Source organism: Lissotriton vulgaris, chromosome 8, assembly GCF_964263255.1.
Source record: "Lissotriton vulgaris chromosome 8, aLisVul1.2, whole genome shotgun sequence".
In the NCBI taxonomy this organism is placed as follows: Eukaryota; Metazoa; Chordata; class Amphibia; order Caudata; family Salamandridae; genus Lissotriton; species Lissotriton vulgaris.
The window spans coordinates 1,383,180,923-1,383,253,011 of record NC_141696.1 but is presented as its reverse complement, the minus strand read 5'-3'; positions in this window follow the sequence as shown (position 1 = coordinate 1,383,253,011).

The window sequence follows — 72,089 nt, the reverse complement described above, 5'->3', positions numbered from 1 at the left end:
TCCACAGCGGTATGTGCACAGCGCCTTGAGACCCCTTCGGGGGTGATTCGTGCGCTATATAAAAACACTACATTTACATTTACATTAACAAGCAAATGTCAAGTTTTAATTGTTTTGTACAGTGGTGTCAATGCAACTAGCAGCTGGGAAGGTAGACAAGAAAACACTTTTTCTTTAACAATCTGCTCCAATATCACTTTTTATCACTCTGTTACAGTCTAATAAAAAAAAAAACTTGCATGTAAGACTTTTCCTCTTCTAACTTCTACTTTAAAAGGGCTGCACATTATTGTGCTTTGAAAAAGCGGCACGGCATCATTGCACATATCTGGAACCTTTTCAAAGTAACATTTATGTGGCTTTGATGTAGTTCTTGGAAGTGCAGCCTGACAGCAGAGTTCTGTTTACACATTGTTTTCCAGGTATCACCGTTTCAGTTTAGTTAAGCAGGAATGCCCCCGGTCCTTTTATCCTGCTGCTGGCTAGTTTGAAGTGTAAAGATCCAATCCCCTTTTGTTGGCGGGGCAGGTTTTGGGGATAAAAATGAATCTAAAGCTTTGATCATAAGCTTCACCTGATGGCAGCTGCATGGAATAAACTTAATCTCCTGTTTACTTCTAAATCAAGGGATTCACTGTCTAAAAGAGCCCCTCACAGGTATACAATAGTACACTTCTGACATGCTTATTTTGCACCGCCTACAACCACATCAAAGCTCGCACCTGAAATCGCCTTAATAGGCTCACTGTGACTTTTCTCAATACCAAGAACTGCAATCGGTGACAGCTCCATCAGAAAATGGCCAACATTGGGCTAAATAATGGTAGTTATAGACCCTTCCAGTGAGTTATGGCCCAGATTGCTAAACTCAAACATGATACATAAAAAAACAGCCAGAGCTGTTTTTATTGAAAATTCTAGTTTGTACGTGGTTCTTATTTTAAAGTGACTCGGGTGAATGATGGCCTTGCTGCAGAGGTATGGGAAAGGATTTTAAAATTAAAATCTGGTAAAAGCTTGAAAAAAGATGGTGTTCAGGGTTCTTACATTTTTGGGGGTTTCCATTTCTATGAGATTGTGGCAGACAGTCACTTCTTCGTGGGCAGGGTAAGCAATGCTTTTCCTCCCCTCTGTTAATGATGTGTCAGAACTGTTGATGACTCTATATGAGAAGCGTTTAAAAAACTTGTAGACTTGAAAAATAGCTAGGACCAACCCTTTCCTTGTGATTGATGGTTAGAAGAGCCCAACAGTTGCATTTGGCGACTTTTAGAAACTGTCTAGAGGATAATTTCGCAGAGGACCCCACTACAGCAGAGGCTGTTGTTCCCAGATGTTCTTCAGAGATGAAAAATAGATGATTAATAATTGACCTCTTTTTGCATTTTAGTTATGGTATAATCAGTTGTGAAGGATGCCTAATCTGGAAAGAGTGTGTGGATATTTTACTTCTGCCCAGTTAGAAATAAATCAGTCCAGCCTTTGTTGTATTTAGACTACTATTTTGACTCAAACATTTCACTAAGTTGAATATTTACTGTTGTAAAGCCTATCTAATGATTTCCTGACAGATGGGTGATCAGCTTTGTCCCACTGGTATAGTTTTGGAAAATGTCTCTAGTTTGCATGATGGCATTAGGCTTTAACTGTACATAATGCTGGGAGAGAGTGGGAGAGAACACTGAGACTTGTAGAACATCTAGAAATATGTTGCCGAAGGTGCTGAGATATTGTCTTTAATCGCAGTCATGGTTCTGTTCACTAGGAAGTATTTTTGAAGGAATGTTTGAATGGCTGAATGCATTACATACTTCAGATCATTTTAACAGTATAAGCATAGAAGTTTTATTTAGGTGGATGCTGAGAAATATCCACCTGGCTTGTTCGGCCCTTCGATTGTTGTTGGACTTGGCCCTTTTTGCAGGGTTATCCCCAAACATTTAGCTTCTTAACCCTATTTTTCCTGACCTGTTGCTGTTGGCTATAGGACTTTGGGCACTTTACCACTGCTAATCATTGCTAAAGTGCATATACTCTCTGTGTAAATTGTTAGTACAATTGCTTCTCCCTGATTGGCATATTTGATTTACTGGTAAGCCACTGTTAACGTGCACTGATTGTGCAGGGTCTGTAAATCAAATGCTACTAGTGTACCTGCAGCACTGATTGTGCCACCTACACGAGTAGCCCTGAAAAGGTATCTCAGACCTTCCACTGTAGTGTCTGTTCGCAGTTTTAAACTGCCATGTGGACATGGCAAGTGCACCCACTTGCCAGACCCTAACCTTCCCTTTTTCTTACATTTAAGGCACCCCTAAGGTAGGCCAAAAGGTACCCCCATGGGCAGGGTGCAGTGTATGTGAACGTTAGGACATCAACAGGTGTGTGTGACAAGTCCTGATAGTGAAAAATACAGTGTATTTCGTTTTTCACTGTTGAAAGGCTATGTGCCTCATAGGATAACATGGGAGATACTTTGTAACATCTTAAAAGTATAACTTCCCATTGGGACACAATAGAAAAAAAAGTTTAAGCTCTCTGAACTCAGAATGTAATAACACATATTTTAGTAAAGATGGTTTTTAAATTGTATGTTTGAAAATGCCACTTTTAGAAAGTAGGCATTTTCTAGTCTAACCATTCTGTGTGCCTCTGCCTGTTTGCATATTGACTGTCTGGTTTTGATGTGACAGGGGCTGGGGATGAGCATTCACTGTAGACAGCCATTGGGGGGGGGGGGAGGGAGGGGATAGAAGTGTGCCTATTCCTTCCTGGATGACTCAGAGCTAGGCTGAATAGACCTTTGCTGCATTTAGAGTAGTGGGAGGAGATTTCCTTTCACCTGAATAGGGCCTGTCTCCCTTGCACATTGCTGTCTCCACCCGCTGTGGTTATGCTGCACCAGTGAGGACAGAACTGGTTTGGACTAGGTTCAGAGACCCTTACACAAAGAAGAACAAAAACAAAATGGGGAATAAGTAGTGGACCTAAAGCCACAGAACTTTAGATCACTTCTGGACTCAAGAGGAACCTTTGTCAAGGAGAAGACCTGGAGAGCTGTGGGGAGGACTACTGCCCCTTTGCTGTGTGTGGTGTGGGGTTGGCCTGCAGTTGCTGCTTCTGCCAAGGAAATTACAAAGACTGGAACTTTGCTGTGAACCTACTTGGAAAAGAATATCCAAGGGCCTGTGTGTGGTGGCTTTCTGTTATGAAGTCTCAGAGACACAAAGACTTCACCCTAACTCCCCTGAACTCTAATGCTGATAGCTCTGACCTGCCAGGAGGTGCGTATTCCAGTTTTGAGCCTCTGTAAGTTGTTCCTGATGTTGGGAGCTGGAAGCAACTTTAACAAAGCAAGGAAACCTGTCTCCGTTGCCATCAGCGTGACTCCACAACCTGCACCGAGAAGTATACGACGTGAAGTGAAGTACAAAATGCACGCCTGGCCTGCATCGCAGCTCCGACGCCCATTGATGCCTGATTTTATCTGCATTTCCCGATGCCAGTGCTCGCACCGACTTTGTCATCGCCAGTGCCTGCATCCGGTTATCTCGGCGCCAATAACCTCCGAGGGTGACTCCACGAACTTGCTGACTTCGCACCGTCACTGGAACTGACGCCTCACCGCCGACGCAACAGAATTCCCCTGTCCTGGATTTGACACGTTGCCTCTTCGTGGACACTCCACCTCACCTCCCACATGGCAGCCAGGAAGCCGTCCTCGGCCTTGGCACCGACGCCTCACCTCCACAATGCTGTGCATCAGCATAAACTTCGTTATCCAAAGGTACCGTTTGTTTGGGGGTCCATGTGACTCCGTGCCCGACACCGCGCACCTCACGGTCAGGGCTGTACTTTGGATTTATTGCTGTCATGATGTCGCAATTGCCCCAGGTGGAGCTATTTGTTTTCTACAAGCTTTATTTTTGCAATAACTGTTCTAAAGTCATATCTTATTACATGTATGTTGGATTTCGTCATTTTGGTATTGTTGAGTTTAGATACAGATACTTTATTTTTCAACACTGGTGTGGTGTGCATTTGTGGTGTTCTCACTGTGTTACTGTGTGTTTTGAGTACAAATACTGGGAAACAGCGTTTACGACGCTGTTAAAACAACGCGATGCTATTACAACGCATGCTATTACAACGCGGTCGTTACAATGACCATGTTGTTAGTATGCAATACCTTTACATCACAATCACAAGTCATTACAATGACTTGCTGTAGGGGGCACAAAGGTATTGGATTTAAAATCCAACACCTTACCTGCTGTTGCGCAAACTGGAGTAGGAATAATACTATTCCTAAGTCCAGCGCGCCCCCTACAGCTAGTCGTTGTAATGACTTAAGATGTAAAGGTTAGGCGTACTAACAAAGCGGTCGTTGTAATTACCACATTGTAATAGTACGCGATGTATTAGCATGCGTTGTAACATGCTATATTCACAAATACTTTACACATTGCCTTTGGATAAGCCTGTCTGGTCGTATCAAAGGGGTGAGCACGGGTTATCTAAAGTGTGTATCCCCCTTACCCTGACTAGAAGCAAGGGTCCCTATTTTTATACAAAGATGCATACCGCTACTAACTAGAGACCCCCATTTCTAACAATTGTTCAAGGAAGCACAGTGGCAGCTATACATATCTGCTTCTGAGCATTCTTGCCAAACTCAGCTGGCATCCAAGGTAGCCATTAACCCAGGAAGTATTTAGAACATGTACCGAAGGACAAGTTACAAGCACATATGAACTGAATATTGAGGAGGCTATCCTTTGCAGTTTTAGTAGAAAATGGTGATGAAGGGGATCTGTAGAGATTTTTCATGTCTTTGTGAGTGCAATCTACGGCCCCTGTAACAAAGGAGCCTTGATGGCATAGATGTCCATCTATGTGTGTGCTGTGGTATGCACATCACACCCACCCCTAACACATATTTACCACCTACTGAAATCAGGTGTTAAGTAGATGTGTTAAACTCCCAGAAATTGGAGGACACATGTAATCCTGAGTAGGTTACTGCCCATTATGAGGAGTTTAACTCATGATTCCCCAGTAGTCGACAGGAGGATACTAGCCGGACTTGTTAATTCCAGTCTGGTTATCTCACTAATAGGGGAACTCATAACGGAGGCCTAAATGAATTAATTGGAACTGATACCTGTGAACTTTGCACCCAACAGACACAAGTTCTCAGTTTTTGTCCCATTCATGTTCTATATTTTAGACTAGACATGGTTGTGCACTAGAGGAGATGGTGCGTGCATGCAGAATGTCTTGGAGCATGCTGTCTGACCACAGCTCAATGTTGATACACTAACATGAGAAAGACAGAGTATTTATATTCCATCGTAATGATTTCAGATTGCCTCCATACTAATCATGAACTACAGAAGTACAACTAAGGATTGGCTTGGGAAAAAGATATTTCTGAATGTTGTCCCACTTCTTTTTGGGATAAATTGTGGTTAAAAATTCATAAAACGTCAAGAGCAGCTAATACCTCTCAGACCCCAATGAAACCCTCTGCTGATTTAAAAAAAAATGCTTTTTGATTGCCCCTCTCTTTTTAGTTTTTGGATGTTAGTTTGGTCCCAAATAAGTACACATTTTAATACCCATATCCCTTTTTCCATTTCCAACATCTTTTTGGGCTCTCTATCACCTTCCTGTCCCTTATCAACTTCTAACCCCTAGTTAATTGACTTATTGCTTGCTTTAATCACTTCAAATTGGACACAGGCTGATAAGGTTACTTTCAAAGCTTGGGGGAATGCTGTTTGTTTTCATCATAGATTAGATACTAATAATGTTACTCTTATTTCTTTAGCTATTAAAAGGGATCTTTTATGGCTCTACTTATCCTCCTATTTAACACACATTGCTTCCCCTTTGACTAGTTTATCTTCTAATTCAGATGAAGTTCGGCAACCTCCATGAATTCTTTGTTGCCTTCACATCTTTTATTTTTTCAAATGTACTCCTTGTTCCTACTCCTTTCATTTTTCTCATTATTGTACATTTTTTAACTTTTTAGCCTTATAGTTTTACTTATACTGCTTTCTTGTTGAAGTATTACTTTTTATGATTCAGGTATTTTTTCTTATTTGTACTGTTTTATTTAGATACCCCTCCCTTTTTCCCCCATTAGCAATTATCAGATTGCTGTATAATGTTATTTTTCTATATATATTATACCTTTTTTCTTAATAAACTTTAAACAAAATAAAAAAGAAGTACAACTAAGGATTATGCCAAACAATATTTTGATGGCAATAAAGATCAACTGGCAATACACTGAGTGGGAAGCCTTTAAGATTTTCATCCGAAGAATGTGTCATCAAAACAAACAGCATTGTTATGAAACCCTCTACACGGAAATCACCTGACTGGCTGGAGATTTAAGAAACCTAAAAATAAAATTAGCCACAGAATCAGGTACAGGGAAGATGTTAGATTTGATTACAGGTCACAAGTGTGATGCCTACCACTGTTTGATCATAACACGCATTTAGTTAGACAAAGCAGTGAAGGAAACAAGATGGTTGCCTTCATGCATGTTTGATCCAAAGGAAGACAAAGAAAGACACAGGAAGGAATAACAGCACTCAAAACTCCCAAAGGCTCAGTAGTAGGCCTTCAAAATGAAAGATTTAACACAATAAATGCGGATGCCGCTTTAACTTTAATGGAACTCTATCAAGTGATAAAAGTTTTAATGCCTGCCAAGACCCATGGCAGTGACATGCTTCCTACTAAATTTCATGAAATATTTGTCACAGTGTCAACTTCCAAGTGGATGTCCATGATTATGTAAGGGAGATGATCTAACCCCGTCCAGCAGCAAATCCATAATAATGAATCTGCCTAAATGCATTAGAATCCTTTAGAATGTTCCTTGTAAGGCCCACTATTTAGGCTTAACATGGACTTTAGGTTACTAAGTAAAGTACTAGCAAACAGGACGTAACTGCTCTTATGGGTCTTGATCACCTAGATCAGTCAGGCTTTGTACCTCAAAGAAATATGGCCTTGAACATTATAACATCTTTCCCATGTCATGAGTGGATGTCCACCGGAAGCATGACCACCTGTGGTGTCATCCATTGATATGGAAAACGTATTTCATAACCTACATTGGTAATATCTATTTACTATGCTACAGGAAATGGAATTTGTAGTTGAAATAATGCAATGGATTAATTTTTTTATTTGGGTGCAAAAATCAGAGCATAAAGAGAAGAATCTTGGCCTATACTTTGGGACACACATTAGGGATCACCTCTGTCTCCCCTTTTGTGTCCTTTGCCGATGTTTATGCGCCATCCCTCCTTTTATTTTAAGTTCAAAGATGCTACAAGTATTCCCTGTGACAATGAAAACCTTCCCCTTGCATTTACAGCACAGGAACCTTAGCTTGGTGCAGCTGCATTTCCTTCAACTTCACTGGTCACTAAACAGTTCTACCAGACCCCTTCAAAGCCATCCAAGTCCCCTTTCCTGGTATCATGCCAAGGAATCTCTCGGGGCACAGAAGACAAAGAGTTTGAATAAAACCTCTTCTTAAAAGAGGTTAGTTGATACTAGAGCTACTCACAAACAAATATTAAGCCAACAAATTTGGATTCTCCTCCCCTTAACTCTTGGTACTGTTTATGTTCCCTTTCAAACTTTGGATTTGTAGTTGGATTATGAAAGGGCAACAGAAGATGTGGTGAGTTTCAAACCTCATCACACATAGCCAACCAGTCACAAGGCAATCCAGAGATCACACCAACATCATTGAGCATGGATATGCAAGCTGGGTCAGACAGACAAAATTGTAGGTATCTTAAATGTCAAAAATCAAACTTGATTGAAGATTTGATTTGTTTTAGGCCAAATTGCATTTAATATGTGATTTAATATTCTTTGCTGCCACACTTTCTGAAATCCCAAATCTTAATATGTTTATCATTTTAAGATTTGGTTCCTACTGGAAAACCTCCAGATCTCAGTGCAATTTCCTAGGCACATGACAGCCACTTTGAATTACGGGGAACATTCTACTACTCCATAGTTCCATACTTGACCCATACGCAATAAAGTTAGGTAGTCAGAAAATGTACAGTTGTCTAATAATGAGCTTGTCCTTATTATTTACTTCTCTTTGTCATCATCTGGAGGACCTGGCAGGCATCTAGGACAGTCCCTCAGTAGTAGTGGATGCACTGAGAGAACAAAACACTCAGGCCCAGTTTCAAAAAGACCTCCTCCCTCGTTGCGGTGGCTCCTGAGTCGTGGTGGGATCTCCGACCTCGTGGTGGGATCTCCGCTCTGCAGTTTCCTATTGTGCAGATCCTGCCAAAGTTCAGAGAACTGTTGTTAATCGGAGCCCCCATTTTAGAAGCACACAATAATGGCTAAGTAGATCCCAGTTAGCAGAACTCCTGCAACAGCATTAGTTATTTATATTGATTCATTAATTCATTACCTATAGAGGCACACCATTGTAAAACACAGGGGTACAAGTGGCATTTCTTGCATATTGATTATGCATGTCTTGAATACCTCATAAGATTTTACTGTTCAATATGATGACAAACTTGTCCTAGACCAAAACCAGTGGTCTGTGAGAGCCACTTTTTGAAACCTACACACTAGAAACAGCGACTTCCTTGCAGCCAGGAAAACTCTGTTTTTAGAAAGTATCATGACCCGTTAGTATGGCGCTGTAAGAAAGTATCCATTCTCACCCCTGTGACTTCCCACTTAGTGGATTTCAGCCAAAATGTCAATTGGATAATGAGTAAAACACTGGTGGTTCTACAACAGGTTTAATTAACAGGTTGCATGTACAATGGCTTGCAAAATCAGTTTAACAGATGGCAAGAGCGGAGCCAAACAGGGAGGTGAATTAAATGTTTTAAATTGTTGGATTAAGTTAAGCAAAAGCAGCCTCCATCCAGAACAAGGCTGAAATTCACTTGGTAAAGACAGTGATCAGGAAGACCTTCTATTAAATTAAAGCAGAGAGGAGGAGGTTCGGATGTGGAGGGGGAGGTTGTTCCATGCTTCACCTGGGGCGGTGAAGATTACGAGCAAGTACCTAGGACATGGCAATTCACTGGCTGAGGACAAGGATTCATTTTTTACTGGGGGTGCGTAATTTACTTAATTCCATGTAGCATAATCACACAAAATTCAACATGATTCACAGAATTATGCGAGAAGACTAATTCTGAATATAGTGCTATTTTCTTAGTGTAAAACTACTATCTTGCTTCCAAAATGGACACAAGGATGAATTTTGCATATAGAAATAGCACTAAATGCAACAGAAAATGAATAGTGAGAGTGAGCAACAGCTCCAGCATCCAAAAGGGTCACAAGGATGCATTTTGCGCAAAGAAAATAGTATTTAATGGAACAGAACATAGCCAGGAGCATGAGCAGCCACTCGTGGTTGCTAAATGTGCTCTTGTGGTAGGAATTTTTCCACCAAATTACTCTTAATTACGCAAGCTGGTATAGTTGCGTTATTATCTGTAATTCCGCAACAAAAAGTAACGCAGAATTACCAAAATCAACAGAATTATGAAGTAAATATATTTAAGTACCTTACTTGCTGAATGAAGGTATGAAGTGTTGAGTAGACTGCACTAGGGATTAGCACTTTACTCCTGCACAGTTGCGGAAAATGTACCAACATTTTCAGATTTTAGACTAATCCTGACCGGTATACAACGTTTAGCACGCATTTGTTACAACGCACTACCATTACAACGCAGGCCTTACCACGCATACCATTACAACGCATTGCGCTGGGGGGCGCTCTAGGATAGGGAATAAGTTTAATTTTATATCCAACACCTTCCCTAGTGTCCGCGGGGACTGGAGTTGGAATATAAAATTATATTTACCACTATCCAGCACCTCAAAGCGCTATGCGTTGTAACGGTATTCGTTGTAAATACCGCGTTGTAAAGGTATGCGTGGTAATAGTATGCGTGCTAACGTCATACATCCATCATGACCTTATTGTTCAGTAATCTTCCCAAGAAGCAAGGAAATGGTGGCAAAGAAAGCCGCGCCCTCTTACGGGCACATCTGGAGGTGCCCTGGAGGGTTCAAGCTGGGGGCACTGCAGGGACAGAGCAATACAATGAGTCGGCGGGTAGGCTGGAACGCAGTTATCATTGGTGCAGCGATTTCAGTGGCAACGGAGCCCATGGAGGACGAGCCCTCTGCATGCTACATTGACTTTATCTCACAATCTAAGCCTGTGAAAGGGGGCAATTTATAATTGTTTACACTAGGGTCCATGTTACGCGTGATACACCACTGTGGGCATGGTGGTGGTCGGGAAGGACTCAGGGCCTGATTAAGAGTTTTGCGGACGGGATACACCGTTACAAATGTGTCGGATATCCAATCCGCCATATTAGAAGTTCCATAAAATATAATCGAATTGTAATTTGGCGGACCAGATTTCCGTCACATTTGTGATGGAGAAAGCCTGCCTGCCAAACTCGTAATCAGGCCCTTAACCCCTTCGCTGCGGCGGCTATTCTGCTGCAGCGCTAAGGGGGAGTTGGAGCCGCGCGGCGCTCCCGTGCTCGTGACGGAACCGCTCCGTCACGGCTCGCGGGTGAGCTGTGCTTGTGACGGAACTGTTCCGTCACGGCCCGCCCGCTCTTTAGAACACCAGCGCAGGCGCGGAATACGCGCCGCGCAGGCGCGGCGAGCGGGCCGTGACAGAACCGTTCCGTCACCAGCACAGCCCGCCCGAGGCTCGTGATGGAACGGTTCATTCACGAGCATGGGAGGGGTTAAAGATTAGTCTGAGCCTGAGGCTTAGATCATGGACAAGACAATGGCTGCCCAGCTGCTCCAGTTGCCCCATTGCCTCGACAGCACCAAGTGGCATCAGGGACAGGTTTCCGGTGCAGTAATGGCCACCAATGCTGCCCCTCATGGAAGACATGCATGTGTCTGTCATATGTGGTGGACTCATGAACCCACTGAATGCCATCAGGTGGCTGGTCTACTTTGAAGCCGGGGCCTACCACACTACCGCATGGGATTCTGGGAATTCAGAGCGTTCTATTTACACCTTACCCTGAATGTTGTCAATGGGTGTACGAAAAGGAGAACAAGAGGCCACGAAGTGCAGAAATATCACATCCACAGGAAGTTGTTTCTGCTGAAAAAAAGATATAAACCATAACAAGCCTGGTGGTGCTGAATTACAAAAAAAGATTGTTTCAACACAACATTAAGAAACGCCAGCGAAATTACAACGAAACGGCAGAACTGTCGCAGCTGGTCTCGCCAGATGCCAACGAAAACAAGCACAGGAAAAGCAGGCTGGTATTTTTAAACTATGCCCTCTCTTCTTTCTGAAACACTTGGGCAGAGAAAGTAAGAACGCGCTCGCGCCGGAATTAGGGGGATTTATTTACCTTCTGCTACAGAAAAGCTGACCTCTTTCCAAAATGTGCAGTTCATTGTTGAAAACTTATGGCCGGTGTTTTTCTTTCAGCAAACACTCCAAGATGTGGGGGTTATATTCCAAAAACACATTCTGCCTTAGGGAAAAACGATTTGCGCTATTTTTGGAACATAGCAAGTAGGCAGCGGAGAAGACTGATGGAAGTAGCATGTGACTGAATAAACTCTGCTGTAGTACTCACGAGGCGCAATAGTGAGAAACATGATCGACTTTTTCTCAACAAAATATGCGCCTTATACAGTGGTCGAAGTAGGGGAAAAAAGTAGGGGAACTGTGGGCGGAGAATCAGAGGGCTGGAATAACCTGAGGATTGGATCAGTGGGCGGAGTCAGAGGTGTGGCCAGAAAGCGCAAAACATCAATCAATCTATCAATCATGAAAGTTGTAGAGCGCGCTACTCACCCGCTAGGGTCTCAAGGCGCTGGGGGGGGGGGGCGGGGGGCGTCGCTACTGCTCGAACAGCCAGGTCTTGAGTTGATTCCTGAAGGAGAGGTGGTTCTGGGTCAGCCGAAGGTGGGTGGGGAGGGAGTTCCATGTCTTGGCCGCCAGGTAGGAGAAGGATCTTCCTCCGGCGGTGGATCTGCGGACACGTGGGACGGTGGCGAGGGCGAGGCTGGCGGAACGGAGCTGGCGAGTGGGTGTGTAGAATGCCAGGCGGCTGTTCAGGTACTTGGGGCCCATGTCGTGGAGAGCCTTGTGTGCATGGGTGAGGAGTCTGAACGTGATCCTCTTGTTGACTGGGAGCCAGTGCAGGTCTTTCAAGTGGGCAGAGATGTGGCTGTAGCGAGGGATGTCCAGGATGAGTCGTGCAGAAGCAATCTGTATGCGCTGGAGTCTTTTCTGGAGTTTGGCTGTGGTTCCGGCGTAAAGAGTGTTCCCGTAGTCCAGTCGGCTGGTGACAAGGGCCTGGGTGACCGTCTTTCTGATTTCGGTGGGCATCCACCGGAAGATCTTTCGGAGCATGCGTAGGGTGTTAAAGCAGGATGCCGAGACGGCGTTGACTTGTTTGGTCATCGTGAGGGAGGAGTCCAGGATGAAGCCCAGGTTGTGTGCTTGGTCCGTTGGTTTGGGGGCGGTGCCCAGGACCGGGGGCCACCAGGAGTCGTCCCAGGTGGAGGGGGATGATCCCAGGATGAGGACTTCCATCTTGTCTGAGTTCAGTTTCAGGCGGCTGGTCTTCATCCACTCTGCAACGTCGTTCATTCCTTTCTGGACGCTGGCTCTGGCGGTGGCGGGGTCGTTGGTGAGGGAGAGAATCAGCTGGGTGTCGTCAGTGTAGGACATGATGTTAAGGTTGTGTTGGTGTGCGATGGTTGCGAGGGGGCTCATGTAGACGTTGAAGAGTGTGGGGCTGAGCGAGGATCCTTGGGGTACGCCGCAGATGACTTTGGTGGCCGCGGATCGGAAAGGGGGAGTCGGACTCTCTGGGCTCTTCCGGCGAGGAACGAGATGATCCACTCCAGGGCCTTCCCTTGGATTCCGGTGTTGCTGAGGCGCTGTATTAGTGTGCGGTGGCATACTGTGTTGAACACTGCTGAAAGATCCAGGAGAATGAGGGCAGCTGTTTCCCCGTTGCCAAGCAGGGATCTGATGTCGTCGGTGGCTGCGATGAGGGCGGTCTCGGTGCTGTGGTTAGCTCGGAAACCAGAATGTGAGGGGTCGAGGGATCCATTTGTCTCGAGGAAGGCGGCGAGTTGCTTGTTGACGATCTTCTCGATGACTTTGGCAGGAAAAGGGAGGAGCGAGATGGGGCGGAAATTCTTGAGGTCCGTGGGGTCTGCGGTGGGTTTCTTCAGGAGGGAGCTGAGTTCGGAATGTTTCCAGCTCTCCGGGAAGGTGGCGGTGGCGAAGGAGATGTTGATGATTTCTCAGAGTTGGGGTGCGATGATGGAGTCGGCCTTGTTGAAGACGTGGTGAGGGCAGGGGTCGGTTGGTGATCCGGAGTGGATGGTGTTCATCGTGCGGGTGGTGTCTTCGGTGTTGACCGGGGTCCAGTTGCAGACGGTGGTGGTCGGGGGCCTTGGTTCGGTGGTTGGGTGTGTGGTCTGTGCACCGAAGCTGCTGTGTATGTTGGCGATCTTGCGGTGGAAGAACGAGGCGAGTGAGTCGCAGAGGTCTTGCGAGGATGTGATGTCGTTGTTGCAGGAGCTGGGGTTGGAGAGCTCTTTGACAATGCTGAAGAGTTCTTTGCAGTTGTGGGTGTTGTTGTCCAGTCGTTCTTTGAATGTTGCCCTTTTGGTGGTGCGGATCAGCTGGTGGTGTGTACGAGTGGCATTCTTGAGGGCTGTCATGTTTTCTGTAGTCTGGTCGTGGCACCAGGCTTTCTCGAGGGTGCAGCAGTTTTTCTTTGAGGTTTTGAGTTCATTGGTAAACCACGAGGTTTTCTTGCTGCCAGGTCAGCTGGGAGGGTTCTTCAGTGGTGCGAGGTCATTGGCGCAGTTGTTGAGCCACTGTGTGAAGTTGCGGGCTGCTTCGTTGGGGTCTATTGTGTTGGCGGGAGGGTTCTGGCTGAGGGAGGTGGTGAGCTGGTCGGCGGTGATCTCGCTCCATCTCCTGCGGGGAACCTGTTGTGGGTGGTGGTGGGTCGTGGTTCTCCTGAGGTTGAAGTGGACGCAGCTGTGATCAGTCCAGTGTAGTCCGGTGGAGTGGCTGAAGGAGATGTGCGTGCTGGAGGAGAAGATGGGGTCTAGCGTGAGGCCGGCGTAGTGTGTGGGGGTGTTCACCAGTTGCTTGAGTCCGAGGTTGGCGAGGTTGTCCAGCAGGGCGGCGGTGTTGCTGTCATTGTTGTTCTCCAGTTGGAAGTTGAGGTCCCCTAGGAGGATGTAGTCTGATGAGGTGAGGGCATGCGGGCTGATGAAGTCTGCGATGGCTTCGCTGAATTGTGTGCGTGGTCCCGGGGGTCTGTAGATGAGAGTGCCTCTGAGGGTGGTATTGGGCTAGGTGTGTATCTGGAAGTGAAGGTGCTTGGCGGCGGTGAGGGTGTCTTCAGAGTTGGTCGTGATTCGGATGGTGTTTCTGTGGACGATGGCGATGCCTCCTCCGGTTTGGTTGATGCGGTCCCTCCGGGTGATCTTGTAGCCTTCCGGGATGGCTATGGCAATGTCGGGGGCTGAGGAGGCGTTCATCCAGGTTTCCGTGAGGAAGGCGACGTCTGGTGATGTTGTGTCGAGGAGGTTCCAGAGCTCGACGGCGTGTCTGTGGACGGAGCGGGTGTTGAGCAGGATGCACATCAGGTGATTGTTGCTGGTGGCTGGTGTTGTGGGTCCGGTGCAGGTCCGGAGGCAGGTGAACTTGCATGCTTCGCAGGTGAAGGGTCCGTGGGTGAGTTTCGGGGTGGCTCGGTAGCAGGCGGGGTTCCTGCTGGCCTTGAGTGCGTGAAGGGTGGCGGCTTCGTAAGTCCGATGTGTGGGCTGGCATTGTCGGGGGCCAGGGGTCATGACGCTGGGCGCGGTCCAGGCACGGACGGGCGCAGACAGGCTTACTTTAGGCGCGGCTTCGGTGCGCCAGCGGCGCGGCCGCCGTGCGGCCGCCGTGCGGCCTCCATATGAGGCAAAGTGGGAGGGAGGAGCAGCTGGGAGGCGGGAGTAGGGCGTCCAAAGTGGCGGGGGTACAGAAAAAAAAGGGGGTGGGGCCGCGAGGGAGCAGAGGCGGGAAGCGGGGGTCGGGGGGGCACACCAGAGGGCAGGGGTACAGAAAACAAACGAGGGAAAATGTAAAACAGTAACCAGTAAAACGCTAAAGAGTACAAACGCAAAATCACAAGTCAAGTCCCAAGTGGGCAATAGCAGGAAAAAATTACAAGATGGTGGCAGGGAGACAGCAAGTCCAGGGGCGAACCTGCGGCACTGAGGTCAGAGGTGCGCTCGCAGCTGTGGAGCCGTGCGGCTTGGGGGGTGTCCTGGGTCAGGACACACTCACCTGCACCGTGCGGCCTCCATATGAGGCCAAGTGGGAGGGAGGAGCAGCTGGGAGGCGGGAAGGGCGTCCAATGGGCGGGGGTACAGAAGAAAAAAAAGGGGGCGTGGCTGCGAGGGAGCAGCAGTGGGAAGCGGGGGTCGGGGGGGCACACCAGAGGGCAGGGGTACAGAAAACAAACGAGGGAAAAAGTAAAACAGTAACCAGTAAAACGCTAAAGAGTACAAACACAAAATCACAAGTCAAGTCCCAAGTGGGCAATAGCAGGAAAAAATGACCAGATGGCGGCAGGGAGACAGCGAGTCCAGGGGCAAACCTGCGGCGGTGAGGTCAGAGGCGCGCTAGCAGCTGTGGAGCCATGCGGCTTGGGGGGTGTCCTGGGTCAGGATGTTTAGTATTTGTTTGGCATTTCACTGACCAGTTACAGTTTATTACGTTATATAATTCAACCAATGGATACACATGACTATTAAAGGTTTAATATGAGTTATGGACATTAAAATATATTCACCATGTGAGATATATTTCCAATCACAGAATGTCCCAAATATGCTTAAAAGTGGAAGCACAAGCTATTTGTGTCCAAGCCATGGTTTTCTGTCATCAGCACGTTTTCCACAAGAGCAGTTTAAACATGAATGGCAAAATATCCTAGTTTGCAAATGTTTTCTATAAGTATGGTTCTGCCATATTTGCCACATAATGCATCTGCTGCATAATCTGACAATTTCAACAAAAAAATTGTTTGTAGCTCAAATGGATCAAAAGTTACTTAAAAACGTGACTAGTCTTTCTGCGAAGTGGAGGGCCCTTTGCAAAGGTTGACTGACCACCTTTCTTACTGCTACATTTGTATGTTACACTGGCAGTAATAAGGCAAAATATTTCCAGAGACTGTTAGCATGTGTAAAAATGCCAAAATAATAAAGTACCAGAAAAAATATTGCATTGCGCTGCAACCTTTTTTTTGCTGCATAATTTAGTCCATAATGCAGCATAATTTTGTCCTACTTTGCTGCATAATTCCAGTGCCCTCAAAGCAGGCAGCACATGTTAAAAGTGTTTGTACATGAAGCAGAGAGACTGTGAAGTTTGCAAATTTAGGGCATCATTAGGATGGCAGGCGGACATCCTCACGGTAAAAGTGACCGCCCGCCATATGTGTGGGGGTCCCGTGAGTGACATTAGGATGTGCCCGCCACACTGGTGGGCGCATCTTGCATTTTTAACATTGCAGCGGGCGGTACTTTCAGCACCGCCTGCCGCAATGCCAAAAATGCATGTCGTGCATGTGCATGCATAACATGGCAGGCACTGCGCGGTGCCTTCCATGTTGTGCATGCACTTGAAGGCGGGTACTATAGGTACCCCCCGTGTGGCCTTCCAACCCCTCAACATCCTGGGGGCCCACACGGGCCCCCAAAATAAAAAAACGCATGCCTTCGTTGCCGCCACGGAAAGGCTCCCTCCCGCCTGCATCCTGATATGGATGGCGGTGTCTAGCAGACACCACCACCATATGAAACCCTTTTCCGCCCGGTCGACTTGTCGACCGGGCGGAAAAGCGGTGGACAGTCTTCCCGTCCACCGCGGTCCCCCCGCCATACTAATATGGTGAGGGGGGGGGAGAATTTGTGGTGGGCTGGCTAGGATGTATCCACCCTATATCCTAATGGGCCCCTTCGTTTGGTGTGAGTTGAAATCATTCATTGCCGATCCCTGGTGAGTTGCAGCTACTACTGCTGTAACAAGGCTAATGGAGGTACCAATGGGTGAGGCGGACTTTAGCGCTGGTGCACCTTATGCAACAATGTTTGTTGGTGCCTGTCAATGACCACCTCCACAACGGATTCCCTCACTACCACCCTATAACAGTACCTCTCAAGTCTCCATAACCACACTCTCTCTAAGATGCATTTAGTTTGATTTACAGTGCCACGCATACCAGTGTAGGGTGTCAGAGCACTTTACATCATACACATTACACAGAGACAATCAAGTATATGTGTGTAAATCTCTGCATAAGAAATGTTACATATGACAAAGACTACAAGGTGTAGGAGTCACATGACAACCATACTAGTAGGCAGTATAGTTTAATAGTTGTTGGGCTGGAGAAACACATACTCAGAATTTGAAATGTAATACCATGGTAGGGATTCTCTTTAATAATCAGTATTGATTTCTATCCAAATGAATTCTTTTTGCAACATTAGGATGATCAAAGACTGAGGGAAAAACATAACGCTCTAGTTTATACCTTGCAGCTTGCATGCAGCTCTTAGAGGACAATTAATAGCTCACTGTTCTATGTTAGGCTTCTAACTTGTAAACTGCTAATAACAAAAGGATCTATCTGACATAAAGCAGTAACCCACTGACCTATTTACATTATGTGCATTTGGTGATCTGCATGGTACATGTTCTTTGCAGCAGACACATTAACCCTCTGCGCTACCCTTCCACTAGACAAACTCCGATCTCTCTCTAAAAGAACATTAATCATCGGAGTTATCATGGCATTTTTATTGCTGTCAAAAATTGCTGGAGGCCATGAAAGCACTTTCAAAACCATAATATACTTGCAAACATGATGCCTCAACCCAAAGTCAGTGCCCGGTGTGGTCACATTGGTCGCAGAGCCCTAGAGCAGGCCCTTCTCAAGGGTCTTGTGACCTCAGTGACAGAGTCACTGTTGCTCTAGGGTATGCTGCTTCACAGGCCTGCCCACAGACTGTAGGTGAACTTCTGTATGGATTGTGGTGGACAGGCCCACAATTGCCACCGCTAGGGTACAACTGCTGGTGCTTAGACACAAGGCCTTCTAAGGTCTTGCAAGGCCTTCTAAGGTCTAGCATGGAAATGTGCTCCCTCAGGAGAGTGGTCTGGGGGACTGGTCATAAAGGCTGTATGCCCAGTTCCAAATGTGACAGCTCTGACCATAGTGCCAAATCCGCTCCCCCACTGAACACCATACTGCCCAACTAAGAGAAACTCATGCTGCCTTCAACTACAACCCAGTTGTGCCCCGCTATAAACACCTGGATCAATTCAAATTACGCAGTAGACAAGAGCAATATGCTGCCTAAAATAAAAAATAACATCATCCTGGATCAAGCTTTGGAAATTAGATTGATCTCACATTTATCTGAGTTTTACAGCTATTGGCATTGTAAATGGTAATGTAGGTGAATATGCTATAGCAACTAAACGCCCGCATAATAAAAATCAATACTCCATAACCATACAATCACCCCCTAGATAACAACATCTCATTAATAAGGCTTTACACTTCTCTTAGGACTTGTAAGACTTCAAAAAAGTTACCTTATACACAGCCCCCCAGCTGTAGAGCATTAGCTCCAACTATGGGGGAATGGATTTAAAATTCATTTAAAATTCATCTCACTGTGGGAAAGGTGATTATTTTGCCCCCCCCCCCCCCAAATTAAGGTGAGGACCAAGATGATGACCTGGAAAGGAAAAGCATGCAGTGCAAAATGATTGTGTGGTGGTCTCATCGTACCAGGACCACCACAGGCTGAGCTATGGGCAAACAATTTTTTGAATAAAGGGCCTTGTAAAGCATAATGGGGCAAGTTTCCTAGTGCAGTGAATATTATAGTATCGGCTCCCCTGCTGAGCTGGGGAGAGCTGCAATAAAGTTTTCTTTTAGTTTTCTTTCCTTTCTGCGGTCTCCCAGAGCGTTTCCTTTTTTTGAATGGTCACCTAAAAAAACATTTGTTTGTCAAGTTGGCAAAGAAATGCTTTTTTGTAAAAGCGTCCCATGATGCCTTTCACGATAATGGAAAAAAAGAGGCGTTCCGCCATTTTAAAACAAAAAAAAGAAAGTGTTGGGAGAGAGCTTGTTCTGCCTGCAGGCAGGTGAAAACTACTTAGCAAAATAGTGCTTGGAGGCTGTAATTAAAGCCTACTGAGTAACGACACATGTAACAGGGAGTGTCGTCATGGGAGGTTACAAATTGAGACAAGGCGGTACTAAGGAGGGACTATTGAGCCTATTGACCAATGAAAAGCCACAGTTTCCAAAGGACAATCACACAAGCCAATGAAAAATATGGGCGGAGAGTGGGCGGAGCTTCAAGTCCATACCACAATACAGCATGCATTGCAGAGCAGCGCATGCGCTGCCCAGGCTCGACCTAAAAAGCTAACACTCATAGGGAATGCAAGATTAAGTAAAGCATGTGAAATGTAAGCAGGAACAACATGGTTACCTTAACACTTTTACACTATCCAGAAATCTGTGACTGCTTTTGCCGGAAAAGTTAAGGACATAACTACAGGGCCCAGAAAGGACCTGTTTCAATGTCCATTGCTTATAGTCCAACAAAGCATAAGCAGTATGGTTTAAAAAGACCACAACCGTAAACACAGAGCTGCAGTACGCATTTTGTTTTCCAATCCATCCATCAATCAGGCATTGCAGTAGCTCCAGGATTGGTGCACTTCCCCACCCGGGAAAAGCACTGCTGTTCAAAGAAAGACAAGAAAACAAAAGTAGCACTTCACTGGCAAACTCTGTAAAGTGATGCTAATGTGTTTTTGTGTTTGAATAAAATCAGTCTGGCCACTTTGCAACCACTCTTTCTCGCTTTATTTAGTTATTTATTTATTTTTCAGATATTGAACCTTTTATTCCCAAAGCTGTACTTTGGAATAGAAACATTTCCAGCAAAAGTGTTGGTTTTTTTTTGGTTCCATTTCACAGGGGAAAAAATAAACAAAAAGAAGGAAAGACAGGGTTAAAACCGTTCTTATAGTCACGGTTTTCAGTAGGTGAGGAGGAGCTAGACAGAGAGGGAGAAAGAAGGGGGGACAGCTGCAAGCGCTAGAGCAAAAGTAGACACAGTCCTTGTCTTCTCTGGGCAAGGCGGAAAAGACAGAGTTCTTTTCCTTTTCTGCCCGTCCCCGAACGCCGAGCTTTATCTATAGGCCTTGGCTGTTTCTGCTGTCCTGGGATGCATGTTAAGGATAAAAAAGTAGGGGAAGGGAATCTATTGAATTAAAGAAGCAGGGGCACACTGCGACCTGCCGATCCCGCCCACTTTTACCACTGGCCTTACATTATACCAGTTCAGAGGGGTAGAGGGCAAAAGGGGGCTGTTAGGCCTCCCCAGTTTGCTTCTGTGGTGCCAGGAACTGTCCTACAATGGTCCTGCCAGCCAACCCGAGACCTACCACACCTGCCACACTGGACTGTGATGAGTGTTGTTATTGTTATTTTCTCCTCCCTTCGTCTCTTGCATTTGTTTGTATTCTCTTTGAAGCTCCGGGTTTACAGCTGGACGAAGAATGGGCAATAATGATGATAATAATAGTCGTTTGATAATATTATTAATACTCATACTACTGCTACTAATAATAATATTCAAAGCTATTATTATTTTTAAGAATAATATTAACACTATTATTCTGTTGTTATTAGTATTTCTTCTCCCCTTATTTCCTGCTAGTGCTTGTATTCTATGTAGAGCTCTGCATTTACAGCTGGATTAAGAATGGGGAATATTGGGCATAATAATAATAATAATAATAATAATAATAATAATAATAATAATAATAATAATAATAATAATAATAATAATAATAATAATAATAATAACAACAGCAATAAAAATAATAATAATAATGATTATAATGATTTGGCCTGGGAGTGAAGTTCTGCTCCACTCGCGTAGTTTGCACAGTTCTTCCCACTCCGGGTAGCATGCAGAGTTCCACGGTTTTGGGCACTTGCCTGTCGCGGGTACTTGGGCCTCCCACAAGAGTGAGGCACTGTTTTTATCGGGAGACCCAGGGGAACGCTGGGTAGTAGGATATTTGTGTCAGCCCGGGGATGCCACAACTTTCCCACAACCCAATGTGTGAAAAATGTGATATTTTCAGCTAAATTTGAGGTTTGCAGGGCATTCTGGGTAAGGAAACATTGGGGGATTCATGCAAGCCATACCTCCCTGGACTCCCTCGAGTGTCTAGTTTACAGAAATGTGTGGGTTTGGTAGGTTTCCCTAGATGGCCGCCAAGCCTGGGGCCAAAAACTCATGGGACCCCCCTTGCAAAACCAGGTTGTTTTGTGACAGGTAATTTTGATGTATCCTCAATAGGTTTTGGGCCCTTGCCTGTCGCGGGCACTAGGCCGACCCTCACCAGTGAGGTACCATTTTCTCTGAAGTCTTTGGGGAATGCAGGGTGGGTGGAAATTTGAGGATCCATGCAGATTCCAGAACTTTCCACCACAGAAATGTGGGGCAAATTTGTTTTTTTGGCAATTCATTAGATTTGCAAGGAATTCTGGGTAGCAGAACCTGGTGGGAGGCAGTAAAATCACCCCATTCTGGATTCCCCTGGGTGTCTAGTTTTAAAAAATGTATAGGTTTGCTAAGTTTCCCTAGGTGTCGGCAGAGCTATGGTTCAAAAACCACAGCTAGGCACTTTGCCAAAAAAGAGTAATTTTTTACTGCGAAATTGAGGTGTGTCCACGTTACGTTTTGCGCCGTTTCCTGTCGCAGGCACTAGGTCGACCCACGCAAGTGAGGTACCTTTTTTCTCGGAAGACTTTTGGGAACGCGGGGTGGGTGGAAATTTGTGTATCCACACAGATTCCAGAACTTTCCACCACAGAAATGTGGGGAAAATTTGTTTTTTTGGCAATGTCTTAGGTTTGCAAGGGATTCTGGGTAACAGAACCTGGTGTGAGACCGTCAAGTCACCCCATCCTGGATTCCCCTGGGTGTCTAGTTTTCGAAAATGTATAGGTTTTCTAGGTTTCCCTTGGTGCCGGCAGAGCTATGGTTAAAAAACTACAGCTTGGCACTTTGCCAAAAATAGGGTAATTTTTCAATGCGAAATTGAGGTGAGTCCACGTTGCGTTTTCCACCGTTTACTGTCACGGGCACTAGGCCGACCCACACAAGTGAGGTACCATATTTCTCAGAAGACTTTGGGGAACGGGGGTGGGTGGAAATTTGTGGATCCACACAAATTCCAGGACTTTACACCACAGAAATGTGAGGATTGTTTTTTCTTTTTTTGCAAACATTTAGGTTTGCAAGGGATTCTGGGTAATAGAACCTAGTGAGAGGCAGTCAAGTCACCCCATCCTGGATACCTCTGGGTGTCTAGTTTTCAAAAATGTATAGGTTTGCTAGATTTCCCTAGGTGCCGGCAGAGCTAGGGTTTAAAAACTACAGCTAGGCATTTGCTAAAAAAGGGTAATTTTTTATTGTGAAAATGTGGTGTGTTCACATTGGGTTTTGAGCCAATTCCTGTCATGGGCACTATGCCTACCCACACAAGTGAGGTACCATTTTTATCGGGAGACTTAGGGTAATTCAGATTTGTAAAGGAACTGTTATTACCTATTGACTTTCAATGTATTTCTGCTTTCCAAATGAAAGACATTGTGTAAAAAAGAAGTCATTTTAAAAAAGGACCGATAATTTTCATGCTTGTAGAAGTATTCCCAATTTTGGAAATGTGCAAATATCTACTGTTTATGAACTCTATATTTTGTTCCAATTTCAGAAATACATAGGTGTCTTTCATACCGATTTTTCCATGCACACATTTTTCCAGAATAATTGCTATATACCCGGTACATAATAAAAAACCATTGCCAGTTGCTGCTCAGTTTTTGGCTCTGGGTTCGTCGGGTTCTTGGTGAACCTAGAAGTCCTATATATACCCACAACCAGTAATGTCCAGCGGATATAATGGTACATTGCTTTCAAAGAGTTGTTATAATTAGAAGGATAGAAGGAGTTACAGGTGAAAACGTTGACACAAAAGGCTGTTGGTTTTTTTCAACTAATTTTCAATTTATCCTATATTTAACTGTTAGTTTCTATAAAGAAACCTTGATGGATCTACACAAATGACCCCTTGCTGAATTCAAGATTTTGTCTACTTTTCTAAAATGTATAGCGTGCCAGGATCCAATATTGCTTTTGTACCCATTTCTACCATTAAGTGGAAGGAGGTTGAAAGCACAAAAAATAGCAAAAATAGGCTATGTCCCAGAAAAATGCCAAAACTGTGTAACAAATGTTGGGTTTCTGAAAAAAGTCAGGTATTCCCTAAGAGCTGGGAAAATGGTGCTCTCAGCCCCATAAACCCTTTTTTGATAACATTTGCAGGGGAAAACCCAGACGCTTTCATTTGCAGCCCGTTTTTCCCATTTTTCACCAAAAAAACAACATTTTGCTGTATTTTGGCTCATTTCTGTGACCCCTCTAAGGGAATACACACACCCTGAGTACCTTTAGAATCCCCATGATGTTGGAAGAAAAGGACGCAACTTTGGCGTGGATACCTTATGTAGTAAAAAAGTTACAGGGGCCGCAGCGCGCACTACCCCAAATAGCCAAAAAAAAGGCGTGGCACAGGAGGGGGAAAAGGCCTGGCAGCAAAGGGGTTAAAGGACGTATTTTGTGGATGGAGCCACTGGGGGCTCCATCAAAATAATACTTATGGTCTTGCTGTCTCTAACTGTGGCAGGTGGAACAAGGCTTTGTCAGACAGAGTTCTCTGTCACATTTTGCAGCGGAGTACCTTGTCCACCAAACTCTAAATTAGGCCCAAATTTCCTAACGGGTCTAAAAAGCTCTTGATCCAGAAATTACTCCAACCCAGGAAGTGAGTACATGTGAGTCACTAATAGTTAGCGGTCTAGTGCACCTGTCTCCTTCAACCCTTTCTCGAGCACCGGGAAACATCTATCACAAAGCAGGCATTACATCGTAGTGCCTCTGCAATGCAGTCAATACCACAACTGCGACATTACCACAAGTTCCATTACAATGTTATGTTATGTTATGTTATGTTATGTTAAGTGCAACTTATAGAGCACGCTTACACCAAAGGCTTCATGGTGCTTTAAGACAGAGTGAGTGAGGGGGAAGCGTGAGTTACGATGTTTTTAACCAAGGGGTGGGAAGAGGTGAGTTTTGAGTGATTTTCTGAAATTCAGGAGGGAAGGGCTGGATTTGATGGAAAGAGGGAGGAGATTCCAAAATCCGGGAGCTAGGTGGGAGAAGCGACCTACAATACAAGTCATTACAACGATTTGCTTTAGGGAATGCATTGTTGGAGTGGTGTTGGACTTAAAGTCCAACACCTTCCCTACTAATACACTGACTGGAGTTGGAATATTAATTTAAACTATTCCAAAGTCTAGCGCTTCCCTAAAGCAATTGCTTGTAATGACTTACATTGTAACGACACAGTGGTGGTATTGACTGCATTGTTAAGCCACGCGTAGGTTTGGCATGTGTGATAACAGATGCTATTCTCCAGCACCTCCAGCTCTTGTGTGTCTGTCCTCCAGCCAACTGGTAAATTTCTCATAATGTGCATCTTTCTCTAGAATTTCTGTGGGGTCAATTTTGCATTTGACTTAAAGGTGGTATCAAATTGTTTTTTATATGCAAAGCCTTTGAATTGATCAGGTTGGTTTTTTATGAGTCCCCTGCCTCATAATAATATTGCTATAATAGTATCTGAATATTTATATGGCAAAAAGGCAGAAGTAATCATTAGAGGATATACAATGATGTGGTGTTCCCTTATTACCTTTTCCCATCAACTTTGGGATGTATCATAATTGAGAAGAAATGTCTATTAGCGTTGTCTTTAAGGAGTCCCCCCTAATGAAATGGGGGTTTCATCTGTTAGTTTTGTGGAAAGCATATTGGGCATGTTAGTTTTGCGTGGTGCAATGCAATGCTGCGCTGAAATAATTCTTCTGTGTCCTCAACTAGAAGTCATGATGAAAGTATTTGGGGCTCTGAGAACATTTTAGCTTGATTGGTGAAGAGGTCTATATGTTGGTTTGGTGATGGGCCTTTGTAAGAAATTATAATAGCTCAGAATTTGATTATCATACTGAATGGAATATTCCAGAGACGAAATGTTATATCAGAGTGTATTTGTTAGAGTGACATAAATTAGATAAACCTAATATGACAAAACAGGCCTCACTTAAATCAAATATTTATTGGTTTTATTGAATTTATGTTGGCTTATTTTATTTTAAAAAGTTATATACTATTTTATATCACTTTTTGTAATGCCAATGAGGTCATAAGTCATATGATGTCTCCTCCTATCACAAAAAACACAGTTGATGGACAGAATGTAGAACAATGTCATACATTCACCCCAGTACAAGGATCTGGGCCTAAATCCATCGTTTTTTTGCACTCCCCACCACCCTGGGTTAGACACTGGCTATATGCAAATCAGCTCTGACCCTGTGCCTCATGGGAACAGTCCAGTCCGAACTACCAAGCCATGTCTTTCCCAGACCGGAATCAAGCATCCAAGGACCGGTTTCTGGCTATCAGCCTTCATTCAGCCTGGATAGCTTGACTCCAGTGGTGTGGAGAGCCTGGGGCTCACGTCTGAGCATACCCATACCACTCAGGGTGAAAATTGCAAAAAACACAGTTGATGGACAGAATGTAGAACAATGTCATACATTCACCCCAGTACAAGGATCTGGGCCTAAATCCATCGTTTTTTTGCACTCCACCCCACCCTGGGTTAGACACTGGCTATATGCAAATCAGCTCTGACCCTGTGCCTCATGGGAACAGTCCAGTCCGAACTACCAAGCCATGTCTTTCCCAGACCGGAATCAAGCATCCAAGGACCGGTTTCTGGCTATCAGCCTTCATTCAGCCTGCATAGCTTGACTCCAGTGGTGTGGAGAGCCTGGGACTCACGTCTGAGCATACCCAGACCACTCGGGGTGAAAATTGCAAAAAACACAGTTGATGGACAGAATGTAGAACAATGTCATACATTCACCCCAGTACAAGGATCTGGGCCTAAATCCATCGTTTTTTTGCACTCCACACCACCCTGGGTTAGACACTGGCTATATGCAAATCAGCTCTGACCCTGTGCCTCATGGGAACAGTCCAGTCAGAACTACCAAGCCATGTCTTTCCCAGACTGGAATCAAGCATCCAAGGACCGGTTTCTGGCTATCAGCCTTCATTCAGCCTGCATAGCTTGACTCCAGTGGTGTGGAGAGCCTGGGACTCACGTCTGAGCATACCCAGCCCACTCGGGGTGAAAATTGCAAAAAACACAGTTGATGGACAGAATGTAGAACAATGTCATACATTCACCCCAGTACAAGGATCTGGGCCTAAATCCATCGTTTTTTTGCATTCCACACCACCCTGGGTTAGACACTGGCTATATGCAAATCAGCTCTGACCCTGTGCCTCATGGGAACAGTCCAGTCCGAACTACCAAGCCATGTCTTTCCCAGACCGGAATCAAGCATCCAAGGACCGGTTTCTGGCTATCAGCCTTCATTCAGCCTGGATAGCTTGACTCCAGTGGTGTGGAGAGCCTGGGGCTCACGTCTGAGCATACCCAGCCCACTCGGGGTGAAAAATTGCAAAAAACACAGTTGATGGACAGAATGTAGAACAATGTCATACATTCACCCCAGTACAAGGATCTGGGCCTAAATCCATCGTTTTTTTGCACTCCACACCACCCTGGGTTAGACACTGGCTATATGCAAATCAGCTCTGACCCTGTGCCTCATGGGAACAGTCCAGTCCGAACTACCAAGCCATGTCTTTCCCAGACCGGAATCAAGCATCCAAGGACCGGTTTCTGGCTATCAGCCTTCATTCAGCCTGGATAGCTTGACTCCAGTAGTGTGGAGAGCCTGGGGCTCACATCTGAGCATACCCAGCCCACTCGGGGTGAAAATTGCTTAAAGCACAGTTGATGGACAGAATGTAGAACAATGTCATACATTCACCCCAGTACAAGGATCTGGGCCTAAATCCGTCGTTTTTATGCACTCCACACCACCCTGGGTTAGACACTGGCTATATGCAAATCCGCTCTGACCCTGTGCCTCATGGGAACAGTCCAGTCCGAACCTCCAAGCCATGTCTTTCCCAGACCGGAATCAAGCATCCAAGGACCGGTTTCTGGCTATCAGCCTTCATTCAGCCTGGATAGCTTGACTCCAGTGGTGTGGAGAGCCTGGGGCTCACGTCTGAGCATACCAAGACCACTCGGGGTGAAAATTGCAAAAAAAACAGTTGATGGACAGAATGTAGAACAATGTCATACATTCACCCCAGTACAAGGATCTGGGGCTAAATCCATCGTTTTTTTCCACTCCACCCCACCCTGGGTTAGACACTGGCTATATGCAAATCAGCTCTGACCCTGTGCCTCATGGGAACAGTCCAGTCCGAACTGCCAAGCATGTCTTTCCCAGACCGGAATCAAGCATCCAAGGACCGGTTTCTGGCTATCAGCCTTCATTCAGCCTGGATAGCTTGACTCCAGTAGTGTGGAGAGCCTGGGACTCACATCTGAGCATACCCAGCCCACTCGGGGTGAAAATTGCAAAAAACACAGTTGATGGACAGAATGTAGAATAATGTCATACATTCACCCCAGTACAAGGATCTGGGCCTAAATCCATCGTTTTTTTGCACTCCACACCACCCTGGGTTAGTCACTGGCTATATGCAAATCAGCTCTGACCCTGTGCCTCATGGGAACAGTCCAGTCCGAACTACCAAGCCATGTCTTTCCCTCCTATCACGCCATAGCTTAGCTTAAAAGGCATGTGATATTACATTTGCAGTCTCGATATTTTGGTTAAAATTCAGCCAGTGTTGCTTTTACTATGATGAATTAGACTGAAAATTAATCCTACAAATATCACCCTAAAAATCCAGCAAAAATCCACAAATGTCATTTGGACAGCTAATATGTATACTCCATTATGAAGCTGAAGCCATGAACCTCTACTCTAACCAAAAACTCAATGCGATGTGTTTATGGTCATTATTCACTATGCAGACTTTTTCTGAATCTTACAAATTCACACTTGAAGTATAATTTGTAAGGTGCCCTGGTACTAGCGGACCTCCTATTAAGAAACTAAGTGGTAACCTATTCTACTAAAGCATAAAGCTGGAGTATTGGGTAAAGACCCAGGTTTGTAAAAGTTTTCTAAACACAGAATGATTAGTGTTTCCTCTGAGATTTAAAGGAAGAGATTTCCAACGTTTGGGAAGGCTAGTGGTACACTGCTTACAAACGACTGAGTAGAAATGAAGAAGAACATTCACAAGCCTTACATTTGATACCAGCCTCATGCAGGCAATATATAATTGTTAATAAATAAAATGTAGCTGGCAAGAGTTTTGTTAGCGCATTCTCTGCCTAGAGTAAACTTTGTCTCATATAACTCCCAGAGGTGAAATTACAAGGAAGGGCCAGCCACAAAACATCTTCTAAATTTCTGGTAGAACCCCAAAACAAATGTCAAAAGTCCTTGAATGCACACTGAAGGGCACAAGTTAATTTTGTGACTGAGGCATAGATCCATCAAGCGAAATTGCAATCGCAATAGCTGCGAAACAGCGATTGCGATTGCAATTTCCGCTCCCGCAATTCAACTAAATAAAAAAGCAGCAAATAGTGAATTTGCAAAACAAAGAATCGCAAAACCATTTGGTAATCCCCATTGCGATTCCTTAACAGCGATTTCCCACATTTTCTGCGAAATAAAATGCGAATTCGCAAATATATTGCGAATTTGCAAAAAAATCGCTATTCCAATTCATCATAAATCGCAAATTGCAAAAATACCCTAATTCGCTAAAAACAAGTCGCAATTTAAGGAGAAGCTAAACCAGGTGGTAACCATGAAGTCCAATAGGAAAAAAAAATGCAAACAAGAAACAGGTGTAGGGTAAATCAAACACTTTTAAGGAGACTCAGTAGGAGCATGAGGAAAGTCACAATGCCAGCTCTCTACATCGTGGCAAGGCGGCTGCGGCTGAGGCTGCAGCCCAGAACCGACGCAGGATCCAGGAGCGCATCTTCTGGCTGCGGATTACACTCCTGGGCCAGACTGAAGAGGAGATCTACTCCAAATACAGGCTCAATGGGGCAATGATAAAGAAGCTCATCAGAGACCTTGACCTCCTGATGCAGCACCCAACACGGAGGACCAATGCCGTGCCCACCCATGTCCAGGTCCTGTGCTGCCAGCACCTCCTGGCCTCCGGAAGCTTCCAGGGGATAGTCGCATATGCAGGGGGTATATCACAGTGTACACTGTCACGCTGCCTACAGAGTTTCCTGGACGCCATGCTGAGCCGGATACACCACTACATCACCTTCCCAACAACCCAACAGGACTTAACGCAAAAAAACTGGACTTCTATCACACCGCCCATTTCCCCCATGTAATTGGCTGCATTGACTGCACCCACATTCCCATCTGTCCACCCGCAGAGACCAAATACATGTACCGGAACCGCAAGTCCTACCACTCACTCAACATCCAGATGGTCTGCAATGCGAAGACCATCATCACAGACATTGTGGCCCAATACCCGGGGAGCAGGCATGATTCGTTCATCTTCCAGCATAGCGGCATACACATGTATTATGTATGTATAGGCATTTATATAGCGCACTACTTACCCGTAGGGTCCCAAGGCGCTTCGACCGCTGCGAAACCCTTCCTGGCTTCCCTGAGAGATGGTCCCTTAATGGGTATCTCCAGGGTGAGACCAGGCATCCCCGGCGGTCTGGTGGGGCCGTTAGTGAAGATGAGGCAAGCTAATGCCCAGAGTTGCCGAGTGTGATCGCTGATCAAAGTGGGCACCGAGGCGAGAGAATTATCGAGTCCGCTGACCCTGGTCCAGAAACCTGCCGCGCCGGGAATCGAACCCTGGTCCCGGGCCGTCCTCTGCTCTTGGGTCTGCCGCCTCTAACCAGTGAGCCACACTACTTCACTCCCGCTTGGCCAGGGGTAAATTCGGCAAAGGACATCTCCTAGGTAAGTACACATGCCCACATACAGAATGTCAAGACCATGTTGCTGCGCATAACAGGCTCTGACCCTCTGCTCCTACCTTCAGGTGACAGCGCCTACGGCCTCGGTGAATACCTCCTCACCCCATATACCTCAACCCTGCGACACCACAGGAACGGCGTTACAATGCTGCGCACATACACACCAGAAATGTTATTGAGCGCACATTTGGCATGTTAAAGAGTCGATTCCGCATCCTCCACAAGACTGGCGGGCCCTCAAATACCGGCCTGAGGTCTGCTGCCGCATCGTGGCCGTGTGTGCCATATTCCACAATATTGTCACCAAGCAGAGGATACCTGTGGAGGTGTCTGGTAGTGAGTCGGAGGGGGACAACCTGCCACCTGCACATGTGCATCATGCACTCAGGGAGAATCCTGCTGAAGGACACAGGAGCCGCAACAACATCACACTGAACTATTTCTAGTGCACGCATACTCCTCATACAACACTGCAGTCATGCATGCTACATGAATTAATGACATGAGGAAGATTTGTGTTCAAAATAAATTTTTATTTTTTTGGTCAACAAGCTCTAGATGTGCTTTAAATCATCAAAAATGTGTGCAACTGTATTGAGTCATACAGGCTCTTGTATCCAGAGCAGGCGTGCATGGTTACCTCACCATGGCACTGCCGGTAATGTATAGTCAGTCACTGGCGCCTCCTGCCGGATGTACCCTGTCGCCTCTCCAACTCCACGTTGGGAGTTTCCGGCCGTGATGCAGCATTGGGCCTGTAACTGCAGCGCCTTTCAGGTAGCACCGACACAGACAGGCTGCTCAGGCTCGATGTACCTTCACTGGCATCATCACCCCCCCTTTCATGGCCATGGCCGCACACCTGTTGGTTCTCCACAGCGGTGGTGACCTGCTCCAGGGCCCTTGCTACATCTTGGCAGCATTGTACCATCTGTAGCTGCATGGCCAGTGACCTGCTCGACAACTGTGAAGTGGCGTTCCCAATCAGGTGGTTTGAACGGGTGTAGGCAGATAGCCGTGTCAGCAGCTGGCGGTGGCGTCTGCGGGTGATGTCCTGCTACGCCTCCATCAGTTGGGTGATCTCTTTCACAGCTGCGGTTAGCTCCTGCACACTTTCAGTTAGTTGGTTAATGTTGCATGCAGTTTTGTACAGCTGCAGCTGCATGGCTGCCATGTGCTGTGCCTGCTTGTGGTTCACAACAAGCATCCGAGTTTCAATTCCTAGCCCTAGGTTTTGTGCCTGTTGCTCCATGTCTGGTGGTGTGGCCACAGAGCGCTGCTGCCTCATCCTGCCGCTTGCCTGGGACCGCACAGTGGCTGTGCGGCGTGTCTGCCTCCTGGGTGGTGGTGGTGTCTGCTCCACTGCCATGCGTGACGCCTGGGGTGGTCGAGCTCCTACTATGGCTGCAGGGGTGGCCCTGTGCGTTTGGGAAGGTGCTTGTCCAGGTGCTGATGCAGGTGCAAGTTCATGTGATGGTCCAGGTGCTGGTGCAGGTGCATGTGATGGTCCAAGTGCTGGTGCTGTTTGGCTCTCTCCCTCTGTCTCATCTGGAGTCTCCACGATGTGGAGTGTCTCGCTATCAGACGTCTCAGCGTCTGCAGCACCTGTGATGTGAATGAGTGCATGATTAATGAAATGATTCAGGCACCTGGGATGTAGCAACATGCATGCAGGCTTGCATTCCCTGACTGGTTTTAGGGGTATGTTTCACTTGACTATTCTGGCTGTGTGTGGCTATCAGGGCACATTGTCACACTACAGGTCCCACAATGCAATTGGGCGTTTGAGATGGGCAGGGACTGCATTACTGGGGTTACCAATATGGCTTGCTCTGGGGGCATGGGCTTTGTTAGGGGACGGGGTCGCAGTTGCATGGCTCTTACCTTGTGATTGGTGTGTGGCACGGGAGCTGTCCAGCTGAGTGACCCCCACGCAGGCTGCAGGGTTGATGGTGTCATCCACCAAGTCCTCCAGTGGTGTGTTTGCAGGAACTGTGGAGTCTCCTCCTCCTGTGGCCAGTCTCTCCCACAGTCTCTCCGCAATGCGCTCCTTGGCACGGCCTCTGAGGTCGTACCACCTCTTCTTGAGGTCATCGATTGACCGCTGTGTCACTCCAACGGCGTTGACCTTTGCCCTGATGCGCAGCCGGATGCGCCTTTTGGTAGCCTCGGGCACCTTCCGGGACAGCTTACTAAACAGCTGGTCATTGTCCCTACTGACTCCCTCTGTCAAGTACTCCAGCTCTTGCTCAGAGAAATTCATTTTGCGCTTCCTGCCTGTGTCACTGGATCCTGCTGCATCCTGGGACATTCTGGAATCAATGTGTGTCCTGTCTTGGGACTGCAGGGTGTGTCTCCTGGCGCTCAGGGCTGTGCCTCCTCTTCTATCCAGCTCTGTGTTCAAAATGAGGCATGGAGCTGCCTACATCCTGGTTGTGATGTCATCATTGGGCTCAAAATGCGACTTCCATTTTTGCGATCTCGCAATCTGCGAGATCGCTATTTGCGATTTAGGTATTTGCAAAATTGCAATTTGGAGTTGGGAAACAGCTGATTCTGCGATTTAATACCGATTTTGGGTAATTCGCATATGGCAATTGCGGCCGATTGCGAATCGCAGTTGATTCGCGATTTTGATGATGCATCCCATTCTGCGAATTCTAGATAGCGATTCGGTATTTTTCGCTATTTAGAATTCGCAGAGTGGGTGCTTGATGCATCTGGGGGTGAATTCCTTATTTATTCTTCAAAGCACTCCTTCCCAATACGTGTTTCGTCTGCCCTCATCAACAGGACGTTCTCAGAAATTGAAATCATTAATTCCAGTGTAAATCCCTAATTCTGATATTATCAGGTTCACTGTGCCAATCGATATGGCTTTAATAAAAAAAACACCAGGCTCTCTTTCGTCTATCTTTGATCTGCTACAGTCTAATCACCTTGCCAGACAGTAACAACAGGTATATATGCTGGCTATTTAATTGGGCCTGGTTGTATCTGGTAACTTTTCAGCATTAATCAGCTGTAGTCATGTCAGACCTAAACGCTTTCTAGATGCACAATTATTGGTGTTTTCTCTGAGATTTAAAGGCAGAAAGTTCCAACATTTGGGAAGGTTGGTGGTTCACTGCTAGTGAACGATAGAGTAAACATTAAGAAAACCATTTCAAAGCCTTACACCTGATACCAGCCTCATGTAGGAAATCTATAATTGAAGCATGAGACTTCATTTTGCATAAAATTGAAGGGTATGTATATATTTATGTATGTATGAATGTGGGGAAGGCAGCCGAGTGCAAAATAAAGGAGCAGTCAGTCAGTGATTGGAGGAAAGCTAGGTTCAGAGAGTACTGTTACTTCATTGTGGTGTAGATTTCTTTAAAGGGGTGTGTCTTCAGCTATGTTTTAAATTGAAGTAGGGTTGAAGCAGTCCTGATGGATACAGGAATGTTTTTCTGGATTCTAGGCGCAAAAATTGAGAAAGCCTGTTGCCTTATTCCTCATCTCCAGTCTGATAATGTCCTGGTTGTGGATGTGCGGAGAGTCACCAGAGGAGGGGAGTTTGTCAGAAGAACAGGCAGTGATAGTGGTTGTGAGGCCTTTGCCAATGATGCAGCTGGGTTTGAAGATAGTGCAGAGAGGCAACAGGAGGAAGTGGTGTTTCATTAGTGTGGGGGTGATGTGTTCATATTTCTTGAGGCCCTTGATGAGGCATGCTGTGTTGTGGACCATGCTCTTAAGGGGGTTCAGGAAGTACGCTGAGAAATGCAGGAAAGGCATTGCCACCTCCAAGATGTACCAGCCATATGAGGACTTGACTGGCAGTTCTAAAGTCACTTTCTGAGATGAGTGGTTTCTTCTTCTTCAGTAGAGTTAGCTGGCACCAGGTTATCTTGGTTTATTTGCAATGGGCTCCTTGAGAGTGAGGTCAGTGTCCTGTATGAACCCAAGTGACTTAGGGCCAGATGTATCAAGAATTGCTTTTGCGATTCTTAAATAGCAAATTTTATTGATTCGCTATTTAAGAATCGCAAAATGCAATGTATGTAGGATTTGCAAACAAAATGTGCAAATCCTACATATTCCTTAATAGTGAATCGCAAATTGTGATTCGCTATTAAGGAATACCTCCCATTCATTCCTATGGGCCTAGAGGCTAATAGGAATGAATACCAAATAGGTACTCGCAAATTGTGCATGCAATTTCAAAGGTGCAAGGGTGCTAAAAGGACACTCTGTTGCAGGGTATACATATGTGCGTCACATGCCACTTAGAAAAATGCTAAAAAGGGAATTTTTAAAGCAATTTGCAAATTACCATCAACTAGAAGTTGGTGGTAATTTGCGATTCCTTAAAGCCAGGTCGCAATTTTTCTTGCTTTCTGCATTGCATTTAAAGAATCGCAAATTGTGATTCCCAAATGCATTGGCAAAATATGTAATCGCAAAAATTGTGATTACCTATTTTTCAAATGCCTTTTGGGATGATACATCATTCTGCGAATCGGCCCGTTTGGAATGGGAAAACATTTGATACATCTGGCCCTTGGCATTTAGTGAAAGTTAAGTTTTAACCTAAACTGTCATAAGTATTGAATAATTTTTTATTCTTGGCATTTCCCTGCTTGTGTTACATGTGCTACACAATTAATCAGTTTATCAAGAAGGTACTGTTCCTGTAAGAGGAGAAAAAGAAAGAAGCAAGGCTGGAGAACCCTCGGGATCCTAGTGATTATTTCCTAATGCCCTCACACATCCAAATGGATGTCATGCTTCACCATAGGGCATTCTACTTGTCAGGCCAGTGCTGCGATGCCCACCATGCCCTGCAGTAGGGCGCTTTATAGGAGATCTTTTTAGTTTTTAGCCATAATGATGCAGGTATGTGTGGGGTTGTGAAATGTTCAGGTTGGAGTGGATGCAAAATAAAGTTTAAACATTTTTAAAACTGTCTAAGGGATACTCAACTATTTTAATATGATAGTTCCCTTGGAAGAGTTAAAACATGGAAAAGGGGGCTATCAAAAGGGCTGAATGGACCAAGAGAGCCTTAATGTGTATGTGTGGTCAGGGCGACATGTTTCACGCCTATTGGTCCCACCAGATCCTTGCCGTTTCTTCAGGACCTAAAAAGATCCGTACTACACACCTAGGATGTGACACATAGTGCCAGGTATAATACCGTATTGTATGATTATCCAACCTGGAAAAAAATTAAAAAGAAATTATAAAAACAGGTTTTACAATATATGGATACAGTGTTTCTCATATAGCACACTTGTTGCTCATGTCTCCTCGACATACTCATGATTTAAAAATGGAGCTTCAAAGTCGCTGAAAAGTGGAGGGTGTTCATACATACAGCAGGCAAGTGGACATGTGTAAAAAACAACAAGCAACATTGAGACGTACAAATACAAATAAAGATGAATTCGATGAGAGTATAGATATTACTCTTCAGGATCAATTTGTAAGGCCCCTTAGGTCAAAAGCAGTAGGTAGCGCACTACTGCTAAAAGAGAGTTAAAACACAGTGAAGGAATATCAGCATTAAAGAGTAAATGGTCCTCTGGCGATATGGAGAGACATTACCTGCTGAAAGTTTAAAGTGGAAACTATTCTTGCATGGTTCTGTGCAGTGAGTGCCAGAGACCTACTCCACCTCTGCTCACCTGGAACGGGAATGCAAAGAGGCGTACAAGCAGTATTTAACATGCAGCCATTCCCCATAATTGTAATCAGGTGTTGTCAGCAGTTGCCCCAGCCACAACCATCCAGTAGTTGGTGGGCGGTGCTACCTGGAGGAAATTGTCTGCTGTACGACGGAAGTCTAGTTCACTCTTGCGTAAAGATGTAGAGTGGTATGTGGGTCCAGAAGTATCGGTGTGGCGCCATGTCAGATGGATGGTTTGTTACGATACTAGTAGTTTTACTGAGCCAGGGCCTACAATATGAAGGCTTGAGATATCTTGTAGCCTTGTTGTTGGCGGTTCCCCAATACTGTTATGCCCAGTTTTATGCTTGTGAGCCTTTAAAATGGTCACCAATCTCCTAATTGTCTGGTGTGACTGGAGCCGAGTTTCCACAGGCGCAAAGAGGTAGAATGGTAAAAATTATTTCTTGCACTATATTTTAAATTTACTGACTTAAAATGTTGTTGTATGTATGTTGCTATGATCCTCTGCTTTTTAATGTGTATATGTGTCTTTTATGGCCAAAACTGGCCGAAATAAAGAAATAAATAAAGAATGGTATGCGGGACCAGAAGTGTCACATGGTCGCCATGTTGGGTGGGAGATATGTTGCGATACAAGTAGTTTTACGGAATCGGGGACCAAAATATGAAGGCTTGTTGCTGGAGGCTCTTTAACACTATTATTCCCCGTTGCATGCGAGCAAGCCTTTCAAATGGCCCTGAGTCTCCTAATGTAGCGGGAACGTCTTGCGTATGCGTGGAAGAAAAAGGACATGTCTATAGATCGTCAAGAGGCGGCAGCCATCAATTTGAATCATTGATTGTGCCACATCAAAATCAAACCCAGTAGGGGCCTTATACAGAATGGCTCAGTAAAGGACTGGACCCCATGAGTATTAGTTTGAAAGGGGGAATTGTGATGTAACCCTTATCCACTGTGCATATAAGGGGAAGTCGAATGTGGCCATTCTCCACTGTACATATATGTAATAGCACTATTAGGGACTACACGGTCCAGAAACGGAGGGCAAAGCCCAACGGTGACCCCGGGTAGGACCGGGGTCCGTGTATGGGGCAAATCCCCAATATAAAGTAGTTACTGTAAAGGACATTTCGCCAGACTAATCACCAAAAGGCAAATAACGTCCTAATAGAGTTGTTTGTGAGCTATCCCTTTGTCAAGGGCTGTGTATAGCAAAGAGGTTATGTATACAATAACCTGGAGAGATTTGAGGGAGATATGAGGGTATCAGCCAACATGGTATGTCAAAAGTAAATCATAAAATAATGTGAAAAGACTCAGTAGCCTAATAGTCCATATCTCCTCTGACAGGTGCAGCACATTTTACAACATGCATAACTACAGATTGTTTACCCCTCACACCACGGTATTTCATCATTTAGACCTTTAGTGTTGCTGGAGAGGCAGAACACTCATTGCTGCTCTCTTCTAAGAATGTAGTGTTACAAGATCGGTGGTCAGCCTCCAAGATCATCCCCCTTAGATCATCTGGTGTGTGAACTGGAATTGCAGAAATGAGCACACATCTTAGTGGTGTTCCATTTTCAGCAAATATTGCTGTGGCCTCCTAATGTTTATTGGTCTTGTGGTCATTCCCACATAGTGTAGGTCACAGGCGCAAGTGATGAGATAGGCACAATTTTTTGTTTTACAATTAGTGTACCTCCTCTATGGATATATCTGTCCCTGGCCCAGTTGAATCTCTTTGGTACATTTGGTCAAGAGGCAGACCCCACACAAACCACATGGGTGATCGCCCGTGACAGGAGGTAGGGTCCAAAGCAAATTCTATTTTGGTGTGGGTTTTGTTCTGGGTCAGGTGTGTAGCAGGAGGTCCTTCAAATTCTGGGCACGCTTGAAGGCGAAGCACGGTCGTGGATTTTCCAGGGACCCCGAGTGTAAATTCACCCGGTGCTACCTGGTGATATGTTGTGTGCCGGTTGAATTAGGGGTAAAAGTAGTCACACAGATCAGAACATCGTCGGTAGGATGGGTGTTGGCCTAGAGCAAGGCTTCCGGTGGTTATTCCATGCTCTCTTATGGGTCTGATCAATGGTCTTTGAGAGCTATTTGTGGGATACAAGATTAGGTTAGAGACTTGGCCTGTATGTCATAGTATTTTAAAGTGCTACAATTTGTCTAGAGGCAGAGGAACTGTCCATTCAGTAGATTTCCAGCAGGGCTTGGGGATGGTGGCTATCAAAAAAATGCAGACTGTTGCAGTCTGAGTTTATCTTGAAGATTTTGATGGACTGAGTTCCTCCTGTGATGGAAATCAATAGGTCCAAACATTTTAATTCTTTATCTCAGACAGATAAACCTTAGAAATGGGTTCAGAGAACTGATCAAAATGTAAAATTATTGGCACTCAGCCGTGCTGGCTTTCCAGAAGATAAGAATGTTATCTATGTACCATTGCGATGATAGGATCTTCACCTTATAAGGATTTGTTTCTGTGAAGATATGCTCTCCTTCAAACTTTAAGAGAAGGACCTGCACAGCTGGATAATACAATGGTTTTCTCACAATGTTAATTTGTGGCGTGCCAACAGGGTATAAACGCTGTCCGTGCCTCACAGCGATCAACTGAAAACTAATACAAAGCTCCCCCCGCTCGGGAGGAGGCACCCTGTTGCACAGCGTATAACGTAGACTGTTGTCTATAGACAGTTCATCAATGATTTCATCTCATGTTGGGGTTCCAAAATGTTTAATGCTTCATCAAAGGTTCAAAAATAATTCAAACTTCAAATAATTCATCCATTGTTAACATCATCCAATCAATTAACTTCCCCAATGCATTTCGGGCTGATTACTGAGCCCTTCCTCAGGGGGTTACTCTACAAAAAAAGGAACAAAGCTTAATGTCACTATGTTGATCACAACACATTTCAATGCAGTTGCCCAACAAGTTATTAACCACAAAACCGAAAATTACACACACTGTTGTATATTCAAACTGCAATATATCAAAAACAATTCTGTATACATGTTCTAAATAAACTGAGTGCACCCCCAGTGAACCAAAAGTGTGCCACGCACATGTCCATGCTTCACGAGTATCAACTTATAAACAATTTATCCCGTTCACCAAAACCGTGCCGCTTTGAAATACCAGTGCAGACCGAAAACGATATAACGTGAAAAACGCTCACGTGAGATCCGTGCTCACAGCTTGTTTTGAATGGTGTACATCGCGTTATCTAGAACGGGTGAAAGAGCGTGTCAGTATACTAACAGTGCAGGTGATACTGTTACTCTATCGTGATTCCCCAAGACGGGGTACTTACATGCAGGGAAATTGTAGCGGCGTGTCGTCACCTCAGTGTCAGGAACACCACGGGTGTGTGTGTTCGTCGGCGCTTATACCGCCGTGTGTTAGTATGTCAAAACAGATGACGGACTGTGTTTATAAAAAGTGAAAACGGGCTAAAAATGAAAAGTGCGGCCATCTTAGGTAAGAGTGTTTTCCGACGCTAGCCGTAATGACCTTGATGGTGCCGTTTTGAGGGATGTTGGTGTAAAGGGCCTCCACATCGAGTGTGACCAGTAGGTCAATATTGTGCTGGAGGTTGTTCTCTGCAATCAGTTTCAACACACCCCTCATATCTTTCAAGAAGGTTGGTGTATTTGCGACCAAATGCTGTAATAAGTGAAAACAGAACTTGCTCAGTGGCTCAAATAAGGAGCCTATCTCTGAGACAAGGGGTCTCCCAGGAGGAGGGAGGACCCTGTTGTGTATTTTGTGTAAGATGTAAAAAGTAAGGGGTCTGTGTCGAAGGCTTAACCAGGAAGTCTGCTTCATATCTGCTAAACCAGTCATGGACCTCTGCAGCTGTCACCAATGATTTGATCATTGATGTGAGTTTCTCTGTGGGGTCTGATTAATAGAAAGGTAATATCTTCCATTTGCCAATTGATGTAGGCATTCTTGGTCATAGTCTGTTGTATTATTAAAGTACTATAGCTCTGCCTTTATCAGCTAGTTTTATGGCAACAGCAGGGTTTTCTGTGAGAGTCCTGACAGTTATGTGATGTTTGGATGACGTGTTGTCAAAAGGCTGGGGAGGCCATAGCTGTGCCACTTCTTTTAACATTTACAGGAAGGATAGAAAAGAGGCAATAAACATAGACTAACAATGCAATCTACGGTGCATTGTCCAGCCGGACAATTATATTTTAATACTTGGTAAATAAAGACAAAACATTAAAGTGGGAGCACAAACTCTGCATTAAATGAATACACAAAAGGAAAAGGAACTCAGGCATAGTGAAATACTTTCAAGAGAAATCAACAAATTGGCAAGCATAACTGAAGAAAAGCACCACTGCACATTACAATGTTACATATGACTGTGTCAGGGTGTAAGGAGTCGCCGACGTTTCGATCCCTTGCGGGGATAACGGGATCATCATCAGTACATTAAGTTGCCTTCCTGAGATAGATGCCTGTGAATGTAAGGATCAAGGGGGAAAAAGGAAGAGGGAGGAAAAGTAGAGAAGGGAGATAATTACAGAGATATTCTGATTAAAATTGTTAAAAACATATGAGAAGTTGATCGTGCCATGCAGACATGCATTGAACAAGTTGAGTTGGTATGCATTCAAGAAGGTACGCTAAAATTGGTGAATTCTAATGAAAGGAGATCAAGGAGACCGATGCCCACCCAATTTGCTACTATGAGATAATTGCTATTCAAGAATCAAGGAGAAACATAGGTGCATTCGTTTGGAGCTATGCGTGAGAACAATGGCAGCGCTTGGAAACCGGTGGTGGGAGTGAGATGGTATAGGTGAGGATCAGATATGGTGTGGTGGGCATGTTTTGTGGAAAACACACACTTGCCGACTGCAAGAAATGTGTGTTCCGCAGTGGACCAGGTCGGCCAGAGAGGAAAGTGAGAACTGCATGCATCCTGTAATGCAAAAGTAGGGAGCTTTTAGAACATGAGTGGGATTGGTGTTGTAAAGGATGAAACTGGATCTCTGAGCTTACCAATTAGCTGATCAAAATACCATAGCAATTCCGGAAATTAGTGGGAATAAGGTAGGGGGTCATGAGAAATTGTACTCATGTGAGGGAGAAGGCGTAATGACTTACCAGAGTGAAAGCCCGGGCGCAGGATCGCTCCTTGGGTGCTTGAGATAGGGATAAGGTGTGCGCTGTCAGAAGCCTGTACTCAGGATTCAGGCAGGAGTGAAGTGTGCTGCTGTGGAGGATTTGTACCTGTGTCATGTTACCAGAACCATGTGGTGGTGTACGTAAGGGAAGTGAGTCAGGAGAATTTAATGGTGGCCATCTTGTAGTGATGAGAGCAAAGTAGGATAGATTAATAAAGGGGGTAAAAGGCAGATAACCGCTTTTTTCAAGGTTGCACCAAAGTTCTCCAAACTTCTGGAACTTCATCCTGAGGGTCCCAATGTGTTCAAAACTTACTCCAAGGGTCTGGAAGCTCCAAGATGGTCTCATGTGTCCCTACCTGGAGGCTACGCCCCGAAACATTGGAAGACCCGATTTTCCAAGCTGCGTTGGAAGAAGGAATCTCTCACTATTTTGTGGAAAATGCGGGGACAGCTGAGACACGGGAGACAGAATAGGATGCTTTTAAGGTGGTTATCAGGGGGCTCTGCATAGGCAAATATGCAGGAATGCGGAACACGCTCTTGAATGATCTGAACAAGGCCGATACTGAACTGCGGGAGGCAGAGCTTCTGAGGCCTGGTCGCCCGTAGCTTCAGGAGAGGGTCACCGAGGCGAGAGAGGCGGTGGCGACGGAGGTGGAGCGCTTACGCAGTTTTGACCATAAAGCATACACTGTGAGGGCCCATGCCGAGGGTGACAAAGCAGGCACGTTGCTGGAATGGTTGGCTAATCCCATGAAACAAAGCTCCCCAATTGTGGAATTGGACACAGAAGAAGGGGTCACGGTGTACACCCAAAACTAGATACTGCAGTGCTTCACACAATATTATGAAGCTCTATATAAGAGTAGATTAGAGGCGGGAGATCCAGGCTGTAGACATATTCCTCGAGGGTTTGCAACTGCCAACGCTGGTTCAGAAGCAGGCGGAAGACCTAGGGAAGGACATAGAACTAGGGGAAATAGGTAGCGCTATTAAGCGTATGGCCCGCAACAAAACTCCAGGGTTGGAACGTCTGCCCGTAGAATTCTATGCGAAATATGCCAACTTGTTAGCACCCAGACTCCAAGAAGTCTACAGAGAAGCAAGGGAGTTGGGCTGGTTGCCACAATCGATGCGCGAAGCACTGGTGATTAAGCATGAGCGGATTTTGCGGATTGGCAATCCGCGAATTTGCGGATTTGCAAACTCGCAATCCGCAAAATCCGCGAATTCCCGCGAATTTGCGGATTTTTTTTTTTTTTTGTGTTCGCCCGTGTTTCTGCCAGTTCGCGAGGGTTTTTACAATTTCGCAATTTGCGAACTTACCTGTCGGGTCGCAAGTTTTGCGAACTTGTTGTTTCTACGTGTCCAACCTGTTTGGGACACTCTTCTTCATCACTGCCACTCTCTGTCACCACTGCCACTCTCTGACTACTCATGCCACCCTCTGGCCCACCTATGCCACCCTCTGTTTCATCACCACACCCTCTGGTTGTCCAGTGTACATTATTTTTGGCAAAGCAAAGCACACCTTCCCTGCCTCAAGTGACCTGAATTAATTTGGGGCTGATTAATGTGTCACAGAATATTTTTTTAGCTGGCACCTGCTTCCTTAGTGCGCCCTGATTAGTGATCTTTTGCACTTGCTAAGTGCTTTCATTGTTGCAAAATTAGTTACAACACCTGCCCTGCCCCAACTGACAATAATGAATTAGGGGCTGATTAATGGATTTTAACTTCCAGCCTGGCTCCTGCTTGTCTCCCTTAGCTGTAATTCAGGACCTTTGTGGCATATGTGTAACTATTCTGAGGTTCAGAGCAGGGTCACATAATAGTTGCAACTGGCAACTGAACTCTGGAGGGGCCCCTCAGGAAGCACTACAGGAAATGGCTACTAATGATGAGCCTGAACTTTTGAACCTGGTAAGTAGTTACTTTCAGTTTTGCTAAAATCGTATTTCTGCAATTTCGCACTTATTCGCGGGGCGCAAACTCACGCGAACAGTGCGAGCAGTGCGAGCAAAATCCGCTGCTCGCGGATTTGCGGATTTTTCAGGAAATTCGCAAATCTCGCGGATTGCGGATTTCCCGAAAATCCGCAAAATCCGCGAGCGGAACGGATTTTCCGCCCATGCCTACTGGTGATACCGCTACTGAAACCAGGGAGGGAGGGCAGTAATGCAGTCTCTTACAGACCACTGTCGATGTTAACTACTGATTATAAAATATTGAGTAGCATTTTGGCGGCCCGACTGGTGCAGCATATGACCGAGCTGGTCCATAAAGATCAGGCGGGGTTTATACCGACGTGGGACATGACAGCGAATATACGACGTTTGGTGCAACTGTTGGGGGAGGACCATCTGGAGGCGCAACACCCCGTGGTACTATCGGTGGATATTGAAAAGGCCTTTGATAGCTTGGAATGGGAGTACCTTTATAAGGTGCTGCTACGATTTGGGCTGGGAGATGGGTACCTACAGTGGACGAAAGTGCTGTATACATCTGCAATGGCAAGAGCACGAGTGGGCACCTTGGTATCCTCGCAATATCCTGTGGAACGAGGGACGAGGCAGGGCTGCTCGCTATCCACACTACTATTCGCATTGGCGGTGGAGCCCCTCGCGACTGAGATATGAAAGGGGGTTCATTACGGAGGACTGAGGAGTAGAGACGGCCAACAATATATTTTGCTATATGCGGATGACCTCCTACTGTTCTTAGAGAATTCTGACGGCGCACTGACAGGAGCTGAAAGACTGCTAGCTGACTTTGGGGAACTATCGGGACTGAGGGTAAATTGGCCTAAGACGTCCTTATTTCCAGTACGACGTGGGGAGACGCAGCCCAATATGCAACAGTTATTGAGATGAGAGCCAACTTGCCTAAAATACCTAGGAGTCCACATTTACCATGAAGCAGCAGACCTATTGGAAGGTAATATAGGACGTAGTGTAAGGGCTTTGAAGGGTAGCATGACTTTTAGGGCCACCCTCCCGCTGTTGGTAACAGGTCGCATAGCACTTTTAAAAATGATAGCACTTCCCTGATTCTTATATTATTTTAGAACGCTGCCAGTTTGGATCCCTAACCACATATTTAAGCAGCTGAGATCACTCATAGTGTACTTCCTTTGGGGCACGGGTTGTCGCAGAGTAGTACAGACGACGCTCGTAAGACCTAAGGCCGAGGGAGGGCTAGTGGTACCAGACTTTGAGCTCTATTATCTGGCGGCCCAACTACAGATATTTACACAGGAGGAAGCGAGAGTATTTAGGGGACCGAAACATGCCAGGAACGGGGGTACCCCACGACATGTCCTCTCATTTATTGCATTACAGCAGAAGCTGAATCTTAGAGACCTGACATTAGAGGAGAACACCATGAGGTTGTGCTGGAACCGATCTCAACGCAGAGCGGGTGTGAGACACCCCTATGCACCCGAAATTCCTCTTGGGATAGTGACGGCGCTGCCACATGGGGGCGACTGGTCGCACTTACTAGGCTGGGAGGAGGCAGGTATTCAAATGCTAGGGGACCTCTTTGAGGACGGAGCCCTCTTGCCCTTTCGGGCGCTCCATGAAAGGTTCGATATACCAGGAGGGGACTTCCTGCTACACGCAGCAGTGTTAAGAGCGATACAGGCCCACTGGCGGGAGGGGCTGATAGAACCTGCGACAACACGGGCCTGCCAATATGTTATGATGGCTGCAGGAACTTTTAAAGCGGTCACATGTCTGTACACCAGAATGATCACCAAAACTTTATTGCCCTTGGATACGCTGAGGGAGAAGTGGGAGGTAGATGTGGGAAAGGCCATTCCTCCTATGACCTGGGCACAAATAGTGCGGAGAGCCTGGAAGGGCAGGAGGAATGCAAGGCTCCAATTAGTACACTTTTATGTTATTCATCGAGCATATCTAACACCAGCGAAGGTTAGGAAATACTTCAAAGTAGAGGCAGCGGCGTGCCCACGGTGTGCGGCAGGGGGAGCGGAACTGGCACACATGTTATGGTCCTGCCCGCAGGTCGGCCCATACTGGGGTGAGATAGGTCGTACTTTAAATGCAATCACAGAACGGAATCTTGACTTCGACATGGCAGTCGGTATCTTACACTGTTCCCTCACACACCCAAGAATAAGATCATGAGTAAGTTTGTGGATGTGGGGCTTTTACTGGCCAAACGTGAGATCACAAAGCACTGGAAAGCAGCGGCGGGCCCTAACGTCCATAGATGGCGGAACAAGTTTATTAAATGGGCTAGTAGCGTGAGCATGCTCAGGTATCAGCAAGCGTGCAGGTTCAACAATGAGAAAAATTGTTAGAAGCAGCGGCAGCGTGGGAGGCTCTAGTGGAGAAGTGTGGCTCAATGATTAGAGCGGCAGACCCTGATGCAGAGGTCTAGCCCGGGACCAGGGTTCAATTCCCCGCCTCGGCGGGTCTTGGGCTCAAAATTCCACGGACCTGATAATTATCGCCTCGGTGCCTATTCCAATCATGGAGTCCCACTCTGCAACTCTGGGCAATAGCTTGCTTAATCTCCACAACGGCCCCCACAACGCTAAGGATGCCTGGCCTCCACCTTGGGGGTGCCCAGGAGTGGACGCCTCACAGGGAAAGCCAGGATGGGTTCCACAGCGGTATTCGTACAAGCGCCTTGAGACCCTTGCGGGTGAGTAGTGCGCTATACAAGTATCAATTTACATTTAGTGCAGGTGCTGAGAGAACAGGACCCGCCAAACGACACTGAGGTATAGGACTCCGACTGGGACTTGACCTTGGGCATGACAGGGCATCAGGCGGGCGAGCAAACACTCGATCTTACGCATACACGATAGGGAGATTGGACACAACTTCTGGCATTGGTAAGGGGGTTTTGGGGAGGAGGGTGTGGGTGACAAAGAGTAGTTTGGGGGTTGTTGGGGTTGAAAAATTCAGAACTTTACTTGAATTGGGAATCTGATAATACAAACTGATGACCGACCATGCTGTATTGTAACAGGGGATGGGATGGTGAGGGCGATATTATTGTCCATGTATGTTATGTGCAAGAAAATCAATAAAGTACGTTTTGAAAAAAAAATGGACCCTTCTTATTCTTGTTTCAAGCAGCAGATCTGAGAGACACTACCCCTTTCGGATACTTATTAAGGTTCACTGGGGTCACACAGGTGAACACTCATGTCTCCTGAGGTGTAGGGCAACACCCCAGAGCATGACCATTTTCTCCAAAGTATGGCGCAAAGGTCTCTCAGAAAGCACTATTTCTCTAAAATTCAATATGGCTGAGTCTCAGTAGAGAGGGAAGAGCTGGCTAAACCAACCTCCAGGATGGCTCATTTCCATAGACTCCCCCCTGGCATCTGCCTTCCTGCCTTAAGCCTCTATCTGGCTGGGTTCAGATGGTATGGGTGTAACTTAAACTGGTTTCTTCTGTCTGTTCCCTCCTTCTTTTGAAGATAATGTTTTACAACTTCTCCCCCTTGCTCTGGTATTCCAATGCAGCAGAACCCTCTCATCCTAGAATGTCTCTTTCACCCCAGGGGCTACCTCATCAAAGCAGTCTTGCTAATCCACTTAACTCTGACCAATCAGGGCAGATCACCGGAAGGCTGAATTTCGGCTTACAGAGAAGAAAATATCATATTGTTGAATTTATCAATACCATTCTAATGACTCCTTTAATTACATGTTACTGTCTTTCCTGGCAGGAATTATTAATTAATAACTTCTTGCCATGTTAACCTATGTGGCTGGGGATCTGCAATGAGGAACATGAACTGGGCAATTTCTCCAACACCAGGGCTTATAAAACACATTTTTAAGATCCCTGTCTACATCTACAGGACTCCCTACCCCTGGAACACAAAGTGGAGTCTTTAGGGGTTCTGAATATGTAACAGTATTGCAGATCCTCACTCCACAGTATTCCTAGCACAAAAGTTGATTTAGGGGAAGCACTTTACTACAATGTGGGAAGGGAAATGGGCAATTTCACTAAAATCCAAGGGTTATAAAACCTATGCTAGGCTTCTACTAATAACTATCTGACCCCCCCCCCCTTCCTGGGACACCTAGGGTAGACCCTGGGGTACATAATATGCCACAATATTGTAGTTTATTAATGTTTAAGTGCCCCTGACACCAAAGTCGGATTTGGGCACAATTTACATGTTAAAAACAGTCCTGCAACACAGGGCTGTTTTTTAATTGACCTCAGGCCTCAGCAGTGCACACACGCAAGTGCAGAAAGGGCTACTGGCAACTTATAGATAGTTTTTATCCCCTTGTCCTATTATGTACTAGGACCTTATAGGGAAAGTCACAGGGGTACCCTAACCCACAGCGTACCCTATTGTATATAGGTGTTTTCACTGTATTATAAGTGTGTTTTCAGCATAGCACTGGCCCTGGGACTGGTAAGGCAGACCGCAGGGACAGTCAGAGTCAGTTACCTCCAGTACCAATCAGCAAAAAAAGGGGGTGCCCAGGGCACAGGATGACTTTGCAAAAGTGTCAAAACAAAAGCAGACTGTTGCAGTCTTGTAAACTACCATTACTACTCGGCCACTACTTCGAATTATCATTTGTACGCATCTTTTACTTCGCAGGTACCATTAGTACGCATGCATTAAGTTCACAAGCTTATACTACGCAAATACCATTACTACTACTACGCAAGTAAGGAGGTTCGGGAAAATTAGGAAGAGAAGCATGCAAGATAGCTGTACAGGTAAGAAAATTGAAAAAATTATTCATTATGTTAGTCGATACCGTTAATATGCAACTACCATTACATTACACGAAATAACAAGGTTCGGGAAAATGCGAAAGAGAAGCATGCAAGATAGCTGTAGAGGTAAGAAAAATGCAAAAATAATTAATTACGTAAGTCGATGATCTTTCTCTGTTGTCCGTAGGTCGGTGACGGAGTTGTGGTTATGGGGTGTAATTATAGGACAATAAGTAAATGCACCTTCACTAGTGACCGGCGAGCTGTTTGTAAATGGTTTGAAATGACAATTGTCCTTTTTCTATTTTTAAAAAAAATAAGAATGTAGACGCAAGAACGTCATTTGGAGGATCGACGCGCTATGGAGAAGAAAAATAGAGTAGCTCTGTACAGGTAAGATATTTAAAAAGATTCATTTATTTGTTTGTCGCGGTAGTTCTTAATAGAAGGAGAGAGGAGGGAGGATAGTTGGATCAGTGAGGTGTGAGATATTAGTAAATGAAAAGAAGAAAATGAAGAAAAGTAACAAGAAGGACGAAGTTGGGACTTTAGATCCAGTTATAATTTTTTTTTTTTTTTTTAAAGTAAACGTAACACGGGAAAAGAAGTGATTATTTTAGTATGTATTAGAGGACATAAGAAAGAGACACCCATGCTCAAATAAGATTTTTGGAGTGATATACATAGAAATAGTGCAGCGGATTTAAACGAGCCAAAAATGTGTTATAGTTGTATGCGTAAAATTGTATTGCGAAGTAAAAGCATTTTAATTACATTTCTTAGCAGTTGCGAAATACAAGCATGCGCACTAAAAACTTGCGTAGTAATAGTATTTGCGAAGTAAAACTTTGTACTAAAAGCATGCAAACTATTAGTTTGCGTCCCAATGGCTCATATTCTTGCAGTCTATGTTCTTCTTGAAGGTTTTGGGGGACGGAGTTCCTCCAGTGATGGAAATCAGTAAAAACAGTAGTTCTTTATCTTATTTATTTATTTAGGAGTTTTATATAGCGCTAGCTAGACCCGAGGACATCGGAGCGCTTTACAACAAAAATAATGGTGAAATCAGACAAAGAAAAACAATATAATACAATTGAGTCATGGCGAATCAAAAGTCTGAGAATATAATATCACATTCTTGTCATAAAAATGCATTGTATGGGAGTCATTACTAAATTGATTTGAGTGAGGACCTATTTCTGGAGGAGAGGTCCAGGTACCGATCGGATGGTGAGTGAGGTAGAAGTCTTGATGCTCAGGTGGATGAGTGCTGCGGAGTGCAGGAGTTAGTGTTTGAGCAGCGGCTATCCAATCGGAAGAGATCGGTTGAGGAAGAGGTCTTTGAGTTGTCTTTTGAAATTTACAAAGAAGGGGGTGGTCCAGATATGGACTGGGAGGGAGTTCCAGATTTTTGGCGCATTTCCAGAGAATGAACGAGATGCGATTTTTTGTTTGTGAGTTCTCTGAGGAATGAGGAGTAGAGTGTTGCTACTCCTGAGGCTCCTTGTCTGGCCTGCTTTTTTGAGTTTTGCGGCCAAGTAAGCGGGTTTTCCGGTGTGTAGTGCTTTGTACAGGAGACAGACAGTTCTGAAGTTCACATGCATTTCTATTGGGAGCTATTTTAGTTCTCTGAGCACAGGGGAAATGTGTTCAAATTTCTTTAATCCTGTGATCATTCTGGCTGCTGCATTCAGAGTTGTTCTGAGTGAGCCAGGTGGGATTTTGCTGCTCCTGTGAGGGTTGCATTCCCATGAGACCCTACGGGTATGTAGCGCGCTTTATAAGTGTCACTGATTGATTGATTGATAGTCCAGTCTAGACAGCACTAGGGCTTGAGTAGCTTGTTTGAGGTCATTCGGAGGGATGAAGGGCTTTATTTTGTTGAGCAGTTTGAGGTTGAGGAAGGCACTCTTGGTGGAGTTTTTGATGTGTTTGGTCATGTCTAATTTTAGGTCCAGTATTATTCCCAGTGATTTCACTGAGTCAGCCAAGGTGAGATTGCAGTTAAGAGTATCCAGGGCTTTGAGTCATTCTGTGACTTGGGGGTTCTGTTCCTTGTTGGAGATAAGGAGGATTTCTGTTTTTTCTTGGTTGAGTTTCAAGTGATTGAGTGACATCCAGTGTTGGACTTCTTTAAAATGTCATTTAGTGTTTGGATGTCATCCGTGGAAGAGGTTTCGAGATAGATCTGGGTGTCGTCCGCATAGAGGTGGAAGGGGATGTTAGATTTTTTTAGTATGGCGGTGAGTGGTTCCATGTAGATGTTGGAGAGTTGCAGGGAGAGGACCGATCCTTGGGGTACACCCCTGTTGATGGGGCGTAGGTCCGACAGGATGTTGTTGATTTTTATCTTTTGGGTGCGCTTCTGTAGAAAGTAGGTGAACCACTGTAAGACCACCTTGTCCGCTCCCACCATTTCTTCTAGTACTTTAATGAGTAGTTTGTGGACAACCGTGTCAAAGGCTGCCGATAGGTCTAAGAGTATGAGTAGTAGACAGCATTGGTCATTGTCTAGAGATTTGCGGATGTCATCTATGACATTCAGGATCGCTGTCTCTGTGCTGCATCCTTTTCTAAAACCCGATTGGTGAGGGTCTAGAAGATTATTGCAGTCCATGTATTGTGTAAGTTGGAGGAGAGCACACCTTTCCAGGATTTTGGCTAGAAGAGGGAGGTTGGAGACAGGTCTGAAGTTGTTCAGATCATTAGTGTCCGAGCACGGTTTCTTTAGAAGAGGTGTGATTTGTCCGACTTTGAGACAATCCGAATGACTTCATTTCTCAGGGAGGTATTTATAATCTTGGTCCATATCTGTGCTAGGGTGAGATTGATTTTTTTGGCCAGTTGGGACGGGATGGGGTCCGAGACGTGAGTTGAGGGAGTCGAACTAGCAATCATTCGTGATATCTGAGCTTCAGAGATGGGGTTGAAAGATTTCCATTTGGTGTGGTAGCTTCTGTCTCAGTGAGTGAGCTACAGTCCGGGTGGCAGAGGTGGACGTCCGGGGAGAGCTCAATCTTTGTGATTATCTGAAAAAAGTATCTGAAACATATTGGGTAAATCTCAAAAACAGGTTCAGAGAATTGCTCCAAAGGCAAAATTCTTGGCAGTCAGCAGTGTTGCCTTTTCAGAAAGCGAGAATGTCATCTATATACCGTCGCCATGACAAGATGTTCACCTTATAAGGATTTGCATCTGTGAAGATATACTCTCCTTCAAAGCTGGCCATATACAAACAGGCCAGGCTTGGGGCGGCAAAGTTGCTCCCGATAGATGTTCCTTGTATCTGCTGGTAGAGTTGATTTTTAAATATGACAGTTATTTTCAGTGCAATGGTGGCACATTCAATGACACCAGACATTTAATCACTAATCTTACATCCCACAAATACCCCCCAAAAAACATTAATCAGGCCCTCAAGAGAGCAACACCATCAATCAGGCACACAAGTGAGCACAAAATAACTACCAGGAAGCTTCCTTGAAACCAATACCAGACCTACGGAGGATGTTATGATCCATGTGACCACTTCTATCCCTAATTCAAACTGCACACAATGTATTATCATGAAGCACTGGACATTTTACATTCAGGGTCCCTGGAAATTCCACAACTGCTCTTTCCTTCAAGCGTGCCCAGAATTTGAAAGACCTCCTGGTGCACACCAGACCTAGATCAAACCCCATAGCCAAACAGAATTCCCTGTGTACTCCACCTCCTGTCAGGAGTCCTCACCCAAGGGGTTCGTGCGTGGTTTGCCACTTGACAAAATGTGCCAAAGAGTTCAAACTGGGCCAGAGAGTAATCTGGAGACAGAGGAGTTACACTAATTGATATAATAAAAAGTTTGTGTAGTTTATCACTTGCCCTCTGTGACCTACAATATGTGGGAAGGACCAAAGGACCAGCGGAAACTAGATAATGGAACACCGCAGCAATATTTACTGCACACGCAGGACAACTAAAGAGTGCGCCCACTTCTGAAATTCCAATCACACACCAGATAGTGTGGACGATCTTGGAGGCTAACCACTGATGGAGTAAGCATACACTCTTTGGAAGAGAGCAGCAATGGGTGTTCCTCCTCTAACACCAACATTAAGGGTCTAAAAAATAACACACTGTGGTGTAAGGGGTCAGCAATCTGTAGTTATGTATCTGGTAATACTCCCATACCATCAATCTAAAAAATGTTGACAATGAAAAACATCTCCCCATTATTTCTCCTAACAGCAGTTAATGACTACTGATGAATTTTAAAAATTGTACAAAGTGTACACTGAATATACCATGTGTCACATTCACAGTTCTTACTGTTTACCCAAAGATTGGAAGAGAAATCAAGGGATTATGTATATCATCTAATATTCTTCTTCTTCATTGATAGACATACAAAAAATTACATACATTTAAATAAAACAAGAATATACACATAACGCCATTAAACACAAACACATGTACATACAATATAGTTGAACAGATCCAAGAACAGACATACATAAACTGATGTGTTACATTAAATAGTAATTAAACATGTATTTTGTTCAATCAAAACAAGAAAACATAAAACAATAAGTGTGGTGTCCTACGATTAGTGCATGGGGGGTTTTACCTTATTTTGACACTCTACTCAATAGTCCAATAGGTACTACTTGGCCCTTTCCTTTGGTGGTCGGAGCACTTTAACTATTTCTGGGTAAGGTCTTTATTCACATCATCAATATTGCATGAATTGATTTGTGCTCTTTGAAGTTGACAATGACTCCTGGCCACACCAATGGATACGCAGACGTGTTTAGGCCCTTATTTGTTTTGTAAATAAGGGTCTTCTTCAGGGTTGGGGGATTTTTTAGGGGGACACGTTCACCCAGGAACATCCTGCATCTTCATGAGGAACAGAAGTTCTAGAGCTTGCTTCTGCCGCGGAGAAACATGAGCTACATCACATAGTGACTGAGTGGAACGTGTGATTAAGGCCATCTGCATCTCAAGGGCAGTATTCCAGCCCCTGACTTCTCCAAGGCCCGACTGTCTGATCTAAATTAGTGTATGATATGGACCCACCAAGCTCTAGAATTCCTGTAGCGCTTGGAGATGCAGGATGTCCCGCATGAACTTGTCCCTCTAAAAAAGTCCCCCAGCGTGAAGAAGACCTTCATTTGGCGTCGTTTGATGAATCTTCACAAAATGTTCCCAAGAAACGGCGCTGGTGCTTCTAGCGGTACTTGGAAAGTTTCAGGGTTTGCCAACAAGCCGAGGCTGAGAAAATGGGGAAGGTCAAAAAAAGTGTTTTTCCAATGTTAATTCCCCTGGGGATTTTGAAGAGGACTACTGCCCTAAACGCTGGATGCAATTACGCCAAACTTGGCAGAATGCTAGCTCTTGGTCCAGAAAGAGCGCTTTTGGATATCTGGTGTTAACCCATTCAGTAGTTTTAGAGATTTAAAAAAAATAATTGTATATATAGGAACATGGATCTTCTGAGAATCCGACACTCCCTGTGCTCAAATCTGATGGGCTGCAAACACTTCAATCAGGAAGTGTTGGCAGCCATCTTGGTACTCTGCTTCAGCCAAATCCTCCCAAAAAGTTTAAAAAAAGAAAAGAGGGCAGGGCAGTAATACCCTGACACTCTAGGCCTCTTCGGAGGGTCCCGCAAAGACCGCCGCCTGGGGCAAAAGGCATTTAAAAAACAATTCAGCTGGCGTCACGGTGGATCCATGATTTCCACAGAAAAATCAAAAATCAAAAGAAATACGATCGCCCGCACTTCTCTACTAATTAACCCCCGGGTGGGCCTTGTGCAGGGGGCATGTGGCACAATACAAAATTAAAGGAGTAGGATGCACAGGCTTTTGTATGCCCCAGGGACCACCACCTCCCTGGGGCTTATGTTGTTTAAATGGGGGCCGCACAGACCCTCATGGGTCCCAAAGACTGCCACCTCTCTGAGGCTATTGGTAAATAAATCAAGGGGCCTCATGGACCCCATACCTCCGAGGACCACCACCTCTGTTGGGCCAAATTCTATTTTTAAAATGGTAGGGGGCGTTTGTGGCCCAGTGGACTGCCACCTCCCAATTAAATCAAAGGAGGGTGGCCATGTGGGCCCCCTCCTGGAACCAATAATGGCCCAGGGGTCCACCTGCCCCCAGGGCTGGCTCCTGCTGTGTCCTGGGGTGCCCAACCCAAGGACATAGCTGGTTGCTGTGGCTTGGCAGGAGCTTTGACAGCTCCTGCCAAGTCACAGCAAAAACTCCGCTTCCAGCAGTCAAGAGCGGAGCAATGTTTTCGCTTGCTGGAAGCGGAGCTTTCATCTGTTTTACTGCCCGCTGTCAAGGGAAACTGACAAAAAGATTGCTTTCACACAGGGGGCTGCATGTTTAGCCGCTCCCTGTGTGTGAAAGCAATGCCGGCATCCGCAGCAGGCGGGGAACCAGCAGGGACCGCAGGGGCTTTGAGGCTCCCCCCATTGTCCCATAGCACACTGGGTGCACTGGGGGCACCCAGGACAAATGACAGGGGCCCAAGGGATGGGGTTCCTGGGGCAGAAATCAACCCATGGAGGGGGACTGCGCAACCCCCCTCCTCTATTTAAAAAGAAAAAATGTAATGGCAAGGCCCCGGTGGCCACATGTCCCCCCTCTCATAATAAAAATGTAGAAATAAAATGGCCCGGCCCAAGGGGATGGAGTCCCGGGGGCTCCCTTCCCTCATTTGTGCCCTAGTTGATGCTCCACTTCTATAAAGTACTAATAATCCTAACTTTGTGTGCATGGCCAAGGCAAAGCAAGTGTGTTTTCTCTGCATTTCCACCACGACTAGTTATCTCTAATCCGTGATATAGGTGTTTGGATCTTTGCCTTTTCTCAAGCTTTATATCTCCGCTGATTGATTGATTGAGGTAGTGACTTTGACAAGGGGGTGCTTTCTTGTAATCTGTTGCTGAGAGCATAGTCCATGGTAAATGCCTTAAATAATGCCCAAAATCCATAGCACCACTCACATACCCACACACAGAGACACAGGTACTCACACACCCACTTACCGACCAGCAATGCCACTCACAAGCCCACTCACAGACCCATAGAGCCACTCACAGGTTCAGTCACAGACCCACACAGGCACTCACACACCCACTAGTGGGCGCACACAGACACTCACACACTCCTTCACAGACCCGCACAGGCACTCACACACCCACTCTCAAAAGTTACAGGTTATAGTTGGGAAATACAATTTAAAACAAATCTTAGAAATTCACTGAAAAAACAAAGGTTACAGGGACATTATAGTTAGCTTCAAATTTCACACATACAAAACAGGGAAATCCAGCTGTTATAATTACCTGAGCTAAATAAAATGTACGCCCTGCAATGCACTGCTTATGACCACAGATGTTACATCCCTCATGACATGGTCAGTGACACCATTCATGACATCTCAAATGACATCACTGATGACATCATCCACGGAGCCACTCATACACCCAATCACACCCCATGAAGCTTCTCATACACATAGGAGTGGCCCGTATGGGTAAGAGCGGTGAGGCGGTGGGATGGGGGACTTGACAGATGACGAGAGAAAATTAAATAAATAATTAATTTTCCCTCCTCATTGTCTGTTGGATCCACCCCCACCCCACTACCCCACCACTCTTACCTACACTGGCTGCTCCTGCATACACCCACTCCCAAACAATAAAGTACATACCCATTCACATACAAACACAAGTACTCACACAACCAAACACTCCTCCATAATTCCACTCACACATCTACTCACTTATACAGCCACTCACACAATCTCTAGCTCACCCGTACAACCACTCATGCGCCCACTCACTCACCAACACAGCCACTCACACATCCAATCATGTAGACATACAGACACTTACACACCCACTGATACACCCATACAGCCACTCACATACTGAGGCAGTCACCCAAACAACTACTCACACACCTACTTACTCACCCATACTGCCTCTCAACATAGCCCCATATTCACCCATAAAACCACTCACACAACCTTTCACACACCCACTAACCACTTATATACCCATTCATACATCCTTCAACTGCTAACACACCTGCTCACTCACCCATACAGCCGCTCACACAGACACTCACTCACCAACACAGCCACTCACACCCCCAACTAAGTTAATCAAACACCCACTCAAACATCCACTGACTGAACCATACAGCCACTTATACACCTAGTCACTCACTCATACAGCCATTGAGATGACCACTCACTCACCAATACAGCCACTCACACATCCACTCACGCACCCACACAGATACTCACACACCCACTTATACACCCATGGAGCCACTGACACACCCACTCACAAACCCATACAGCCACTGACACACCCACTCACACACGGATATATACAGTCACACAGCCAGTCACATAATATATGTAAGAAATAGTAACACTCATTAGTGGAACACAATTATACTAATGTAACTTTTGCAGTACCTTAGTATACATGTTTAACACTCATAAATGCTTAGAAGACGCTTACAATCACTGGACGATGTCATCATTGATGTAATCAGTGATGTCATTTGAGATGTCATCAGTAACGTCACTGACCAGGCCATCAGTGATGTACTACATGAGGTCATAAGCAGTGCATTGTGGGGTGTAGGTTGTAGTTAGCTCAGGTAACTATAACAGCTGGATTTCTCTGGTTTTGTATGAGTGAAATTTGAGCCTAACTATAACATCCCTGTAACCTTTGTTTTTTTCAGTGAATTATATGTACATGTATATACATAAAATGTAGAATTTGTGTAAAGATTTGCTTTCTGCTCATTTGCTAGGGTAGAATGTTAGTAACCAGCCAAGGCAATATATTTTTATGTTTTATGCTGACAATTCACTAGCTGTCTTGTAGCAACATTAATCATGCATTTCTTAATGCATCTGCTTTATTTTTCACTACATTTTTACTAAGATTACTCTCAGGAGACCATATTAATGCATGGTCAGCCTTGGAACTGGAAGGCATCAGAGTGAATTCAGTGGGCTGATGAACTTGAAACTATGACTAATGAAGTTCACACATTGTGACTTGAGGGTGGAGACTGTTGTTGCAACAGAATGCTGGGAAACTTGAAATAACCTCCTCTCGAGAGCATAGGAAATATGATTTTAAATGAGATTGTTTTGCCTCATTACCCCAGGAAACTGAACTATATGTCACCTTTAGCTTCCAGCATAGACATCTGCCGAATACAGAGAACTTTAAACTAAACAAATAAAACCTACAAGAAACATTTCAAATAATCACTATACTCTAGGTCAAGAGGGCCGCCCTTGCCTTTAGTGGGGTTCTGCACAAACTGAGGCTGTATGAGGCTGAGACAGACAACGTTGGTCAGCAAATTTGGTGTGCAAGATTTCGATTTGTCATAAACAAAGCTGTTCTATGCACCCAATAAGCTGGCATGATGTTGTAGAGGGGTGGTAGATAGGTGGAATCATGAAAGATAATGCTGGCCTAATGGAGTATTTGGCCAGTAGGTACTTCAGTGAGTGGTAACTTGGATTTGGGATTGCCATACAGTTAGCAGATCCTGGGCACAATGCTACCAATACTGGCTACTGAGTTTTTGCTGAGAATGGCCTAATTTGGATAGAGGATAGAAGAGTGGGGTAGAGAAGGACTGGGAAATCAGATCCTAGCATAAGAAGACGTGGGAAGAGGAAAGTGATGATGTTCTCCTAGTTGACAACATTTTTAGCGGCAAACCCAGGTTTCAGGAATGGCCCAAAGAGGGTAATTTCTAATTTGTTGAAGTGAGCATCGTGGACGACAGCTTCATGAAGCAGGAACCAAGTAGCTAGTGGAGCACTAGTGATGAAGAATAAGAAAAGTGTTACATTCTGGAGCAGGCCAGATTTAGGGGCATATTTTCAAGCCCCTCTTGCCACAGGAACATCACTTTTTTGACGTTCCTGTGACAATACTGACTTCCCCTTATTTACAAGGCAGTGTTAAGCCATTTATTGTGGCTTAACGCTGCCTTGTAAATAAGGCACCCTTTAACGCCATACTTAGTGTGAAAGGGGTGGGCAACGGCTGATGCTGTGGGCGTTCCTCATTAACACCCATTGATTTTGACACTGTTCCTGTGACAATAAGGGCTTTGCCTTATTTATAAGGCAGTGTTAAGCCACTTATTGTGGCTTAACGCTGCCTTGTAAATAAGGCACCCTTTTGCGCTATACTTAGCATGAAAGGGGTGGGAAATGGGTGATGGGGTGGGCGTTCCCCGTAACACCCGTTGATTTTGACACTGCCCCATATTTACAAGGGTGGCATAAATATAGGGCAGCAGCAAAATTAAGATCATAAAAACCTGGTCTTAACATGACGATCCAGGAGAAATGCTTTATTGCTGTTTCTATGTGTGCTGCAGTGCTACACGTGTCTAGTGAATTCCTGGGGCTTTCCACATGCTACCGGGGTGTAATGGTGGGGCCGGGGTGGATAAAAAAAAGGGGAAAAACCAACTTACCTTCCCGGCAGCAAGCTCTTTTCCATCCTCTTCGTCCACGATGCACGCAGGAAAAGGAAGCACCCAGGCTCACTCCCTTAGGTTGTGTGTAACCCAGCCTGGTGGGGAACATGCAAAGTGCAGATGTCTGTTTGGCAGGCCCAAGATGGCTGGCCAAACAGTCATGCACACTTCTCCTCTCCATGTTCTGCAGCCGGCACAGGCGTGCCCTGCCCACACCTTTACAGCGTACGAAAATAGTGAAAAATAAAAGGATAATAACATTGTTATTACCATTTTTTTTTCGTGTGGGGCAACGCTCCTCCGCTTTAGCAGAGGAGCCTCCACTGATAGATCACCTATTTTGAAGGCTACTTTCTTCCCTCGACTTTTAATTGATCAAACACTTGTCTCTGATCATGTCTCTAATAAGAGCAAAAAGCAACATTCTTCAGTTGCTGGTTATGGCCAAGGAGTAAACATTGTGCAGCTGACCAACTTTGGAATGTTTTCCCTCATGAATCCTCCATTTACTTTCACCTGGCGATGTATGATCAAATAATTTACCTGTATCTATGAGGCAGTGTTGCAGACAAGAACTGTGAAGGCTGCTAATGAAGTGAACCTCTTTTTTGATGCTCACACCTGATAGATTTCCTTAGCTCTCCTGAGGTGTAGGCAAAGCTGTGACCTCTGTGGTGAGAAAGAAAATGAAGAGCTACTTCACTCCCCTCCTTTTGGCTAGACCCATAGGAATGTGGGGGTAGGGGGTTAGGGATCCAGCAGAGCTGGCAGAAGACCTTCTGCAGGATTCATGTGAGGAGCCATATCTTGGAATAAACACACGCAGACCTTGGTCTTTTACAATAATCAGTTTTTATTATGTGGAAATCAAACACATCACATATATATTTTAATATTATCATTAAAATAATGGATAATGCGGCAATTTTTCCTATCATTAGAATGTGCAAAATACTTACCCTAAATATTGTTCAGCATAGGTTCTACCTTTTGAAATATTTGTTGCACCGCTTCCTGGTTGCCGAACCAAATACTTCGTCTCATACATATTGCAAACCTGGTAATCTTCAGTATAGTGTAGCTTCGAGGTGTATGTCCTACAGTATCTGCTTGTTCTCTGCCCTGACTCTAATAAAGGACGTTAATATGTCTAGAATATCTGTGGAGCTGATGAGTGCACCTCTCACTTGGAACCCCCTTGGTAGCCAATGCTTTCATTGGAAGTATCGGGGTGTTGGTGTATGATGCATTGGAAACAACACTAGTGTGGACACTGGAGGACTATCAATGGTCATTTCTGAAATGAAGCTTGTACCTTCTAGCTGCTGTGCAAAGTGGAAAGTTCTCATTCAAGCTCAGCAGTGTGGAGTAGAATTCATGTGGAAGTTAGCACACACAAGGAAAGGGATTATTATTATTGAGGCTCTAAACAATCAAACTGCCAACAAAAACATATTTTAAGGTCTGACCCATACTAAGTAAACTCAGTCAACTATAAGTCATGGAACAAGAAAGATCATGTTAATATACGTTAAGACCTAGAACAAATATTAAAATCATCATAAATTCAAAGAGGTTTACAACATTGCACACCCAGATTAGTAGACTAGTTGGATGGGGATAGTTCTGAGCTAGCCACTCCTATGATTAATAAACTTCAAGACAGGTGATTTGATAGGGACCTGGCACTCACAAGAAAATCACACCATATCTCAACACTTATTTCTATTTTAACTGTGGTGCTCTAAAAGAGGGGAAGATTCACCGAACTCCCCCGAAATTTGATCAAAAGATCAAGAAACAGAAACTACAGCCTTAAGCACATGCCACAGTATAAGTTCAAATAATTGATATATTCATCCACATTATTTTTATTTCGATGTTTTTTCTTTTATTTCATGGCCCACTGACCTCTTCTTTTTTCAGCCTTTAGCCCAACATGTGTTTTGACATATAAGGGCGTACCCTACAACTTCCTCAGGGCTGTACAACTAAAAGGGTGTAAATCATGAATTCCTCCTTAGTTATACTTCCGACCTGGATAAAATCAAATAGTTGTCCTCAGACGTCACTAATATATCTCCTAATCATAATCCACCGAATGTTTTATATTATTATCCGTTTCCATATTGCATTAGGAAGTGGCTCAAGAATAAAAAGTAAGCCCTCCCTGTCAAAGTATTTCTTGTCCTTAACTGCTTTAGTGTGCCCGACCTCGGCTCATAATACAAGACATTGGATGGATTTTGATTAGAACATATATTGGTGACGTCTGAGGACAACTATTTGCTTTTATGACATTTCATACATACTGTGGCATGTGCTTATGGCTGTAGTGTTCTATGATTAGTACTTCAATCTTTGTTCCTACATCAAAGTAAACATTTCGTAATGCTGGCATGCTTCTCAGACAGAACGGTTCCTCCAGCTCTCTTGCAGGTTGGCTGGACTTCTTGATTCAGCTGAAAACTCATGTTTTTGGCTTAAGCTGGATTACAAGTGAAGGAGCATTACCGCCCCTGGTTTTGCTTTGTGTGGTATTGCAGTTTAGTATTCAAAAGGCATATTCACCTGCTTTAAGCAGGTTGAATATGTGCCTGGAATACAGCCTGGAAATCAGGATCACATTCAAAACTTAGTACAGTAATACAAATTTTCACATTTTATTCTCCATTATAATGCTGAAAAGCATAATCGCCTGGCTTTCGTGAGGGACTATTCCATGGAATCAGTAGTCGAGGTGTGATATTCCTAATGATTCCACCACGTGTGATGAGTATCATCCTTAAATGTATGGATTTTACCTGATGATGATCTATTAACGAGGTGGAGCCATTAAGAATCCTGCCAGGTTTCAGGGGACTGCTTTGCTAGACATGTTTGACATATACAGACTCATTTAGCCAATTGCCTGGCTGGTTATTTACAATCAAGTTATATATTTGAGAAGGCCCAAAGAGAGGCCTTCACGACGATCATGACCAAGTGTTTCTGATGAGTTCCAAAGTCTTCAGAAACAATGACTTACACCTGGCTTGAGTTGCAATAGTCTCCAATGTTTTACCCCCTTCTGTGCTTTACTGCTGTGATGACTTATAATTGTGTTGTATCTAAAATCGATCTTCGGACCACCTCCTCTAAGTAAGCGTTAACTTCTTGATCAAACCTACCACCACATAGGCAAAGCAACTAAGAAGTCTTGGCTATGCTGCATTCTGGGTCTGTGTGGAAAAATTGTAATTTAATTTTTGCTCCCCAAAATCTCAGGACCTGGCTGCAGAAAAAGCCTGCCAACAACCTATTCTCTTACCCATCAAATTACATTGTCTCTTTAACCTTTTTCCCCTAAAATCCTTGGAAAGGCCTTCAGCCCAGTGGCATAGTGTTGGCAGGGCCACAGGGGTGGTTGCCCCGGGCGCTACATTCTTAGTGGTTCAAAATAGGGGGCGCAAAGTGCGCCGCGCAACACTTGCCTTGTCCCAGGCGCTGAAAGCCCATGCTACGCCGCTGCTTCATCCCTTCCTGAATCTCTTTTGTGTAAGCATCACAGAGTGTCCAGCTGTTACCAGCCCGATCAGAATTAAGAGGCCACTTGTAAAAAAAAAGACATAGGAGTTTTCTAACAGACCACCCAGTGATGTTGGATACCACCCACTCAATTAGAGCAGAATACTTTGTTCACAGTCATTTTATGCGAAAGATATCCATTAAATATGTTAATCATTTTCTGGTTTATTTATCATTGAAGTCCATTATTCCAATTCTTAGTAGTGAAATTGTTCAACATTCACAATTTTAAATCTACTTAATGCCAGAGAGAAAAGGCACTTTGCATTTTGGAGCCACTGCTCCTTCTTCGGGAGATAATCCCTCTCATGCTTGCATTTTCGGAGTGCGTACATAAAGGGTTCAAATATTTCTTTCACACTTTCAAGTGGTAACAATTCAGAGAAAACATTATAACAAAACGTTTAGAACTTCACCTTGGTAAATCACCAAGCACCAATAAGCTGCTGTCACTTAATTCTGAAAAATAAACAACGAAAGACATATAGTCATACCGTGTTATTCTAAGCGAATGGTTAATAGGGTCTGGCTGTTGTCCTCAATACACATCACATAAAGGCACTTTTACTTGCTTTTAATTTGAGCCGCTACCTGCTCTCTGTTCCACTGCGGTCTATACCGTTTGGGTGGAGTGAGCTTGTGTATGCCACACTTCCTTGTTGAAGCAACTGAAGGGTCAGCAGTCTAGTAACTGAGTCCTGGTTCACCATTTAAGCCGATGCCAGCGCTGATGCGCAGCGGATGCACACAACGGGCACCCCGATGGCAAGTCAAAGTTGAGCTAAATGCAAAAAGAACAATTGAAGAACAGAATGCTGGACAATCTCAAACATTCACCTCAGTACAGAGATCTGGGCCTAAATACATCGTTTTTTGCTCCCCATGCCATTCCAGTTCTGACCCAGCCATATACAAATCAGTCTTGACTCTGTGCAGTTGGAATGGTCTAGCCCGTAATACCAGACCTAGTCCTCCCTGGACTGGAAACGAGCATCCTGCGGGCATCACCCCTCATCTACCAGGCTAGCTTGACTCCAGTGACATGGAGAGCACGGGGCCCACGTCTGGGCATACCTGTCCCACTCAGGGTGACAAATGCAAAAAGAACAATTGATGGACAGAATGCAGAACAATGTCAGACATTCACCCCAGTACAGAGATCTGGGCCTAAATCCATAGTTTTTTTCCTCCCCATGCAATTCCCGGCCAGACCCAGCCATATGCAAATCAGTCTTGACCCTGCTCCCCATGGAAACAGTCCAGCCCAAACTGCCAAGGCAGGTCATCCCTGGACTGGAAACAAGCATCCTGGGACTGGTTTCGGGGCATACCTGTCATCAACCAGGGTAGCTTGACTCCAGTGGTATGAGAGCACGGTACACACATCCGGTCATACCTGTCCCATTCAGGGTGACAAAATGCAAAAAGAGCATTTGATGGACAGACTGGGAACAAACTGGGGTGGCATCGTGAGCAAAAGAACAATGGATTTAATCCAATTCTCTTGACTGGGGGTAAATGTTTGATTTGCTCTGCATTTAGTCCATCATCTGTGTCTCTTTTGCTTTCTTGCTCTAAGTGCGGCGGGTTTGCCCCGACGTGGGTCTCGGGCTCACAGTGTCACTGGATTCAAGCTAGCCTGGCTCATGAGTGGTGATGTCCTGAAACCGGTCCTAGGATGCTTGTTTCCGGTTCAGGTAGGACCAGGCTTGGCAGTTCGGCCTGAACTGTTTCAATGAGAAACAGGGTCAAGACTGATTTGCATATGACTGGGTCCAAACTGGAGTGGCAAGTTGACCAAAAGAACAATGGATTTACCCAGATCTATTGACTGGGGGTGAATGTTTGATTTGCTCTGCATTTAGTCCATCATCTGTGTCTCTTTTGCTTTCTTGCTCTAAGTGCGGCGGGTATGCCCCGACATGGGTCTCGGGCTCACAGTATCACTGGATTCAAGCCAGCCTGGCTCATGAGTGGTGATGTCCCGAAACCGGTCCTAGGATGCTTGTTTCCGGTTCAGGTTGGACCAGGCTTGGCAGTTTGTGTTGAACTGTTTAAATGAGAAACAGGGTCAAGACTGATTTGCATATGGCTGGGTCTAAACTGGAGTGGCATGTTGAGCAAAATAACAATGGATTTACCCAGATCTATTGAATGGGGGTGAATGTTTGATTTACTCTGCATTCCGTCCATCATCTGAGTGGCTTTTGCTTTCTTGCCCTAAGTGCACCAGGTATGCCCAGACGTGGCTCATTGTGTCACTGGATTCAAGCTAGTCTGGCTGATGAGGAGGGATGCCCCAAAACTGGTCCCATGATGCTTGTTTCCGTTCCATTGGGGACCTGGCTTGGCAGTTCGGGCTGGACTGTTCCCATCAGGAACAGGGTCAAGACTGATTTGCATATGGCTGGGTCCAAACTGGGGTGGCATGGTTAGCAAAAGAACAATTGATTTAACCCAATTCTCTTGACTGGGAGTGAATGCTTGATTTACTCTGCATTTCGTCCATCATCTGTGTCTCTTTTGCTTTCTCACCCAAAGTTGAGCTAAAGGCAAGCTCGTCTGTGCCTGTCCACACCCAAACATCGACAGGACCCCTGACCTTCTATGGCAGACAAAAGTTTCTCTTCCAGAATTATTTATTCTGCTGCAGAACTACATAAAATATACAATTTACATATGGATTCAATCCATATTGGTACTGGTTGCAGGGGTTGTTTAGCATCTGAGCTAAAAGGTCTAGTGGTCTGTTTTAAATGTCATTTCCAATGTCTCTATGATGAATTGAAAGACAGTTGTTCGTCATGTTTATCGGCTGAGGACTACAATCACATATGAGGGAATATTTCCTGTGACTCACCAAAATCTACCTTCTCATTTTTCACCTGCACGACCTCTAGGTGTTTTAATGGTTTTCTATGCATTGTAAGGTCATTACCCAAACATGCTATTGAAATCTGGGATTTGCTGTCCTCAATAGCACCACTTTACCTCCCATTGCATTAGCCCTCCCAGAAAATGACTTCATGTTAAAAATGGACAGGGAGGGCAGGGCAGGTGGTGGCATTGTCATAATTTCTAAAGACAGAGTGAAAGTCTCGCTCATAGAGACCTTACTAGCATACTGCGTGGAGATATGTGTCTTTAAGTTTGAACTCTCCCCTAAAGATTGTAGGAAAGGTGCTCTGGTAATATCACCCCCCTGGACCTAGAAGGGATTTCAGTTAACACCTCACTAAATTTATTGCTACCTATGTTGTAGGATCCCAACAATTTATTTTATTGAGTGATTTTAACTTTCACGGGGAAGATCCCTCAAATATGGAGGCAGTTCAACTCCTTTCTGACCTAACTACACTAGGCCTAAACCAGAAAGTGAGAGGGCCTACGCACACTGCGGGCCACACCCTCAATCTAATCTTTACAAACTCTTCTTCTCTATCTTGTGAGACCCGTCTACCCCTACCTTGGACTGACCATTCCTTGATTTGCTTTTTATATTTCAATGGCAAATGTGCCTGAACACACAAAGAAGGCCAGGAAAATCTTGGTGAGACACTGGTGCAAAGTTGCTCCAGACTCCTCCGCTAAAGAGTTTGACTTTATGGTTACGACTGCAGATGCAACCTGGATAAAGCATTATCAGATCACCCAGCTTTAAACTCAGTGTTTGACAAATTAGATCCTCTTAAAAAGTATTCTGTATCTAAACATAGCACTCACGCTCCGTGGTGTACACCAGAATTACATACTGAGAAGGTCTTGTGTGAAAAACCTGAGAGACGGTGGCGCCAGTCCAATAACTCAACGGATAAAGAGGCTTATAAAGCATCCTTAATGATGTATCATAGTAATAAATAAGAAAGCTAAGAAGTCTCATATCTCCCTTCAAATCAGTCAGGAGGATAACTCCTCGAAAGAGTTATTCAAAGTCCTAAATACTTTCATAAACCCTCATGCTTGTTCATCAGACCATTGGCTGCCACAAGGACTATGTGATTCCCTTGCTAAAAACTTTGAAGAGAAAATTAATCTGATTTACAAAACTTTCCTCAGACCAGATGAGCAAGAAAGCCTGGAATCTAACATCAGTCTGACGCCTTACAACAGTGCTTTTGCCTTAATCTATTTCAAACTACTCTGGCCTGATTCTATTCTAAAAGCATTGGCATCTGCCAAATCAGGGTCTCCTTTAGACATCGCTCCTGCCAGGATCTCAGTGGCACTATCCAATCAGCTTTCCCCTGCTATTTGTTCTTTATTTAATTTCTCTATAAGCACTGGGAAATCCCCTTAGCTTGGAAAGCAGCACAGGTCATACCCATTCAAAAGAAGGTCAATTTACCATCCATGGACCTCACCAACTATCGACCAATTTCTCTGCTTATCTTACTGAGAAAGCTGCTGGAAGGACAAATAAACAATCAACTCATGGAGTATCTAGAATCAAACAAGGTCTTGGACCCTTCACAATCTGGGTTCAGACCTATGCACAGCACTGACGCAACTCTTATAGCAGTCACGCATTACGCCTACTTCTGGGTGCATCAGCCGCGATACATGCCTCAGGTGGCAGCGGAGCATCGCTCGCCCTGCTGGTTCCTATTGACGGTGCACTGTATGATTCACTTCCCAGTAGAGACAAGACACCAACTACTGTTACTTGCACTATTGCTGCATGGGCTCATATAAGTAATATGCTGGATGCTCCTATGCATTACTCGCCACTGCTGCCGCTTGTGTATCATCCCGCTATGCCTCTTATACAGGAAGTACTCTTTCATAAATTTATGGAGCGTACACACATAAAAACCTGGGGGATATATACCATGAAGGGAAATTTCACACGATTGACCATATCGTTCAGGGTTTACAACAAACACCATTAGATACGTTTCTGTACATTCGTCTTAGGCAAGGAATATGCTCTATTACCCCAGACTTCCCTGCGGAACCACTGGTCCTTGCACCACTGCAACTGGCACTCCGGGGCGTGACAGCCAAGCGCCTGGTGTCCGTACTTTACAGTACAGTGCACACACAGAGGGAGGAACCAGCCGCATTGCTGAGGAAGAAATGGGATCACGAACCGGGTACAGCTCTGACGGATGAGCAGTGGGAATTCTGTTCGCTATAGACTGAGCGGGTCTCGGCCAGTAGTAGGCTCAGAATAATTCACTATAAGTACCTACACAGGCTGTATTATACCCCAGCCCGGATGCACAGATACAAGCTAAGGGACATTGACACATGCGACAGATGCCGAGCCCCTGGAGCTGACTTCCTGCACCTTGCATGGGAGTGTACCGGGATATATGTGTACTGGTTGCTTGTTATTGAGGCTTTGTCCTCAATGGTAAATGAGCGGATTGAGCCGTCCCTGCTGATGGCCTTGTTGGGGTATGTTGCACCATTGCGAGCGGAGCACCGAAAGTTTGTAGCCTTGGCACTGTTGCTGGCTAAGAGAAGAGTGGCATGTCATTGGGGCAGGGGAAGAGCACCAAAATTCAAAGTGTGAATTAACAATCTAATTTACTGTCAGTAGCAATTTGCGATTTATGCGGAACTGTTACCTGTTGCATCCAGACCCAGAGATATATGGGCCCCTATGTAATGTTACTTGTTATCGCACTCTCAGACAGATTCTCCACAGACTGATGGGCTCACTCACGCACCATAGTACACGGCGCGCACCCGCATCTGCTATGCCTAGAGACCCCCTGGTAGGAGCGAAATGTCAGGGCATTGAGCTGGCAATGCGGTGATTGCAACTATTCACTATGTTCGAATGTGACTGAAATGAGGAGAGGTGGGCCACTACTGCACTGTGCATATTACTGATACATGATGTTCACAACCCACAATGCTGGGCCCGGCCCTGCACTCCCCTTTGCTTTTTCTCTTCTGTACCCCCCTTGTGTCGAAGTAATTTTGACTATGTACCTGTTTTGGGCTGAGAGACAGTGGAAACATTCATGACTTGCTATTTACTACCTTATAGAACGTTGCTACTAAAAGCTGACTATTGCTCTGTAAAATTACTACATCAAGATGTTAAGAGTATGAATGACTACATGTGTACCATGTTTGAGAAAATCAATAAAAAGAAGTTAAAAAAAAACTCTTATAGCGGTCACTGATCGTATAAGATGTTCTTTAGATGTTAATATTCCATCTTTGCTTGTGCTCTTGCACTCGTCTACAGCATTTGATACTGTATCTCATCATAGTTTGCTACAGAGGCTGCAGGCGATAGGCATCCATGGCATGGCTCTACTGTGGTCCAATGATTTTTTATCCAACAGAACCGAGACTATCAATGTGGGTCCTTATAAACGCGCACCATAGAGCTAGACAATGGGGTGCCCCAGGGCTACTGTCTTAGCCTCACACTATTTAACATCTATGTGTCCCCCCCCCTTGCCAAAACCATCAGGGCATTTGGATTTCAACCTCTTTTGTATGCTGACGACACACAGCTTATAATCTCCTTCAGTAAAGATCTGAAAATTGCGAAAGCATGTTTTTCAGTTGGGATGCAAGCCAGAAAACTGTCTTCAGCTGAATACCAGCAAAACAGAGATTATGATGTTTGGCAGGGCCCAGTAACTTTGAACCCCTGACTGATGGACTTCAGAATTAGCTCAGTGTTAATTTCTAAATTGGCTGTCAAAAACGTTGGCGTTCGCTTAGATCAGTCACTTACCAAGAAAGAACAGGTTTTGACTACCACGGGCACCTGTTTTTATGTTATGTGACTGCTGCAAAGAGTATATCCCCTACTCCCACTTTCCATGAGGAAAACTCTAGTCCAAGTGTTGGTTATTAGCTGCCTGATCACTGTAATGCCCTACTGGCTTCTGCTAGTGAGACACACTAACTAAACTTCAAGTTGTCCAAAATATTGCAGCTTGTCTCATTCAGAATCTTCTGTCCGGGACTGCCTCCGCTCCCCTACTGCGCTCGCTTCACTGGCTTCCTGTCAGCAAATGAATTATTTTTAAACTTTTTTGTTTGACACACAAATCTTTGAATGGCAAAGGCCCTAGCTATCTTTCCTTGAAACTTATACCTTACAAGCCAGGTAGAGTCCTATGATCAACCAACAAATCTCTGCTTACAGTCCCACATCACAAATTCTTGCTCAGGAGGTAAACCTTTTTCTTATCTTGCCCCCTTATACTGGATGAGCTACTCTGATACTTGTGCAAATATACTGATCACCTCAAATTTAGAAAACTTCCGATGACTGAGCTGTTGTTGGTCTAATAGTTTTATTTACCTGCAATCTGAGCGGAGTGATTTGTGCATGTTATAAGTTAAACTAACATAACATAAGTCTTAGTTAATCACTTGGCATTCTACATCTTTTATTATGGAAAATATTCTTGGAGAATATCATGTCCTACTCTAATATTCATGCTCCTGGAAACATATGATAGCCTCCAGAGGTACTTCTTCTCTTGATTTTGTCATGGGGATTTACACTGTGTTAAGTTAGCATGAGCTTATTAGAAGTTTAAAAGCTATTTTTCCTTTCTGCTGCCTTTGCACACGGCACACATTATTACAAATGTTTAGAGTCTAGCAGACTGTTTTGCGTCACACGAGAATAATATGTTTTCCTATAGTAGCAGCTTTGCTTGGAAAGCTTTGTCTGAACAGTGAGTGCTGAGGCCTTCAAGGTTATTTCAACACAGTGGTTGTTGTTCAGTCTGATCAGTGGACGTTCTAGACATAACATATATGCAGCTGTGGCCACCTCTGATTTTGGCGCATTTAATAATGCCCTGTGCAGGCATGCTCACACACTTTGGAGAACATTCGCATGCAGAGAGCTGGTGTCGAAAATGATGTGATCCATTTCTACTAGGACCAGAGGTATTGGGCCGCCTTTGTAAACCCAAGAGACCTTCTGTAGATATAAAATAACCTACTAACAAGTGAGGGCGAAATCTAGGTGTACTCTAACCTATTTCCATTTAGCATTTTAACATGCTTTCTCCTTTTGTATTTTATGGAATAGTAACTATGCTGATAATCTTGTTGCTTATGATATGTCTGCTTGTATTAGCTAAGATTCTGCGCCTGAGAACACGGCATTCGAAATAAATATTTCAAACTTGCACGTGTCTTCATTTACTCCCCGTTTTGTACTGGGATGAGAGTATAAAGAAAGAGTGTTCATGTGTTCCACATTGCCTGAGGTATCCTAAGTTCCATGTTCTGGGTTGTCTAATCATTGGGGGTATGGAAGAACCAATGGGACACTGGTTGCTAGTCTGGTAGGGGATTTTGGCTACTAAGGTGAGTTTTGGTACACCCTAATTCACTGAGGTTCCAAGTCTCTATGCACAGTTCTGTGTATGAGCAGAATCCCTGCTACACGGCGCCCAACGTTGGTGATCTTATTACATGGCACTTGAGTAGTACTTCATTCAGTCCTTAACCCCTTCGCGAATGTTTCCAGATAATAGTAGCGTCGGACAAACCTACCTATAGTTACATAGGTCTTTTCAAGCTTGAATCTTTTCAAACGGTTTCTTTTCGAATTACTACCCAGTTGTGCTACTAAGTTTTACATTGTAGCTTTTTCTTCTCTGTGTCACTATGGTTTACATTGTTATACCGCAACATAGTCGCATTGCGGTTCGCAACCATTTGCAAGCATACAATGTTGGTTTGGAGGGCATGGCAGTGATTTTGGTCGTAAGTGCTGAGGTTGCTTACCCGTTTGAGATATTCTACTCTTAGGTGACGTTTCCTGCAGTAGAAGCGGCTACGCAGGTTTTTCACACTTACACTCACACAGCCGTGCCCAGGGAATACGTCCCTTATAGGACACAGGAGATTTCAATTTCTGCATGACAGCACCGTGTTTGGTTTGATGGCACCCTTCCCCACAGTGTAACGGCGGCTAGATTGGGTCCTTTGTCCATTCCAGGTGCTTCTTGGCCGGTTTTGGCTGGATTCATCCCGCATCCTCGTGCGGGGCAAGTCCCCGTTGCTGAGTTAAGGACCCTATATGACTCTTCTATTGATGTCATTTGGGCCCTAGTTCAATATATTACCCGCAATTTCCAGGGCGGGCCCCTGGTGTTGCGGCCCTTCCAGCAGAACCGAACGGAATGAAGCTTAGTCCTGTGATGGTCAATGCAGTGATGGGCAAGCATCCCCAAGATAAGGATGATATGCCTTTTTGGCTTGCCGAGAAATCTGACCAGCTGGAGGCTGTTTTTCCTAATTCGAGTCCCGTAGAAAAACACAGGATTCTTATTAGTTTACCCAAGGATTTGGTACCAGAAGCAGGTGACTGTGAGTCATGGGGAAGGATTTTTGCGGCAGTGTTTACGAGGTGCTTCGGCACTCCGCCAATGGCTGACCTTCCGATGGTCATTAAACGTGTTCAGGACGAACACGGACCTGAGGCTGCGGTTGAATTGGGAATGAGACTCGTTGGCACATTTGGTGTGGTAGCCAATCTCGTCCTTTCTAATGTAAAGGGAGATGCAGTGAACTTTCAAGTGGCTAATGCCTTACCCGATATCCCGGATGCCGACAAACCCCGACAGTTACCGAAAATTATTACGGCTGCGTATAAAACCATTGGCCGCAATAGCTTAGGTATCAAGCCCTTTACTGCTAAAGATAAAAAGCAAACCCAGGGTGCGAAGTCTGAAACAGACGTTCAACCCACAGCTCCAAAGAAAAATTGGAACAGAAATTTAAAAAAAGGGGAAAAACCAACAGAAACAGGAGTCCCGTCCCTCTTCACCAGTGCCTCCGTCTACTGAGAGCGTTTATGATTTGCGTGACCGCACTACGATTAAGTCACCTGATAGGTTTCAGGTTCCTGATCAACGCTCTCCTCGTTCTTTACAGGACACGTCGGCCTCATCGTCTGGTGGAGGAGGTGGCGGTAGAGGTCGGGGTGGCCAGCAGAATCGAGACCAGCCCCGCCTGAAAGACGCAGAAGGCAAGCAGGACGAATCTTCACAGAAAAGACCCAATTTTCAGAAAACGAAAGTTGCCGCTTTAATAGCGAGATATGAGATATGCCACAGATAGTGAGAACGAAGCTTCGGAATCAGACATGGGCGC